The sequence below is a fragment of the Astatotilapia calliptera genome, chromosome 7 (genome assembly GCF_900246225.1).
Source record: "Astatotilapia calliptera chromosome 7, fAstCal1.2, whole genome shotgun sequence".
In the NCBI taxonomy this organism is placed as follows: Eukaryota; Metazoa; Chordata; class Actinopteri; order Cichliformes; family Cichlidae; genus Astatotilapia; species Astatotilapia calliptera.
The window spans coordinates 63,334,354-63,406,442 of record NC_039308.1 but is presented as its reverse complement, the minus strand read 5'-3'; the positions used below and the strand labels follow the sequence as shown (position 1 = coordinate 63,406,442).

The 72,089-nt window shown below is 39.7% G+C and overlaps 4 protein-coding genes across 8 annotated transcripts in view; 1 reads left to right on the top strand and 3 right to left on the bottom strand.

Moving 5' to 3' along the window:
• LOC113027488 (poly(U)-specific endoribonuclease-C-like) overlaps positions 1-409 on the top strand; it is a 5,738-nt gene extending 5,329 nt beyond the window's left edge. The window contains exon 8 of the mRNA XM_026177108.1: positions 1-409. This exon is cut by the window's left edge and continues 41 nt beyond it. Coding sequence (XP_026032893.1) covers positions 1-235 — 235 coding nt within the window. The 3' untranslated portion in view covers positions 236-409.
• A 3,647-nt stretch (positions 410-4,056) lies between these two features.
• Positions 4,057-5,766, bottom strand: LOC113027487 (golgin subfamily A member 6-like protein 6). Its single transcript, XM_026177107.1, has one exon. The coding sequence runs from the start codon at positions 5,600-5,602 to the stop codon at positions 4,199-4,201; it is 1,404 nt and encodes a 467-aa protein (XP_026032892.1). The 5' UTR covers positions 5,603-5,766; the 3' UTR covers positions 4,057-4,198.
• Positions 5,767-49,339: 43,573 nt separating this feature from the next.
• On the bottom strand, positions 49,340-50,489 carry phlda2 (pleckstrin homology-like domain, family A, member 2). The gene is made up of 2 exons (XM_026176483.1): positions 49,827-50,489; positions 49,340-49,680 (listed from the first exon to the last, which is right to left on the bottom strand). The coding sequence occupies exon 1, from the start codon at positions 50,281-50,283 to the stop codon at positions 49,867-49,869; it is 417 nt and encodes a 138-aa protein (XP_026032268.1). The 5' UTR covers positions 50,284-50,489; the 3' UTR covers positions 49,340-49,680; positions 49,827-49,866.
• Positions 50,490-59,282: 8,793 nt separating this feature from the next.
• On the bottom strand, positions 59,283-70,637 carry nap1l4a (nucleosome assembly protein 1-like 4a). Of its 5 annotated transcripts, XM_026176481.1 has the most exons (15): positions 70,519-70,637; positions 69,577-69,614; positions 68,587-68,659; positions 67,769-67,913; positions 67,144-67,230; positions 66,841-66,975; positions 66,684-66,755; positions 66,441-66,580; positions 66,054-66,199; positions 63,157-63,176; positions 62,915-63,034; positions 62,755-62,790; positions 62,527-62,580; positions 61,347-61,381; positions 59,283-60,991 (listed from the first exon to the last, which is right to left on the bottom strand). In XM_026176481.1, exons 2-14 carry the CDS (start codon positions 69,590-69,592, stop codon positions 61,376-61,378), a joined length of 1,050 nt encoding a protein of 349 aa, XP_026032266.1. In that variant the 5' UTR covers positions 69,593-69,614; positions 70,519-70,637; the 3' UTR covers positions 59,283-60,991; positions 61,347-61,375. The 5 variants fall into 5 exon arrangements, with proteins under 5 accessions (XP_026032266.1, XP_026032265.1, XP_026032262.1 ...); XM_026176480.1 differs by lacking the exon at positions 61,347-61,381 and having other exon boundaries at positions 70,498-70,637; XM_026176477.1 differs by lacking the exon at positions 61,347-61,381.
• Between the last annotated feature and the right edge of the window lie 1,452 nt (positions 70,638-72,089).

The following is a 72,089-nucleotide window of genomic DNA, read 5'->3' as shown; positions in this document are numbered from 1 at the left end:
GCACGGTGTGGTGAAGCCCGTTGGCAGTGCCTTCATCGGCACCAGCCCCGAGTTTGAGATGGCCGTCTTCACCATCGTCTTCCTCATGAACACGGAGAGAAGCACCACAGTTGTGGTCAACATTGACCAGTGTCAGATGGAGCTGGTGGTGATCAGACACGGGCGCTCACTCGGGACGGCGTACCCCAAACTGCTCAGCAGCAACGGCAGACATGTCAGGCAGCACGCGCACTGATGTGATCCATCATTTTATTCACTTCTGATAAAAACTAATCTTTGTTCAGCAATACGTGGCCTCATTGATAAGGAACTGACCTGCCTAATGTACTGCAAAGGACATTTACATGTATTTCAAGATCACTGTGACCTCAGTAGCTTTCAATAAAATGTTACTTTGGAGTTCAACATTTTTATTTTGCACAGGTTTTTTTTTTTTAGAAAACAAGTCTTTCTAGGCATTTACATTTATTCAATGTAATATATATATAGAACATAGAACTGTGGCATGACCCTTGTGGGGACAGTAAAAGCGAACAAAAGCGAGATCCCGCAAGTGATGAAAAGTAAAGAAAATCATGTGTCCTTCCTCCCTGATGAGTCTTCAAAAAAGAAGGTTGTCCTGCTCCTGTCATCCATGCACATACAACCAAGCATAGGACCCACTGAAAACCTGAAATTATTGGATTTTAAAACCAAGCAAAGGTGGTGTTGATACTTTTAACCAGATGTGCACTCATATGGCTGTGGAAGAAAAAACAAGAAATGGCCCCTTTGCGTCTTCTATGGCATGATCATTGTTGGTGTGAACTCGTGGATCATTCACAATAAGAATGCAGTGAAGAGAGGTGACAACCAAATGCAGAGGAGGCATTATATGCAGGCTTTGGCACCGGCACTTATCAAACCATTGGCAGAGGCTTCCCTCTTCAAATCTGACACGTCAACTCACAGTCCTGATCTGTAGCATCCTCGACATCCCTACCCTTGTCACTCTTGCAGGTAAGGCAGGACCAGCGGTAGAAGAAAGTAGTATTCCCTTAGTGAGGTGTGCTGACTGCCCCGCAGGCTTGGACAGGAAGTGTGTCCATGCCATTATTACCCTGCGTGTACTGACAGCATGTAAGGAATGGCTAAGTAAGAGTGGTCCTAGAATTTGCATGTTATCCTTATTTAGGGCAGTGCTTATGGATAAATATCACAAAGTGGTGATTACCAGGGGAATTCATAGGGTGAAGAAAATATTTTAGTCAATTGATCATTTTCACCCACTCAAAAATGCCATTTCTTGTTTCTCTCTCCTGCAGCTGTTCGCATGTAGAACAGCTGTGCCTTCACCAGGGAAGTCTCAAATGTCCCTGGAAGGGCAGGTCAAACCCCAACTTTCCAGTGTCATTATTTTTTGTTTAGGAATTTTTTATTCTCATATTCCCAATTTTTCATTAACTTTGGAGCATTTCTTTAGGGTCCCCCCATGACATTTGTTTTGTTAGACATGTTGAAAATACCACAGTTGAAAACAAAAGAAGACCACTCTAATTTTTTGTCATAATTTGATATATTTCTGATGTTAGTGATGGTGTTACTCTTTATAGTGACAGTGTTCTAGGGTTAAACATGACAGTGAGTTCAGCACACCGTTACTGTATACCCATTAGTTTCTCCCATACTTGAAACACATTTTAATCAAGAAGCATTAAAATTTATCAGAGTGTGTAAGGGCTGGTGTGTTCTGTTACCTTCAGGAGGGCAACAACTTCCATTTTTCCAGTTAAAAAGGGAAAACAAACAAATAAACAGCAAGTTTGTTTTTATTCATAAATCATGGAAAACTATTTGCACTGGGTGCATGTTTATGCACGGTCTCCAAATTGAACACTAGAAAAAACAATATGTCAGAAATGACAAACTGGGACAGCACGTTCCCCTTCACTCTGCAACTCTCTGTAAGCGAACAGCCTGCACACCTTTACAATGTTTTCTTTCTTCCTTATTGGAGTTATTTCTGAACCAGCTGCCTAATCCAGATCTTATTTCACCTAACTTCATATTTACTCTATCTCTCTATCGCTCTCCTGTTTTCTTTAATGAACTGCTTTGATGAAATTTTCAATTCCATTTTTTTTATATAGTGACAAATTACAACCTTTGACTTTGGAGGGTTGTACTTGGCCTGCTACGCTGGATGTAAGAAGCTCTTCTCTCAACTGATCAACATTCCCAAGGCCACAAGGTGGTCTAGTACATTGGCTGTTGCCTTTTCTGTGTACTGAAATGAGGGGATGCAGATAAATGCAATTGCTGTCGGACTATCCAGTCTTTGAGTGATGACGTGATGAATCCTGTTTCTGGGCCCAAAGTGGTCTGCATTTAATAAAGCTGATGTGTTTTTATCATGTTTTAATGCTTTCTATCTTGTTCTATTTAATCTCAACAAGCCTCTAAAACAGTCAGTGATCACTGTTGGCTTCTCTCAGTTTTTATTAGGCTACTACTAATCATTTTAAAGCTCAGTTTTTAAACCCTTAAGATGTAACTACAGCCCAGCCCATGCAGCAGTATATTAATGACTAACCTCGTATTGTGGATGGATTATCTCAGTGGTTTTCCTGTTTGGTCCATTTACAGCATCCTGCCATGGGATTGCATTTGCCCCTAATCATTGGGAACCCTCACATTAACTTTTATCGAGTGGGAAAAAAGGTTTCCGTTCGTTAGCGTTCCTCCTCCAGCTTTACTGTTTATGTTATGTTAATATAGCTTTGTTGCGCTAGCGATAACGTAGCACATCATTATATACCAGCTAGCCCAACCTCAGTAGCCCTACAAATGTCGCTGCTGTTTAGTTTTCTGTCTTCATTTATGTTGGAAGTGATAGCAGAGCTGTACGTTTTAATTTGTTTCATAAATTGCTCAGTCAGAACATGGTATATTATATTTAGATGGCCGCTAGCGAGCTAACTCCCTGCTAACTTCTAACTCCGTTAAATATCATAAATTGTGTTTTCATGGATGTCTGGATGTTAAACTTAATTGTTACACCTGGTAGAACAGCCACACTGATCATTTTATTACAGATGAGAGAATTTAGACAGTTTCTAACTCTCAGTAATGCTGCAGTGATCATTTGACTAAGGGACTTGCAGCGGAGTTTGGGCCCAGACATGGGCAATGACGTCAGACTTAAAGACCGGATAGGAAAACCCGGACATTTTTATCAATCTCAAAAATCACCCCAGACGCTCCGGATGGAACGTGAAAAGTGGACATGTCCGGGGAAAAGAGGACGGTTGGTCACCCTAATCAACTTACCTATGTCACTATACTTAAATATGTAGTATTCTAATACCTGGGAATACCTTAAACCTAGCTGTGGGCTGCACAGGGTTCTCAGGGAGAGCAATATTGAGAGACCAACAAAAGCACCACAAGAGAATAAGAAAACAATCCATAATGCAAAAACACACCAAAACATAACAACTCAAAATACTGGCTCAAACTGACCCAGAACCGTGACAGGTAAGGAGATGTCATTTCAGGACTTAAACCAGACTCTAAGAAATTGCTGTGTCTAATTTTGCGATGCTGCGAGTAACAAACTGGGTTCCATCTGGAGGTTGAAGAGGAACTCTCCCTCGCCAGGCCGACAGCCGTCTGTGCCACAGTTTATCTCATCTCAGTTTATCTCATCTCAGTTTATCTCATGGAGTGCAGGGCTAAATTTAAAATTATTAGATATTTAAGACAATGTATATATTCTTCTATGACAAAAAATACAAGTGTTCATTTAAGCAAATAAACAGAGCCGTAAGAGATGTTTTTCAGAAATTGTTGTCTTTATTTTGATTTGCAACTAACAAATTTTTTAAAAATTTGTAGTTTTTGTCGTGCTCTCTATTATGTGAACCCCTCACCTAATTTGTTGTGTTTTTTAACAAATTAAACCCTAACAATCAAATGATCCCCTGTGAGCAAGCACTAGGCACAGTGGAAAGGAAAAACTCCCTTTAAACAGGAAGAAACCTTTGACAGAACCAGGCTCAGGAAGGGGCAGCCATCTGTCGCGACTGGTTGGGGGGTGAGAGGCAAAAGAAAAGAAAAATGAGAGCACAAGTTAGCTAAATGTTGCGCACGTTGTCTAACATGAACAACGTATGGTTTTCTGGACTGTGGATGAAAAGCAGTCCATCATTACTAGTCTTTAAAAGGGACCTAATCCATCACCAAGGTGGCAATATGGCTCAAGGAGGCCATAGACAGAGTTAAATAGGCAATCACTGTTAAGCATTGAAAAGCCCCAGTAAGCTGCAGGTATAATAAGGCCTACTGCGGCAACACCTAAACCTATTTTAAGTAGGCGTTTGGCACCATGACGCCATGAACCACTAGTCGGAGCCACGTCAGGAGATGGTTCTGAGACAGGACAATCAAGCTCTTCAGGTTGAAGACCAAGATTCTCCTGTGTCGGGACCACATCAGGAGGTGGTTCCAAGGCAGGAAAAAAAAGCTCCTCGGGTTCAGGAGCAAGATTCTCCAGCTGCAGAGGTTCACCAGTGATGTTGTGAACAGCAGCTAATATTTCTTCTTCCTCCTCCCTTCTCAGCTCATCCTGAAGATTATTAATTATTTCTCTTTTCATTTTAAGATGTTCATAAAGTTCATCTATGAGATCTTCGTTATGAACAATCTTGAAATTTTGCTCTTTGACTTTTTCTTTCAGCCAAAATATTTGCAGTGTCAGACTTTCTGTTGTCTTTTCTTGATACTCAAGATTTTGTAAACGTTTCTTGAGATTTGTGTTTGCTGTTTTTAATTTGTTTATCTCAGCAGCAATGCTGCTGTTCTCCTTAAGGAGATATTCTTCCTTTTCCTGAAAGTCACAGTGCATCATTTGAACGGCTTTAACCTGTTCCTGCAATTTAGCCTCCAGAGATTCCACCTGTGACTGTTTGTCATCCAGAGCCTGTCTCACCCGACGCTGAAGAGTACAGATTTCTTTTTTCAGCTCAACTATCTGTTCAGTCTTGTGATCTATTTCTCTATTCTGTTTTTCTATTATCTCTTCTTTTTTTGATATTTTATGGTGAGCTTCTCCCACTTGGTGCTCAAGTCTCACTAACGCTTCCTTGAGATGTGCGTTCTCTTTCTTCTGTTCATTTCTCTCCCTTTCAATCTGAGACAACTCAGCAACAATGTTGCTGTTCTGCTCAAGCAGAGATGCTTCCTTTTCCTGAAATTCATGGAGCATCATCCGAAAGGTTCTAACCTCTGCTTGCAAATTTTTATTCTCTGCAACAATTAGAGCTTGGATGTTATCTGACTGTTGAGTCACTTCTTCAAGCTCAACCATGCTTTCCCTAAAGTGGACATTCCTGTCATGCACATCTGTACTCATTTGTTCACGCTCATTTTTAAAGCGATAGTAATTCTTTTTGTAATATTTCTTTTCGCGCTTTAGGGTGCTTAACTCCAACTGGAGTTCTTGTATTTTCATTTGAAGGTCCCTAGGCTCCGATATTTCTCTCTCCACTAACCCACATAGTTCGATTGATTCCGCTGGAATCGCTCTGTCAGACTGTGAATTATTGACTATTTCTCGTGACATTTCTTTAAAAGCTTAATGCAACGTGTCGAAAGAAAAATACGTGTGCTTAATTATTTAACTTTAAAATAGTCCCTTTCTGAAAGGTTTCTGGTTTGCTAAACACAACTCGCTGTTTCTGAAAATGTTCCAAGTAAAACTGTGTTTGCAACGGTGAAGAGGGGGTATTTATAGACTTTCGTGGCTGCGAATTTGACGTCAGCGCTCTTTGAGCCTTTGATCCTTTGATTCTTTGGAACGTGATGTCACAGCAGGGGGCGTGGCCAGGATTTTTGGTCGAGGCGTCACATTAGCAGGCCAAGCAAATGTTTGCTGTATGGTCGGTCATATAGGGCTTCGGAGCGTGATGTCACGGGGGTCTAGCCTGGATAGCAGCTGTGAGATGAGCTGACGTGCAGCTCTCTTCCATCTCCAAATATCTGTTGGTGCTCCAGACATTTTCATTCCGGTAAGTTCTAAATATGTTCATATCTCTCTTTATAGCCTATTAGTTTCATTTTCGATGCGCTCTGAGCTCATAGCAAATTAGAACAAACATCCTACTGAGTGATTTTGCAGAACTACCGTCTATTTATAGAGTTGCTAATTATTTGGCATTATTGCAGCAAACCAGCCGATGAAATGGATGAAACATGACTGGTTTCCAGCGCTACACGAGGGACCTGCTTCAAACAAACCACCATGCCAATCAGATTACTTCTTCCATGTGAGGGTGAAGAGGTGACCCTTCTGGATAAGATGGTGAAGGTTTGCTGCGTTTGGTGAACAGTGTGATAATAAAACCAGAGAAGAATGAAACCTGCTCCTGTTAAATGTTCTTAAGTCTTGTGCTGTTATTTTTTCAAAAGATACAGTAAATAAAGTAATGTTAGTAGTGGGTGATATCATGTAAACACTCATGATTTGGTGTAAACATTTTGTCATTTGTAAACTGTAAATGACATGGATTCTACACTGTTACTGATGTGATGTTCTATAAAGTGGTTTTAATTAAAAAAAAAAAAAAGGCAAAATAATTTAGTTTCTTTATTCAACTTTTGAACAGTGGGACTCAGTCAGTACATATTCAGTAAATGCAAATTATTTACACAGCAGTGCACTACAGGCATACATCTAGACCCCTAGATAAAACATGATGGCATTATAGCAGTGACAACTCCTCCACAGTAGCAGGTGGGGTTTTCTTTTTTGAGGACGGCTCCTTTTACCTGTCACTACAGATGGTCTGTTTATGTTTTGATCAAGAGCCTTTTTTGGGCAGCTGAAGAGAAGTCGTCTATCTTATGGCCAACCTCTGGGTGTATCTTGGTATTATTACCAGGCAAAACCCAGTATGCAGGTTCATCTGTAACAGTCCTTGTGCCACGGATCAACACTGTTCCGTCTACTTTAGACAGAAGAGCAGCGACGTGGGTGCAGGTCTCTGCGACTCCGGCCATACAGGTGCAGCGGGCGGCTTCAACCTTCCCTGTGATGCTCACAGTGACCCATGGCTGCAATGCTGGTTCATTCAGTCTTAGAGCGCAGCACCTGAAACACACACAGACAAAGTTCATTTAAAGACAAGAACTATGAGCCAAGGCCGACACAAATGTGTTTAATCTACTTTATCATAAATGTAACAGTGTCAAGAAAGTTAGCACATACATGTAATTTTTCATTTCTTTATGTGTCCATCTATAGAGCGCTGCATGTTATAGTCTAAATCTGTCTGTTCTGTCAGAAACCTGCCTGCAGAAAATGAACCTAAAGTATGTAATGCAAGGATGTCATCACTTTAGAGATGGAGAAAGCATAAAGTGACAATTATGAATCACTTAATATGTTAAGGAGATTCTGCAGGTCATTAATCAAAGTATAAAACTAAAATAAAATGTATTTTTAGTGACACAAGATACAAATATGGAAGCAAGATGTATAATTAGAATTATTTATAATAAACATTAATAAATCATTGCAATTTCTTTAACCATAGAGAATAACTAAATCCTTCAGGACAGTGTCTCATCAATGCACTGAACTCACTATGTTATCCACCTAACAGTCTCCACATGTTCTCACTGTAATTTCCCCTCATGAATGAATTTATGCTGCAGTAATCGGAATGTTTGCAGGGAAATCAAACGCATTTCACTCGCTGTACTCGAGCTGACTTACCTTTGATTGAATGACGACTTGTACGCGCTGACTCCACAGATAAGGTATGAAATATATCAGGCTACGTCAATAGCGGTTGGTCTTCAGGGTTTCTACTCCACGGCCGTATTTCATACGGGTCCACATTTCCAATGCACGCTATTTTCTGCAAGTACCGCCGCTTCGCCTCTGGACGCAATCGGTCTCTATACAGTCCATTCTCTTTTAAGCATCTTGTAATCGTCGTTCCAACACAGTGTGTTTGATTTGATTCGTAGACCCCGAAAATGCCGCCGCGCTCCCACAATGCATTGCGGCGTGACGTCAACTCCGAAGCCCTATTATTCGTATGGTACAGTACGGAGCCCCGCAAGGGACATGGGAGAAAAAAATGAGAAGAACTTTTGCGAGCGCTCGCAAAAGTTACTCGGGATCTTGCAAAAGTTTTGCGAGCGTCCGCAAAAGATCCTGCTACTTTTTGATGGCGGTTCTGTTGAAGGGTGCGGTACGGTACGGAGCAGAAATGGAGGAGGATTTAGAACATTTCCTGCGGTCAAGAGAGGTCCCACAAGAGGACATCATACAGATGCATCAAGACAAAGTACGTATAAAATTCCGTAAGTCAAAGAACAAGACAGCATAAAACACCGGGGTTGAGAAGGCGAGTAACTTGTTGAAAAACACTTGTTGTATATGCAAGCCTTTAATGTTAACTCTTGTAAATATGTTCAGGTTAATTAACATAACTGGTTAAGTGCACATATGTTTTGAAATTTCATAAAGTTATCTGGCTGTGCCGTTACCATGGTAACGTGGACGCCACTGTAATACATCCTTTTACTCTTGTAAGTGAGACATGTAGGCTGAAAATAAAGAGGTGTATCTTTTTTCAATGTCTTAAAATCTATTGACATATTTTGTAGACTTTTTAAGAACATTCATGATTTTTAATAGGCTAAGGTAAAAGATTGAAGAAGAGTCTCATGAACTTGAAGGGTTAATGTGTCTGCTGTCAATTACTGCAGTACTTGCACAAATAAATTTCAAACATATTCAGAACATTGATATTTTAGAATCTGTATAATTCATTTACATTTCTTATGGAAAGTGCATGTTTTTTCTTGTACCCAGGACCATGGACTGAATATCATCGCACAAGGTTTGCCTTTAGATTCAAGCAACCAACTTTCCCCATCAAATTCAGGAGATCCACAGAGCCCCCTACGTGTATCAATTGGCAGGATAAAGGTTGTTGATGATCTTTTGACTGTATTTATGGACAGTAGCATAATGAATGTGACTTTAAAGTTGAACTTTGTAAATGAAAATGCTGTTGATGACGCTGGGGTGTCAAGGGAGGTTTACACTGCATTTTGGGAGCAATTTTTGGAACAGTGTGAAGGTGAAACTGAACGAGTTCCAAGGCTGAGGCCAGACTTTTGTGAGGCTAAAAGGCAAGCAGTTGGGCAGATATGGGTAAAAAGGCTTACTAGATCATGGTGTCTTTCCTGTGAGGCTGTCAAAAGGCATCAGTTGATGTAGACATTCTGATTACCGTACATCGTTTCTCAACTATCTCCCTCCTGTTGAGAGATCAGCTGTTGAGAAAGTTCTAAAAGGCACATTGGATGAAAATGATGAAGAGGACCTGCTTCACCTTTTCTACAAGGATGGGTTCCCACTTCCCATCACCTAAGAACAACATGCATCCTGCCATTGAAACAATGGCTCATAAGGCCATTCTCCAAGAGCCAAAGTATATAATGGATTGCTTCTCCACACCCATGGCACGTCTGCAGCTGAAACTGTCAGACAAGGAAAGTGTGTTGTCTCTGTATGAGACAAAGAAGGCCACAGGCAAAAGAGTAGTGCAGCTATTTGAAACAACAAAATTGATACTGTCTCAGGGAGAACAGACAACCTTTAACCATCTTCAGCGTTATGTCAAAAACACTGATGAACCAAAGCTGAAAAAATCCTGCACTTCTGCACAGGATCTTCTGTGATCTGTGTTGACAAAATTTGTGTGTGCTTTAATGCTGAAACTGGGCTCAACAGAAGGCCTGTTGCTCATACCTGTGGAGCTACCCTTGAAGTGCCATTTACTTACAGTTCTTATCCTGAATTTTGTACCGGGTTCGACAATGTCCTTTCCAGCAATTACTTTGAAATGGACATCATTTGAACTTGATGTGTGTACTAATGGTTACAGCTGTAATTGTTATATGTATGATTATCCTTGAGTTCATAAATTCTGTCTTTTTTTTTAAATTTATCATTGAAGCATTTCATACATTCAGCCGTATAGTGAGCAGTCATCAATTTAATTTTCCGATGGTTTAGTTGTATGTTACCTCAGATTTCACAAGGACTTTTCATTGTTTAAAATGCTTTGAAAATGACTTTTCCTCTGCTAATGTGTTTCCTCTTTTTTGATAAATGAGTGCAAATAAAAGCAGCTCCAGTTATTCAGATATTTTAAGATAAAATAAATGTTTTAACTGTTCTCAATTTTCTTCCATGGTCCATATTTTTTAGTCCATCCATCTCTTAAACGTTAATGTTGATTCAGAACAAAACCCTTACTTTAGCTTGATGCTGAGAAACTGAACTTTTTAACATGGGGTTCTATGAGGGCTGGCTGGCTTTTGAATCCAGCACACCAGAGCCTGACCAGAAACTGGTCGCTCCTGATATGGGCGTCACTTATGGCTGCCGTAATAGCATTTGAGCTTCTGATGAGGTCACGCATGAGGCGTTTTCATAATAAGACACGAAACGAATGCTGAATAAAATTTGAAATGTTTCTGCTGAGCTATTTAACAAGTCAGCAGCGCCGCTGTGTGGCCAAATGAGCGTACTGCATCAAAAATCAAACGAGACGCTGAAAATGAGAGACGTGGAAAGTTTTCCATTGTTTCTAATGCAGGACGCTTTGCACAGCATCACGCACACAGACAAAATTCTTTTAAAATAAATTATGTTAAAACGTTGAATTATGTTAATCAATGATGCGACAAAGTAAAAATACTCCATTACTGTACTCATGTAGAGTTACAGTATACGAGAATTCTCCTGAGAGCTTTGGTTTTACACCAAACATCTGAAGTCAAACGTCTCCACTGCAGTGCCTTGCGGTCAGCAGCGGATCAATTCCCATGACAAAGTGGTCAAGATTCTACAGAGCATCCTGGTATTACCTCACCCTGTGAGGATTTTAATATGTCAGATTATATTCTTTTTTTTTTTTATACATTTGTTAACAGAACACAAGTTTCCACTGAAATCACAGAAAACATACCTGACAGAATCCTTTGGTTGTTCCATATCCACCTGCACAGGAAACACCGGCAGGAAGACCAGGCCATTGTTTCTTACAGACCTTTGGTTCAATGGCAGACACGTCCACCACCGTCGGCTCATCAACAGGTTCACCATCAGTTTCAGTTTTTCCCCATCCAGCCACCTGACACACTTGATTTTCTTTTAGGTTTATTTCAGCACGTGGAGGCTGAATTGTTTGTACTCTGTGAACTAATCGAACGTTCACACACAACTGGAGACACAACATGAAGTAAAAAATAGAAACACATTTTCATGTAAAAACTCTTTTAAAAATATAATTATTCTACAAATACATCACATGAAACTGATGCTGCTTTCAATGATGTCATTAGCATGTTCAGTGTTTTTGTATCCTTCATGGATTTCATTTTCTCTCAATCTTTACTTTGGGATGATCAGTGTGTGCGGTCACTGTGTGAGTAATCATTGAGAGGGAATTAAAAATGTCAACAATTTTAAACTGATATCTTTATTTCTCATTAGGCAATCGTCACAAGCAGGTTAATGTCAGCATTGCTGTAACCAACGGCTGTCAGAAGTCAAAGGTCATTTTTATTTGATGCTATTGCACTTAATTGTGTTTTATTTTCCCTCGAAATAACATCTGCCTTATCAATAACTTAGAGTGATCTGATCAATAAACACAAGTTTGAAAAAGTTTGTTTTTGGATGAACTTCATGAACAGGAAATCTAACTCACAACCGGTCACAGTGTGCAGCAGTGAGCACAAAGTCTTCAGTGATGAGGAATTCTCCACAGACATGTTGACCCTTGTTATTCTGAACTGATCCCATGTAGGGTATCGAGTTGTCCAGAGCTTTTGTTCCATGAAAAATTCCTGTTGAAAACTCTGGTAAATAAAAAAAAAAGAAGATGATAAAGTTAGTGTGCCGTTTACAGCCGTAAGATAAATCAGGTATATTTGATGTTCACACTGATGCCTTGTAGACATGGTAGAAAACAAAGAAGAAACTTGTGAAGACAGTGCATGGTGCCAGCAGGACACTCAAACTGTCCTTTACTCAGTAGAAAGACTTTTATACATCACGCGTCTTAGTTTGAAGGCTGGTCTATCGTTATCATCTCGACTTCCTGTCATGCCAACCTCTCTGCAGTGCAGGTTTGATTTACCATTATCTAATGTCAAAAGGGGGATGGTGCGTTACAAGGCAGCAAGAGAGACAGAAAGGCAGGAGAGTTCAGGTAAGAGTTGGATTTTAAATAGAGGGCTCTGTGTGCGGGCAGGCAGAGATGAGGATCCAAATGCAGGACTCAAACACAGAATTGTAACTCAAAACCTCAGCTTTATTGCTGGAGAAATTAAAACATGAACTGAACAAGGGTAGTGAACACGAAAATATTGACTACAGTATAAAACACACATCCGATGGTACGATGCGGCACTGAGCAAGGGCAAACACAGGGCTAATATACACAGGGAAGTAATCAGGGAATGGAAAACAGGAAACAGGAAAACAATACACACTAAACTAACACTAAACTAAGACACGGACTGGACAGAGAGAGACAGACTAGACACTGAACTAAACCAGCAAAAAACATGAGAACACAAAACCTAAGAACTAATCCCTAAACAAGAATAACTAAAACATAGATTAATAATCATCATCATCATAACCAACAAAAGCACCACAAGAGAATAAGAAAACAATCCATAATGCAAAAACACACCAAAACATAACAACTCAAAATACTGGCTCAAACTGACCCAGAACCGTGACAGGTAAGGAGATGTCATTTCAGGACTTAAACCAGACTCTAAGAAATTGCTGTGTCTAATTTTGCGATGCTGCGAGTAACAAACTGGGTTCCGTCTGGAGGTTAAAGAGGAACTCTCCCTCGCCAGGCCGACAGCCGTCTGTGCCACAGTTTATCTCATCTCAGTTTATCTCATGGAGTGCAGGGCTAAATTTAAAATTATTAAATACTTAAGACAATGTATATTCTTCTATGACAAAAAATACAAGTGTTCATTTAAGCAAATAAACAGAGCCGTAAGAGATGTTTTTCAGAAATTGTTGTCTTTATTTTGATTTGCAACTAACAAATTTTTTAAAAATTTGTAGTTTTTGTCGTGCTCTCTATTATGTGAACCCCTCACCTAATTTGTTGTGTTTTTTAACAAATTAAACCCCAACAATCAAATGATCCCCTGTGAGCAAGCACTAGGCACAGTGGAAAGGAAAAACTCCCTTTAAACAGGAAGAAACCTTTGACAGAACCAGGCTCAGGAAGGGGCAGCCATCTGTCGCGACTGGTTGGGGGGTGAGAGGCAAAAGAAAAGAAAAATGAGAGCACAAGTTAGCTAAATGTTGCGCACGTTGTCTAACATGAACAACGTATGGTTTTCTGGACTGTGGATGAAAAGCAGTCCATCATTACTAGTCTTTAAAAGGGAACTAATCCATCACCAAGGTGGCAATATGGCTCAAGGAGGCCATAGACAGAGTTAAACAGGCAATCACTGTTAAGCATTGAAAAGCCCCAGTAAGCTGCAGGTATAATAAGGCCTACTGCGGCAACACCTAAACCTATTTTAAGTAGGCGTTTGGCACCATGACGCCATGAACCACTAGTCGGAGCCACGTCAGGAGATGGTTCTGAGACAGGACAATCAAGCTCTTCAGGTTGAAGACCAAGATTCTCCTGTGTCGGGACCACATCAGGAGGTGGTTCCGAGGCAGGGAAACCTCCAGCAGAACCAGGCTCAGGAGGGGACAGTCAACTGCTGGGACTGGTTTGGGGGGGAGGGTGAAAAAAGAAAAAAGATGAAGAAGGTGGAGAATATGTGTTAGGGGGGACAGGAGAGGTGAAAAGTAAGATGGATCACAGGTGGAGGAGGACGAGGCTAAATCATCTGAATAAGCGGCAGAACCAGCCTTTTTTCTTCTTTTTCAGGTATTTTTCCATGAGCTCGTTCTCCAGGATAAGGGTTCTCAATTGATCATTTGTTTCTGCATTCTGCTGCTCGAGTTGCTGGCATCTTTGCTCCATTTCTTTTAAAGTTTCTTGTTTTTTTCTAAGCTTTTCTGTCAGGTCTTCATGTATTTTCTCTTGTTGTTGCTTTTGTGCCTGCATTTCAATTATTTGGCTCTTCAAGTCATTGGACTTCAACAACATCTCCTTAATGACCGCTGAGTGTTTCCTCTTCATTCCATCAATCCTACGCTGCATCTTTGAACATCGTTTTTCCAGTATTTCCTTTTCTCTTTGCAGTTCAGGTGTTTCATTACAAAATTCTAGCAATTCTAGATTCCTTCTCTCAAGGTCCCGGAGAATACGTTTTTCTTTGTTCTGTTGCTTTTTTTCTTCAAGAAGCTTTTTCTTTTTGCACTTTGTTTTACCAAACCTGACTATCAGATCGTTGTACAATTTCTGTGTGGCTTTGAGTTTGTCCTGCATTTGTATTTCCTTTTCTCTTTGCAGTTTAAGTGTTTCGTCATATTCTTTATTATAAAATTCTTGCAATTCTAGATGCCTTCTCTCAAAGTCCTGGATAATACGTTTTTCTTCTTCCTGTTGCTTTTTTTCTTCAAGAAGCTCTTCATTTTTGCACTTTGTTACACCAAACCTGACTATCAGATCGTTGTACAAGTTCTGCATGGCTTTGAGTTCGTCCTGCATTTGTATTTCCTGTTCAGTCTTCTGTTGGTGGATTTTTTCAATTGTTTTCTCCACTTCATTGAGCTTTCCTCGAAGCACCTGATTCTGTTTCTCAATGTTTTGGAGATCCCACTGTATCTCCTCAATATTAGCTTTCTTTCGTTGAAGCTGGGCAGATGTTTCTTTTAATTCAGCACTCTGTGTTCCTGATGAAAGAAAACGAGAAAAGATCTTCTCTCGTCCTTCATCAAACTTCACTCCCGAGCCCTCATTGATCATTTCTATATCAGGCTGGCGTTGCTGTTTTTCTTCCAGGTCTTTATTTCGTGCTTCCAGTTGTCTGCACTTTTCCTCTAGTTGAAGCTTCTCTTCTTCAATTTGTTTAATTTTGTAATGTAGGTCAGATTTTTCCTTCTGACTTTCATGTAATGCTCTTTGGACTGATAAGACACCATCCGTGGTCATTTCTCCTGGAGAGATTGGCCAGCCAGAACACAAAGGACAGGCAGCATAATCTTTTTGTGTTTGTTGGCGTTTTTGTGGAAGCATGTTGGAGCCTGTGCACAGTGACTCTGAAAAGGCTTAGAAATATTTCCAAATGTATCTCTGGTCGAATGTTTGAAGGCTGTGAACAAACTGATTTTAAAATTGCTGCTTCTGATCCCTATTTATAGACTTTCGTGGCTGCGAATTTGACGTCAGCGCTCTTTGAGCCTTTGATCCTTTGTTCGATCACAGGATCACATGACAGCTGTGCGTAATTCTGCGCATGCTCAGAGAATACACATTGAGATGCACGGTTTTGTTTTGTTTTGAATTTTTTTAAATACCCTGAAAACAGTGTTGCCAACTTAGCGATTTTGTCGCTATATTTAGAGAGTTTTCAAACCCCCCTTAGCGTCGTTTTTTTTTTTTTTCTAAAAAGCGACTAGCGACAAATCTGGCGACTTTTTCTGGTGTTATTGGAGGCTTATTTATGACGACTTTTGACGTGAAAGCGCTTGTTGCTCTTACTATCAACAAGCAGCGGGTGCTGCCGTGGGCACATCGCTCGTGCCAAAGCGCTCACAGGCGGAGGATAGTCCTCCTCCAGCCGCTATCAGGGCAGGAGATGTTCACGTGCGTCCAAACTGCAAATGAATCGCGCACGAGCAAAGCCGCCGCTCCCGCACTGACTGTAACGCAGTCAATTCTTCTTTTACTGTTATGCTGTTTTGTGGATCACAAGGTTTAAAACTACTTGTAAACACACACACAGTAACTCCACCCTAACCTGCAGCTGCAGCGCAAATAACAACGAAAATTGTTTGTAAACGTGTCCTGGAGTTTACAGGTGCAGACAGTGCAACAGCTTCCAGGTCATTTATTCTGCCAATATGGCAAGAAGGTCATAACTGCTTCAAGCACTGTCTATATCAGGGGTAGGCAACGCCAGGCCTCGAGGGCCGGTGTCTTTTAGATCTCACCCTGGGTCAACACACCTGAATCAAATGATTAGTTCATTACCAGCCCCCTGGAGAACTTCAAGACATGTTGAGGAGGTAATTTAGCCATTTGAATCAGCTGTGTTGGTTCAAATAAAAGTATTCAACAAATAAAAAGTTGTCCTGTGAAGGACGTGTTTCCTCTTGCTAACAGAGGTAATGACTAGATTCAGCCCACTTGTATCATTAAAAATAATTCTGGACAACAAAGTTATCCTGAATACTTTATCGACAATGGCAATATTATGGAAAACACTGCTGATAAGGTCAACAGCTTTAATCATTATTTTGTAAATATTGGACCAAAACTGGCAGAACAAATTCCTGAGTCACTGCCATCAGTAGACTGTAGTGAAAACCGGATTGATAGGAACCCTAACTCAATGTTCCTCACATCAGTGGAGGAAAAAGAAATAATTGACATTGTACACATGTGTAAATATAAAACATGTACTGATTGTAACGATATTGACATGAAAATCGTCAAGAAGGTCATTGAAGGAATTGTAGGACCTCTAACATATATTTGCAACTTATCATTTCAGACGGGAAAAGTGCCAAACAAAATGAAAATAGCTAAAGTTGTGCCGCTGTATAAAACGGGGATAGACGCCACTTCACAAATTATAGGCCTGTTTCTTTACTACCACAATTCTCCAAAATCCTAGAAAACCTGTTTAATAAACGATTAGAAAAATTCTTAGATACATATAAATTACTCTCTGACAGTCAATATGGATTCAGATCAAAAAGATCAACATCTCTGGCATTAATCGAATCAATTGAGGAGATTACGAATGCTATCAGAAACAGTATGCAGCTGGAGTATTTCTGGATCTCAAGAAAGCATTCGACACAATCAATCATGACATATTAATTAATAAATTGGAACGGTACGGGATCAGGGGGGTTGTACTGCAATGGGTGAAAAATTATTTAAGTGACAGGAAACAATTTGTGAAGCTGGGTGTCCATTCCTCATCATGCTTGGACATTGCTTGTGGTGTTCCACAGGGCTCTGTACTGGGTCCAAAATTATTTATTATTTATATAAATGATATTTGTAAGGCATCTGATATATTAAAATTAGTATTATTTGCAGATGACACAAATATTTTTTGTTCTGGGGGGAATCTAAAGGAGCTGCTGGATACAATTACTTCAGAAATGTGCAAAATTAAAAAATGGTTTAACAGGAACAAACTATCGCTAAATCTAAGTAAAACTAAAATTATCTTATTTGGGAATTCCCTTAGAAATGCACAAGTGCAGATTCATGTAGATGGTGTGGAAATTGAAAGAGTACTTGAACATAAGTTTCTTGGTGTGATTATAGATGATAAATTAAACTGGAAGTCTCATATAAATCATATACATAACAAAATTTCAAGAAGTGTCTCAATCTTGAGTAAAGTAAAACACATTCTGGACCACAAATCACTCCACATTCTCTATTGTTCCCTGATTGCACCGTATTTGAATTACTGTGCAGAGGTTTGGGGCAATACTTACAAATGTTCGCTATCATCAATCTTTATATTACAAAATAGGGCCTTAAGGATAATCCATAAAACTGGTTACAGAGATCATACAAATCCACTATTCTTAAAATCAAAAATTCTAAAATTCACAGATCTGGTTCATTTTCTCACTGCACAAATTATATATAAAGCAATAAATAACCTGCTTCCTGACAATATTCTAAAACTGTTTTCTAAAAGGGAACGGGGATACAATTTGAGGGGGGAATTAAATTTAAAACATCCTCGTATCCGTACAACATTAAAAAGTTTTTGCATCTCTGTGTGTGGAGTGAAGCTGTGGAACAGACTAAGTAAAGATATGAAGCAATGTCCAAGCATGGCGCAGTTTAAAAAGCGGTTTAAGGATATGGTTTTTACAGGGTACAGGGAAAAGGTAGAGATTTGATAGGGTGTTCTTGTCCAATATTTTCATGTGTGTGCGGGTGCCCGGGTATGTTGTTATGGGTGGATACATATATATATATATATATATATATATATATATATATATATATATATATATATATATATATATATATATATATATATATATATATATATATATATATATATATATATATGTGTGTAGATTGTGTATCCTTTGAGGTGTTACTGGGGTTATTGAAAATGTGTATATGTGCGTATGTGTATATACGTATGTATGGAGATATATATACACTCAACAAAAATATAAACGCAACACCTTTGTTACTGCTCCCATTCCCCATGGGATGGACGTAGAGACCTAAAATTCATTCCAGATACACAATATAACCATCCCTTCCAAACAGTGGTCACAAATCAGTCCAAATGTGTGGTAGTGGGCACATCTGCCATATTGAGATAATCCATCCCACTTCACAGGTGTGCCACATCAGGATGCTGATCTGACATTATGAGTAGTGCACAGGTGTACCTCAGACTGCCCACAACAAAAGGCCACCCTGGAATGTGCAGTTTTTTGCGCTATTGGAGGTCTGGGGACCCAGAACCGGTCAGTATCTGGTGTGACCACCATTTGCCTCATGCAGTGCAACACATCGTCGCATGGAGTCTATCAGATTGTCAATTGTGGCCTGTGGAATGTTGGTCCACTCCACTTCAATGGCTGTGCGAGGTTGTTGGATATTCGTGGGAACTGGTACACGCTGTCGTATACGCCGGTCAAGCACATCCCGAACATGCTCAATGGGTGACATGTCCGGTGAGTATGCTGGCCATGCAAGAACTGGGACATTCTCAGCTGCCGTCTGCCCTGAACAATGTGAACCATGATTCATCCGTGAAGCGCACACCTCTCCAACGTGCCAGACGCCATCGAATGTGAGCATTTGCCCACACAAGTCTGTTACGGCGACGAGCTGGAGTCAGGTCAAGACCCCGATGAGGACGACGGGCATGCAGTTGAGCGTCCCTGAGACGGTTTCTGACAGTTTGTGCAGAAATTGTTTGGTTGTGCAAACCAATTGTTGCAGCAGCTGTCTGGGTGGCTGGTCTCAGACGATCTTGGAGGTGAACCTGCTGGATGTGGAGGTCCTGGGCTGGTGTGGTTATACGAGGTCTGCGGTTGTGAGGCCGGTTGGATGTGCTGCCATATTCTCTGAAACACCTGTGGAGACGGCTTATGGTTGAGAAATGAACATTCAATGCACGGGTGACAGATCTGGTTGACATTCCTGCTGTCAGCATGCCAATTGCACGCTCCCTCATTGCTTGTGGCATCTGTGGCATTTTGCTGTGAGACAAAACTGCACATTCCAGGGTGGCCTTTTGTTGTGGGCAGTCTGAGGTACACCTGTGCACTACTCATGATGTCAGATCAGCATCCTGATGTGGCACACCTGTGAGGTGGGATGGATTATCTCAATATGGCAGATGTGCCCACTACCACACATTTGGACTGATTTGTGACCACTGTTTGGGAGGGATGGTTATATTGTGTATCTGGAATGAATTTTAGGTCTCTACGTCCATCCCATGGGGAATGGGAGCAAAAACAAAAGTGTTGCGTTTATATTTTTGTTCAGTATATATATATATATATATATATATATATATATATATATATATATATGTATATATATATTAGGGGTGCAATGATATTCGTATCGATATTGAACCGTTCGATACAGTGCTTTCGGTTCGGTACGCATATGTATCGAACAATACAACATTTGTAATTTATTTTATCAACTTTTCTTCTGACTATGCTGTCTGTGTTGAGCGCTCAGTGAATCTGCGTTCGACTCCTCCGCCTAGGCTGCACTGTCGAGCGCAGATCCACTGAGCGCTCAACACAGACAGCATAGTCAGAAGGAAGAGCGCAGGGCAAGCTAGCAAGACAGAAGTTAAGCTCTCCTTGCAACATTCAGATCTGGCGTTTGGAATTATTTTGGTTTTCATGTGACGTATGACCCTGAAGGTAAGCGAGTCATGAACTAAAGTAAAACAGTATGTTGGATGTGCCACGCAATGCTCAATTACATGGGTGGGAACTAGTGTGTTAGCGCAGTTAGCTCGTTAATGTGTTGGCTGTCTAGCCCCATGCACGGGGCGATCGGCGGTGTTGTGGCGTTAAGGTCATTTCAACGAGATCAACCTGAAAGCACTAGTGGGAACACAACGAATATGACTGCACATTTACGCCGACATCATCCTAGTGCAAAGACAAAAACAACAAGCATGCTACTAACTTTAGCCGAGTCATTTAGACAGCTGTTAGCACATGATTCTCCTTATGCTGCTGAGAATATAGCCCAGAAGAAGCGGATAGTATAGCTTGTATTTTGGAAAGAGACATTTCTCCGTAATAAACTCTCTTTTCCAAAGATGAGTGATTCCTCAATCAGATACAGGGCTTGCAATATCGTTAGCCCGACGTCCTGGGGCTAGCGATTTTTTTTCAGTCGGGCTACCAAAATCTATCTCTGCCCTGCCCGTCGGGCTATTGTAGGAAGGAAAAATATATGTCAATGCTTTTGCATTCTTTCAGAAATGTAGCTGGGTAATTATGTCATTGGCATCGGTGAGCCACTGTCAATATGTGACATATTGAAGTCGCGTTTGAATTTGCGCTTGTTTTTTTGCTTTCACTTTGCAATCGTGCGAACTGTGTATAGAGAGCGACAGTACTGATCTGTGAGTGATGATAATTTGTGCACCAATTCCTCTGACATCGTCTTATTAATCGTTAGCTTACTATGCAAACATGACAAGTGAAATCTCCCGCAGCAAGCTTAAACATGTGAGAGGTTGATCGCGCAGAGAATCGCTGAGCTTATGTGAGTGAGTGTGTAAAAGCATTTCAGTTCTGCTGAGCCAAATAAGACAGGTCAGGGTGAAGAAGTGACAGCCAAAGAAAAGCTTACCACAAAACGGAGAAGTTATGACAAATCAGACTATAAGGCAAAAAGAAAGTGCAGCTTTATGGTTTCATGGACAAAAGAATTTCTGTGGCTGCGATATGACGAGCTAAATAACCAGGGCTGCACATAAGTGGTCCGCAGGTGCGCATTCGCTGTCAAAATAAAAAACACGCACAAGGGTTAGGGTTAAATTTAAAAACTGTACTTTTGAGTTAAAATATATATTTATAATTTTAATAAATGACAAATTAAAAAGGCATGAACATTTTTTTGTATCGAAAAAATATCGAACCGTGACACCAAAGTACCGAACCGAACCGAACCGTGAATTTTGTGTATCGTTGCACCCCTAATATATATATATATATATATATATATATATATATATATATATATATATATATATATATATATATATATATATATGTGTATATATATATATATATATATATATATATATATATATATATGTGTGTATACTAGGGCTGAACGATATATCGCATTTGCGATAATATCGCGACATGATCAAGTGCAATTTTCTAACCGCAAAGGCTGCGATTATACTCTGGACATGTCCAAATTCATGGGCTGCATCCTCCTGAGGCCGCATTTGTAGACCGATTACGTCACAGCGACGCGCCGAAGGCTGTCCAAATTACTACCATATCCCAGAATTCATAGCGCGGCCCAGCCAAACTCCAGTTTCCAACAATGGCGGCCGCTACTAAGTTTTAAAATTACTCATACTAATCTTTCTGGGTCACAAAATAAACTTAACATATTTTCAGGCGAGAAAGTAGTTGTGTAAACATCAAATATCTGCTCGGTTTATCAAGATATCCCATATTTGCAAAAGTGCTTCGACGTTTTCAGAGGCGTCTGCTACCCACCAGCTCGACAGCTAGCCGGGAGCTCGAGGGTTACTGATGCGGCCGAGAACGGCACAACTCCCGGCACATCATTTTCAGATCACCGCGGAGTTTCGCTGCTCGGGTTAAACGTAATATATAAGTCACTTAGACAACCTAAAAATGTTATTGTTGGGCTTTTTTCAGTGTTTTGTTTGTTCGTGAGTAAATCGGTTTGGCTGAGATTAAAGTTATTAGATTAGATAAAATAAAACTTTATTAATCCCCCGGGTGGGTTCCTCCTTGGTTTTCACACAGCTGACTAAACGTCAAACAGAAAACTTATTAAACAGAAGTATGAGACAGTCGAGAATTTACGCCAGTGTCTGGTTATATTTTAGATAGCAAGAAGCAGACGGCCGAGTTTATTAAACTCCACCGAGACAGCGGTGACGCTAATCAGAACTAGACCGTCCAATTTCACGCCTTTAAATTTTAAAGGCGTGTTTGTGTGTGTGTTTATACAATTGCTATTATGTTTGCACTTTATGTGTAATGTTACTGACTGCAAAGATCAGTAAGATGTGTGTATTTTTTATTTATTAGTTTTATTTATTTAATATTATTTTTTAATTGAATGACTGTCTAGTAGTTCACAGATGTCGAAAAACTGAGTGTGGTAAAGCCACTGATTTTTTTTATGTATATTTCTGCAATCTGCACATTGTACTGACTTTCATTTTAATGTTTACACCAGGGTTCCTTGTCAGCACTTTATGCTCAGATGTTTGTAAGCTAAAAATAAACTATTGTGTATGTTCAAATATACTGTTGTGATTGAAGAAGTTAAATAAAAATGTCAGTCATCAATTCATGCATCACCTCATGTCATCATAACAGAGGTCTGTCTTCCAGGAAAGAACAGTTTAAAATTAATGTAATATAGTATTGGCCATACTATATGATGTATTGCTTGTCTTTGTTTAATAATACAGAAGACAAAGACCTTAAAAAATAATCGCATATCGCATCGCAATCGCAATATTGGGGCAAAAAATCGCAATTAGATTATTTTCCATAATCGTTCAGCCCTAATCTACATTGATCACACCATCTGTGACAGAGGGCTCATCTCTCCTGGATTCCTACAAGGAAACAATCATATTATTTAAAACACCAACTTATTTGCTTACTTAAAACATTGTTTCTAAATTTGCTATAGAACAGACCTCAAGTTAAACAATCTTAGGCTCCCTCCCCACCGGAGAGGTGGCATTCAATGTCTTGCTTGTTATTCTTGATAGCCCTGACCACCACCCGACACACAATAATGTCATGAAAGCATTTTTTTAAAAAGGGCTTTGTAGACATGGCAAATAACCTTTCATTGTAATTAGAGCTGGGCGATAGAACGATAACGATATGTATCGCGATATAACTTTTACTCGATAGAGAAATTAAGCTATCGCGATAGACCTCGCCGCTCTTGTTCTCTTAAAAAAAAAAAAAAAAAAGGTCAGCCGATCCAAATTCAGTAGCGCAGAGCCGAACCAATCACAGCCGCAGCGTCACGTCGCGTGACTTGTTACGTACAGCACAAGTGCCAAGCCGCACGTGTGTTTGTTTGGGAAGCAGCCAGCGGGTAATGGAGGAAATGAGTGTGCGACTAGAAAAATCAACCGAGCGTGACCGAAGAGAAAACAGATGATGGTTCCAATGCCGGAGAGATTGTCGAACGGAAGAGCCATAGAAGTTCCGTAGTGTGAAGGTATTTCGGCTATTTCAAGTCTGACAAAAAACAGAGTAGGGTGCACTGTAAATTGTGCCGAAAGCAAGTCTGGAAATACAATAAACTGGTGCATGCGTCACACTGTGCGCCACGTTATTGTTTCGGTGAAATGAATTTCTACAATACTGTTACTGTTAATTCTACTCTCTGCAGTGTTTAAATGCTTACATATACACACAGTTACTGTCGGTCCACACATACGACTCGGTTCCGCTTCTATGCCCCAGCTTTGTTTACTTTTTCCCACCGAGGCTTCTAGACTTCTGATTGGCCAACATTTCTGCACGGTTAGGAATCTAGCGCCACCTGCTGCTTTGGCATGTTCATAGCAGCGTTTTCCTTCATTTCTGCCTTTATGTGTGGACGGGATTATTTTTTAAAACGAAAACGGAAAATCTCCGTTTTCAAAAATACCCGTGTACGTGTGGACGTAGCCTCAGTCTCTGACTGGAAGCGCCAATTCGTCATTCGGCTTTTGTCAGACTAAAGTAACTGTTAAAACTGTTTGAAAAGCTAAGCTATACAACAAGGAGAGATTGAGAATTTCCTTTTAGTTCTCAGTTTATTTGATATTGACAAAAGTTAGTCAGTTTTGTCTGTTCTTCTGTAAAACAAACTAAGATTTATTTTTAGAATTAATATTTTGTTTCTAAGTGGAATTGACAATTTAGTCTGTTTCGTTTGTTCTATTTTGAAACTTAAACGCTTTAGCGGCTGCCTTTTGTGTAGTTTGCAATATTTGCCTTTATTTATCTGAAAAAGTCTCATGTTCCTTAAGTACATCTACCCTGTTGAACTTATTATGGGAAATAAATATTTAAATCAAAACAAGCTGCTGATTATTTCACATTTTACTTGTGAGCAACGGCACATTTAAATCTTACAAATAGTTATTTGGCTTATATCGTGATAGATATCGTTATCGCCTGAAATGAAAAAAACATATCGTGATATGAAAAAATCTCATATCGCCCAGCTCTAATTGTAATTGAAATAAGAATGCTGGTTTGAGATTGGAGTCAAGGAGGCCATTTACGTGAAAAGGGAAAGACCATCTCTGAATCGAGGAGGGGGCCTAAGGATACATTATTCAACATCTTACAATGCAGCCATTCCCCAACTCTCTGTGAACGGTACTCATGGCCATTGATCGGTGGTCTTTGATCAGTGGGTTTTGGTCAGTGGTTGTTGATCAATGGTCATGAGAATTTGCATAATTAAGATTAAGGAACTGACCTCCCAGCCCATTGTTCCTTCAGTGGGCTGGTTTCAGTCATTATGCAAATGTACTGTTTATAAGATTTGGGGAAACCTGCAGTCAGCTGAGACTGAAGAAGTCACTTGGATGAGTAACGAAACATTTCTCCCACAAAACGCTACGTCCAGATGAACAGAATCAACTTTTGGAGGCTTTCATTGTAATGATCTTCAGAATAATTTGGGCACAAAAAAATGTAAATTCAAAAACTTGCAGACTTCACGGTATACTGTGCAGACAGTGTGGACCTTATAAACGAAGTTTGTGGAATATGATCTTTCAATAAGTGCAGACCAAACTCTCGTTGTTTGTATTTGCTTATTACAGTCCTGATGTGTCTGTGCAGGTTTGTGGTGGAACCTGCTCTTACTGTTATTTTTATTTTACAGTGAAAGCACTGTGCTCTGCTACTCCCAATATCTTTAAACTGCAGCTAGATGCTGCTTTGTTTACGGGTGTCAGTCGTATTTACGCGTTTTACGCTTCCAATACCAGCGTTTCATGATGCAGGATCAATTTACATATGAAAATATCAATATCTAATTTGATTAAATTTGTTTTTAATCGTAAATATGACACACAGACAAAAGTAAACTCAGCAATTAGCGGGATAGTTGGCAATACCCTGTTAATTGGAACTACACTGACCTTCCACCTCTCATTCATGTGCGTGCTACAGCTCTGCAAGAGAGTAATCCAATGAGAAACCCGAAGCACAAAACATTAGACCATGTCACGGTTCTGGGTCATTTTGACCCAGCTTTTTCTGTTTCTTATAATTTGGTGTTTTTCTAAATTATGATTTATGTTCTGATTTGTTAGTTTTGCTGTTTTGATTATTAATGTGGGTTTAGTTCAGTGTCAAGTTTGCGTCTTTGTGATTTGTTTCTTGTTTCCTGCTTTATTTTGATAGTCCCAGTCCTATGTCAGTGTATTCAGTTTTACTTCCCCCTGTCTCGTTAGCCCTAATCTCTCCCAGCTGTGTCTCCCTCCTGTTTCCCATTCCCTGATTACTCCCCTGTGTATACAGGGCTCTAGACTAACTTTTTGCCATGGGCGTACCGGCATAAAAGTTAGGTGCACACAAATTTTAGAATAATTTATATAATATAATGTGTTTTTCTGGATGCACTGCTTTTTCAGCATTCAAAGATTGATGACACTGTGTCAGAGCACTGGCTATGAATTTCAGATGGATCAGGCCTTAACTTAACAGAAAAGTTATCAATAGTTATTTTCTTATTACAGCTACATCCACTTCTGTCGGCCTAGGCTGCTCACTAGGGCTGGGTATCATCACTGATTTCTATAATCCATTCGATTCCGGTTTTCAAAGTCCCGATTCGATTCAACTTAGCCTCAGACAGTCAGAAATATTATAATTCTGATCATTTATCAGCACTGACTTCTTCAGAATTGTGAACATCACAGCAGATGCCTTTGTGTGAAAGTAACTGAGAATAAAACACAGAAAAACATGAAGGAGATTTTCCTGGTCTGGCTTTTTATAGCAGATAAGCTTAAAAACATTCTACAATGTTCTGCATATAAAGTTTAAATTTCTTCAGTATTGAACAACAGAAATTAGGCTTTCTTGTCCGAGGTCATTTAAGTGAAAAAAAGAAAAGAAAAAGACAGCAGCCACAGCGCTGTAAACAACGGTAGACTGGTGGGTAATAAGCGAATGAATAATACAGAAAACAGAGATTGGAGACGGGAAACTGTTCTTGAAGTACAGAGAGAGATAGAGAGAGAGCTAGCTGTGCATGAAGTGTGATTTTAATAGTCGTGGAAGCAAAACAGCAAAATTCATGACGACATTGATCAAATGTGAAGCGCAGTTTGCTGCTTCTTTTGCTGCTGGCTCGGTGAATTTTGGTTGGAGAGAGACAAAACCTGCAGCTCAGAATCAGCGCAAAAAGACGTAAACACAGAGCGGACCCGACGCAGAATCGCCTAGCTCCGACAGCGTGTCCGTCTGCGGGCTGTCGGGTGAGAAAGCCGAGAAAGACAAAGCTGATTCTGATGCGTCGGGTCTGTGTTTGGCCTAATAGAAGGGGTTTGTGTGTGCATCTCGGTCTTCAACATGTTCAAGTGACTGTTTTAGATGGAAACACTTAGTAATGAGTTGTTCTTTTTAAAAAAAACAACTCCTCACCAGCACCAATCAGCACAGCAGGAGATGACGGACAAGCAGAAGAAAGAAGTCGACTCTTTGAATGCTGTTATTTAAACATTAATTTGTTTTAGTTTTTAAGATTATGCTCTTTTCTACACTGCTGCCATGTTGTGGGATTCTACATGCCAGATGTTTTTGTCATATGTGATGAAAACATGATGATTACCTGTGTTTTCATTCATACCTGTTGACTACTGTAGCACTACAGTAAAATGTTTTAACCCTGCCTCTGCTTCTACCTCTCGTTAATATTTAAAATCATATCCAGTGTTGCAAAATAGCTTTCTTTGCAATTCTCCCACTAGAGGGCGATGTTAATGTAGGTAAATAATTTTCAAACTGGGACTGTATCACATTGCAAAGCAACTCCCTTTTATGTAACTAGGCTGAGCTGTCAGCCTGATAAATCTTTTACATGCTGGACAGAAATTAAATGACTGGGAGGGAGGCAACGCAAGGAGACAACAATTCACAGTCTGGCTGCACAATTTGTTGCTTTCTTAAGCAAAGCAGGCTCCAAAGACCTCGATTCTGAAAGACGAATAAGAAAAATCAGACACATTTTCCTTTAAATGTATGTTGATTATCTACAAGTCTTTAGTGAAGATATCTTTAAATATATAAAGCCTTTTATTCAGTCAGAAAAAAATCCACATTGTGAGCCCCTTTATTTTGTTACTTTAGAGCATATTTAAAATGATGCATCACACCGCAAATTAAAAACCTGTAGTGTGATTTCATTGCTCCCTTGTGTTTGGGAGGGGTACCAAAAACTTTGGATCACATATGTGATAGTAACTGTGTTCAGCCCTGAGCTCAGGCCTGAGAGTACAACTTGACGAAGCAGAAGTCTTCAGCCAGACACCACATGGACTGATAGTTACCCTCTCCATTTAACTACTGGTTTAATCTACTGTTCTGATTGTATCTGTTTTGATTTTTTGATTTTATATACTGTTTTGTTTGTTTGTTTGTTTGTTTGTTTGTTTGTTTGTTTGTTTGTTTTAATCAATTTTAAATCATGCTTTTTATTTTTGTTTCTAATGTCTCTGTAAAGCACTTTGAATCACCTTGTTGTTGAATTGTGCTATACAAATAAACTTGCCTTGCCTTGCCATTGAGGTTAACTGAATTGTTTGTGGCCTAAGAGGCAGGATTATTAAGCACTGCTAGCATACAATTAATCTCTATTTTTTTTTCTATAACATCACAACTAAGTAAAATAATTTGAAAATACTAAAGCTCATAGATTACTTAGATTTCTTCCCATTGATTTAATTGTGGATAGTTTCAATTATGCAGATCCCAGCTGTTGGAAAAAACTATTATTCTTGCACTACATGACAATATATAAGTCAGATTTCTCATGTCATGTAGTTCACATCCTGTAATGCCTTCCTTAAGTGTGAGCTCATGTGAGCGACAGCAACAGAGTCTAGTTACTGTCACCTTACAAAGAAAGTCTTTGAACTGTAAAGAAGTGAATACCTGGCATATCCATGTGTCAGTTTTAGCCAAAAGAATCGGCCTAATCTGCACAGGTGGAATGTGATTATGATTTAATGTTTCCCTGAAGCTATTTGTAGGGTTTTTTGTGTGCCTCAATGTGATATGAACATAGTAATAATTATATCCATTAAAAATTCACCTTGTTTGATAAGCCAGTGTCTAATTGTGCTGTTATGGCTAAAATATTCTGTACAGTACTATTAAAAATAGTGTCTTCAAGTCACCATTTGAAGTTTGAATCTGCCCTGATAATGAATTTTTTCACTGTAGATTATTTACTCTTTTTGTACACACACATGGAGCTATTGGGGAATCAGTGTCTTGTTTAAAAAACTGTAATGGGGCAGGCACTTTCTATAACGTTTTATCTCTTCTGATCCAATTGATCTATATGAGCTGATGTTTCCACCATCTCTTAGTTAGATCTTGAAAAGCCCTTTTTCCCCACTTTGCATCCTGATGGAGGAAACGTTTGATGAGAATATGGCAGGAGCTGAGCTACAGAGAGAGCCGATTGGTAGCTGAATGAAGGTCAAAGGGTCGTCTCCTTCCCTTGCATTGTTTCCCATTCAGCAGAGTTAGCTGGATATCTGAGTGGGAGTAAGATGGACCATTGTGTTGTCTAACTGTATGTGTGGGGTTGGCGGAAGGAGTGATAGTCCATAATAGGTCTTGGGAGAGTGTCTGTGTTCTTTTTCCAAGCAGTGAGCACTCAAATTCAAATTTTATTTGTCACGTACACAGTCATACACAGTACGATATGTAGTGAAATGCTTGGACAACTGCTCGTGACCTAAAGAAAACAAAAAGGAAAGGCTATGAATAAGATAGGAAATAAATATGAAAAATTAAAAAGGGTAAATTTAACTAGGAAGGAATAAAATATAAATTAAGGTTAAAAATGAAATAACTGTACAACACAAATTAGAATGAAGGGTAAATTTAACTGGGAAGAATAAGATAAAATATATAAATTAAAGTTGAAAATAAAATAACTGTACAACAAAATACACAATACACAATACACTCCAGAGGAGGTACCTTGGAATATGTTTGAGTGAGTTTCTAACAGTGCATATGTTTACATCTCCTGGCAAGGTACAAATGAGGAGTGTCAACTGAGATCTGGCCAAATGTGTTCCACACAGACTTTTTTGCTCACTTTTAGTAGCCATTGGGACCTGTGATCCTGTTGTGCATAAAAATATATATATAAATTTTTATATACTGCACACACACACACACGCGCATGCGCGTGCACACACACAGCATTGTAATATTGTCAGATATTTGTTTTTTTATTTACACATCTTCGAGTTTCAATTTTTTTTAATAGCATCAGCCACTAAGCTGCAGAGAGGACGATGGTCAGACCAAAGAAAAGAGTGAAAAGTGAATTGATTTTTGAAAACGCTCTTCTGGAGGTCGACAAACAACCCATAGCTGCCAATGGACTTGTTTTTCTTTTTTCTTAAGCTACTGGAGAACATCAATAACAGACCATCAAGATGTGTCTAATGAGGTCATAGAAACATCAGGAGCTGCTTAGGCTCATCTTTTATATACAGTCTTTGCTTTAATTAGCAGACATTTAGCCTAGTGGACAAATATTGACTTTAAACCGGACAACTGCAACAATTTAAACCTCCATTATACATTTTAACATGCTAGTCTTTGGTAAATTGCTCTCTTTTGGAGACAGCTACAAGCAAAGGAAAAAATAGAACTCTACTCCTCATATATGTACACATACTTGAACAACAAAGCTGATGCCAATTCTCTTACAGGAACTGTACTGGAACTAAATTATTCACATAAGCTACTGGAAAGAACAAACTTTTTTAGCACAACACCTCACCTAAAGTAAAAGATATGTTTGATTTAAGTAAAATTTCCCACGCCATGTAGCTCACACCCTGTAAAAAATGTCATTGTGTCTCCGTGAGTGATTGCAACTTACAGAGAAAGTATTTGAACTGTAATGAGGCAAATGCTTAGAATATCAATGTGAGCTTCCTGTCACCACCACTTTATTAGGTACACCTGTTCAGCTGCTTATTAGTGGGGGTGTGATGGGATGATTCATCATCAGTTTGCAAATTCTGGACTGTCTTCTATAAAGCACCATGATTTTTGCTTTGCACAATAATTAGTTAATACAACAAGTCACATCCTTCAGCTTTTCATGTATTTTCAAACTGGGTTTCGTTGGCGATCTGGAATGTATAGGTGCCTGTCTCTAAAGCACTTTGGGTCCATTTCTGTTGTGCTATAGGCTTTAAATCAAATGGATGTGACAGTCAACACAAAAAGGTTCAGATATGTTTTGTCATTAAAAATATAACACAGTTCAGTGGGCTAAAAGTGGAATTTATCGATCCTATTGCACTTTAATACCAATGCCAGTACTGACATCGATACTAGTGTGACAGGATTTGTTCACCTCTAGCAAATATCTAATCAGCTAGTGACACGGCTGCAACTCAGGAAAATTTTATGTTGAGCTACATGTGGAGCTTAGAACATAAAAAAAAGTATCATGTACCTGTCATGCTAGTATCAACCAATATTGCTAGCTAATACTTATCTCTAAGTGTGGAACTTTGACTCTTAGCTTCAGCTATTTTGAGTGGATGTCTTGTTTATTTTTTAGGCTTTTCCCTTCCACCTTACAGTATCCTAACCCATACTTAAACACAAAGAATCCTTTCATTTTCTCTGTGATCCATATCCACCCCACCCTTCCCGCCTCTGTATTTTCTCCCCAGGTGAGTGGCCAGCTGCACTGAGGCGTGTTCTGCTTGTTTTGGCGTAATGGCAGCAGGACTCAAGTTGGATGTTTTTTCAGGCCTTTTCAGAATAGGCTGAGCCATGCTGAAATGCAGCAGGGAGGCACAGACAGCGAACTTGCCCAGACTTGTCTTGGCCTCCGGGATACAGGGGGAGGGAGTCTGGCAGTCAGCAGCACCCTGAGGCATTGTGTGTCATGTATCTACTTATTATTGTTATATAAGATTAAATAATGTCAGGTTAAGTTCTCTGAGTAAATCAGTGCTAAAATCTTGAAGCTTAACACCACTACTGTCACGTAGAGGAAATCGGTGCAGTGTGAAACAGTTACTGAAGCATTTAACTTAGCTGAGTTTGAATGCATTGGTGAGTTACTTGATGAAATTGTTTGCATTTTCGAAGAAGATTTCCACTGTCCTGGTGAATTTCTGTTGTTCTGAGCACTTTAAGGGTTTTTAATAATTTTTGAATTGGAGATGTATTTTGACTTATTCAAAGAGAGAGAGAGAGAGAGAGAGAGAGAGAGAGAGAGAGAGAGAAAGAGTGTGAGAGAGAGAGAGAGAGGGAGAGAGAGAGAGAGAGAGAGCACAAAGTCCACTTATTGGCTTTCTCTTGTACTTTCTAAGGGGACTCTATACTATTTGAATTCTCAACCTCTAGTATGCTTCAGCAAAAAGGCTGGTCTGTGTGCTTCATTTACATTTACTTGGCTACATAGTAACCAGTGAAGAAAGCAGTATTTGTTTCTTAATTCTTTTTGGTCTCCAAATATTTTCTGAGATCTATTGATGTCTCAACTAAATGTTTCAGAGTTCAAGCTGTGTTTCAGTACACCATCCACATTTTTTCTACATCTTTAAGTAAGACATAGAAACCCTGTGGCTTCCCGTGGTTAGGCCTTTGCTTATTCATAAGTTGTGTTGTGAACCGGTGAGAGACAGGGATTTTCTAATGTTCCCAGGTCACTGCTCATGTAAAATGCAGTTGATTTACTAGTAAATCTAATCTTTTTAATCTTACAAGTTGTATTGTGAAAGTTGCCCTTTTACATAGAAGTTATTTTGATGACGTGTGGTATGGTGGTGCAATGGTTACCACTGTTGCCTCACAACAATAAGGCCCTCGGTTTGAATCCACAGGGTGGTTTTGGCCTTTCTGTGAGGATTTGCACGTCCTCCTGTTTGTTCTGTACCCTGCCTCTCATCCCTCCACAGCTGAGATAGGTTCAAGTTCAATTGCAGCTCTCAACACGAAAATCCCTTCACAAAGATTTTGTGTAAACACATGGGTTTAAGTGTCAGAGTCATGATGTTGTCCTCATCATTTAACTTTTTCAGTAGATTTATTTTATAATAATAATTCATTTAGTGTGACTGACTGCAGTAGCACTATCCTGTATTTGCAAATCTTAATGTAAGTATGTCTGTGTTAAACCTCTCATTGTTATTTACTCTTTGTGATAGAATAGATAATAAAAACCAATCTTTCCATCTAACCTGACTCATTACATTTTGCCTTTGATGATTCAAAGGATGAATGACTAAGTCACTAAAAAGGGAAAAGTCTTTAAGGCAAGTGCTGATTTCTTTTTCTTTTCTTTTTTTTTTGGTGTGGTTATACCAATGCCCTGCCTGTCTGTTGCTGTGCCCGCCACCTACACCATATGATGTAATTCTTTGGAAAAGATGTTGGGTGGTCTTCATGTGCAGACAGGTAGTCATGGCCTATTAATGCACGGGCAAAGGAGGATCTGCTTAGCTGTTACCTTGTGCCATTGCAGTACCGACAGGCATTAGGGTCACGCTTTGACTTGTTGCTGTGGTTACGGCACTGCCTGCCTGTGAGTTTTCCACCTCGAGCCGCTGCTGCTCTTGTCGAGTCTTGTCCTGAAGTGCCCGTCCCAGGGATTAACGAGACAAATGCACACTTGCTCAGCATTGAAGTCAACACTACACACCTATCACCACCTTAACTTAAACTCAACAAGAGAGAAAAATATTTTTTGTTACTTTTTAAATTTTTATGAATCAGGGTGTCCCCAGAGGAGTGACCTTTGACCTGTGCAGCATGCATGCTATTCTGCAGCCACAAGTGGCATTTTAAATATAGTCGAGGCAGCTATGTATAAAGTATAGCACCAAGATTATGTGTGTGTGTTTGATCCTGTTTACACAGTGTGTTAAACGCTATATTGACTGATCTCTGCTTCCTGCTTGTGCCTCATTGTTTTCAGCAGTGGCCACTCAAGCAAGTCAGTTGCTCCTGATTGAATAAACAGCGGAATGAAAGCTGTGACACAAAGTCACAGCTGCTGTGTGTGTTTGTATGTATGTGAAGTCCTATATAGACATTATACTTGCTACCAGGCTCTTCAGCATTAACAGAAAGATCACACAAGGGAGTTTGTTGCCAGCAGGTTGTTGATTTTCCAAACAAATACTTGTCTCCTTGTTGAATTTGTAAAGGACCACACATGGATGAAGAAAAAGGGTTAAATTAATCATGTGCACCCAGTTATGTTTACGTGTGGGCATATGGCATGAAAAACTGTTTTACCAGTTTGCTATGGAAAGATAATAAAATGCATTGGGCTTACACAAAGTACAGAAAACCACATGCTGTACATTCATCCAACAAAATTTTTACAGTAGAAGCCTTTGTCACTGTGGCCACGTCCTCTGTGGCAAAATCCTGATCCTAGTCAGAGGGAGTGAAGTGTGTGTGTCTGTGTTCTGTGTGTGTATGTGTGTGTGAGTGCATGCGTGCGTGCGTGTACTCCTACCATGCATGTAGGCATGTAGGCAGGCCACGCTGTATGTGGCCTGCCTACTCAGCTCTTCCAGCCATGGGTCGGGATTCCAGTGAGCCTCCCTGCTCGGGTTTTGGAGGGGGGGTGATAGCGCTGGAGAGCAGGCTTTGAAGAAGGCTCCAATGACTCATTACCCAACAATCCACCCATCCTCTATGTCCTCTACACCCTCCAAACATCTCCATTCTCACCCCTGCCCCTGCTCCTTGTCCTCTGGCTCAGACAGTGGACACACAACTCCTTGCAAGCTACACACACACACACACACACACACACACACACACACACACACACTTTCTCGTTGATGATTGATAGAAGAAAAGAGAGACTGTGTGGCCTGAGTTCTTGTGAAAGACTCTATTGTGTGTTTGTGTGTGCGTGTATTCATGCATACTTTGATGCCACATGGACAACCTCCGCACTACATTTTCCAATATTTCGACATCATTTGGATCAAAATCAGTTTCATCTTGCATACTTAATACTTCAGCCTTTCGTGTGTAAACCTGAAAAACTAACATCTGGCTCCATCTCTCCTGCTGGAGTAATTTCTTCATCTTTCCTCGGGAGTTGTGTCAACCTACGCCACCTACTCCTTGTTCCCACAGCTCATACAAGTCAAACTCCAAATTACAGTTGTGTGAACACACACAGCTCAGTTCACCTCTTGGGAACAAAACCAGACATCTGCAGCCATGTTTTAGCCATTGGTTCAGAAGATGTGTATGTTTTTAACATACTGCTGCGTATATGTATTAAAGATGACATCCATAGGAGATGACATCATGGTCCTTCCAGTCTGACGCAAAGGACACAGATTACATTTTCAAATTTGTCATTTTCAAACTTATTTACAAAAAGTTGGTGCAATTTGTCTTTATATACGTGTGTCAGTAAGTAAGTCAGATGCAAAGCTTAGAGTCTGTCCTTTAAACTAAGTCAATATGAGAGGTAAAGCAGGGTTAAGGAGAACAAAAGGAGTCAGTGAGGATGCTGGCACGGAGGGGTACCACCATCCATGGTGTAAAAGAGAGAGATTCTTTTACACAATGTTTTCCAAAAGAATGGATAAATATACAGGGATGTTTATTTTAAAACTAAACTTACTTGAATTGAAATCCCAGTAAGTTCAAGAAGCAGAGATTATGTTATTTTCATGCACAAAAAAAGCCTTTTTATAGCTGAGGCTCCCACAGAGCTTAAATCTGGGACTCTCCACCATTTGACCCTAGAACTGAAGAAGCTTCTTGGATGAGAGGTGAAACGTCTTCAAGCAACTTAAAGAAATCCAGACACTTTTCTTTCCAAGCTCCTTAGACCATAGCTCAGGCCCATTTTTTTCGCTAGCTGAGTCAGATTGACTCTGTAAATACTGTTGTTTACATTGTGCATTGTGCATTTTAAGTGTATAGTTGGTCTAGCATATATGGCAAAAGGTTGCCTCTGTGCTCAGTCTTGGTGCAGCATGTGAACAGAGGAGACCATTGTGTATCTTGGGAAAGACCCTTGAGCCTTGAAAAACAGGACTTCCTCTTATTTCAAGCTTTGGTCTTTCCATTTCCTCTCTCTGTAGGGGAGTTATAAAACAGCCACTTATAGCTGTGTAATTTATGTTGTTACAAAAATTCAGCAGTCAGCGTTCAGTTTTTATGAGGCCACACTGTTATTCTGACTTCTACTCAACAACGCTTGAGCACCGAGTGAACAAGATAAGCCCTAGTCAGCTGGCCGTGCTGTAAATTCTAGTTTTCGCTGGCCACTTGCTAAAAGCTCAAAAGTACTGACCAGGATTAGCTATTCATTTAGACTTTCAAGTGTTTGCAATCCAGTTTTATCCCGTGGAAAGACCTTATGATTCATTTAACAATACTATCTGTAACCACACCCTTCTACTCACAGGTCATTGAATACACCTGTTCAACTGCTTGTTAATGCAAGCATCTATTCAGCCAATCACATGGCCATGACTCAGTGCATTTAGTCATGTAGACATGGTGAAGACAGTCTGCTGAAGTTCAAACTGAGAATCAGAATTGGGATAAAAGGTGATTTAAATGAATCAGTAAGACCTTTTTCTCAGTCACAGACGTGCTTGCTTGAGTATTTCGCAAACTGCTAATCTACTGGGATTTTGCCATCTCTCTAGGGTTTACAAAGAGTAGTCAGAAATAGAGAAAATACACAGCCACACAGATCCCAGTGGCCAAAGAACAATTACTAATTTGAGTTTATTAGATGGTAATAACAACTCAAATAACCACTAATAAAAACCAAGCTATGCAAAAGAGTATCTCTGAATGCACAACATCTCAAAACTTGAAGCAGATGTTCTACAGAAACAGGAGACCATACTGGGTGCCACCTCTGACAGCTAAGAGTGGGAAATGGAGGCTACAATTTGCATGGACTCAATAAAAGTGGATAACTTCAGTAATTACTTCCTCCAAACAATCAATGTGTCTTTTTGACCCCATTCCTACAAGACTGGTAAAAGGAGTCCTACCATTAATTAATGCTTCAATCTGAAATAAAAAATATTTTAATATCTAAAATACTGTCTCTAATAATCGGCACGGGCCTTCAAGCTAGCAGTAGTTAAACCTTTACTTAAAAAGCCATCTCTTGACCCAGCAGTCTTAGCCAATTATAGACCAATCTCCAACCTTCCTTTCATCTCAAAAACTCTTGAAAGACTAGTTGTTTAAAAAGCAGACAGATCATCTGCAGAGGAATGGCTTATTTGAAGAGTTTCAGTCAGGTTTCAGAGCTCATCACAGCACAGAAACAGTTTCAGTGAAGGTTACAAATGATCTTTTTATGGCCTCTGACAGTGGACTCATCTCTGTGCTTATCCTGCTAGACCTCAGTGCAGCATTCGATACTGTTAATCATAATATCCTATTATAGCATTTAGAGCATGCTGTAGGTATTACAGGTACTGTGCTGCAGTTGTTTTATATCATATCTATCTAATAGACTCCATTTTGTTCATGTAAATGGAGAGTCCTCTTCACACACTAACTGATGTGTGTTATCTGGCTCCATGGATAGATAAAGTTGAGTGTCATCTGCATAGCAGTGAAAATGTATGCTATGCCTCCTGCTGATACTGCCTAAGGGAAGCATATATAATGTAAACAGAACTGGTCCTAGCACTGAACCCTGTGGAACTCTATAATTAACTTTAAATTGCAGGAATGTCTTAAAGACATAAAGACCTGGATGACCTCTAATTTTCTGCTTCTAAATACAGATAAAACTAAGGTTATTCTACTCAACCCTGAAAATTGTAGAAATATGGTATCTAACCAGCATTACCTTGGCCTCCAGTAGCTCTGTGAGGAACCTTGTGTTACGGCCGAGAGGGCCAGGCTGTGGGTGTGGACTCAAATACAGACACAGAGGGAGGCAAAATGGGCGTGAACACAGTGCTTTATTTACAGTGCCTAGTTAACTTACAAAGCAGGAAACTATGAATGCTATGAACGGAGAATGCTATGAACTGTGGAAGCTATGAACTGAGAACTATGAACATGAAACTCTGACTGAGTGCTATGACTAGGTGCTAGATTTCATGGACGGATCCTGGGAATGGAAAAAGGGGCAGCGGCTTGGATGGAGGTACGCAGTCACTATAATGAGAGGAGACAAGCAGTCAGTGGCAGTCTAGTGAATCATAGCCAAAAGATTAGACTGTGGTGGTTAGGGCTTACGCGTTGCAGGTTAAAGTGTCATACGAGGAGGGGGTGTCCAAGGGGTTCCGGGTGAGGAGTGTCCAGAGAGGGTCCAGAATATACTTGGAGCAAGGGACTTGGCAGGGAGGCAGGCAGGTGGAGTCTTATGATGAAAAGGAAGCAACCAGATGACAGAACCAGCGTTCAGGCAGAGATGCGAGTAGTTTAGCTTGGGAAACGACCCACCTAGCAGGTGGGTCGTGAGTTAGCAGAAGGTCTGGCAGAGGTCTGTTATGAGTGCTGGTCTTATATGCTGGTGACTTGATTGGAACCAGGTGTGGAAGCTGATTGGCGTCTCTGCCTGAAGGTGGAGCCCAGCGGAGTGGAAAAACCCCGCACTCACCCGGGCCATGACACCTTGGAGTAATTTCTGACCAGGACATGTCCTTCAATGCACATATTAAACAAATATGTAGGACTGCTTTCTTCCACTTGCCCAATATCTCTAAAATTAGAAATATCCTGTCTCAGAGTGACGCTGAAAAACTAGTTTATGCATTTATTACTTCCAGGCTCGACTACTGTCATTCATTATTATCAGGATGTCTTAAAACCTCCCTGAAAAGCCTTCAGTTAGTCCAAAATGCTACAGCAAGAGTACTGACAGGGACTAGAAAGAGAGAGCAGATTTCTCCTATATTGGCTTCTCTTTATTGGCTCCCTGTTAAATCCAGAATTGCATTCAAAATCCTGCTCCTCAAGGTCTTTAATAATTAGCCCCCATCTTATCTTAATGACCTTGTAGTACCATATCACCCTATTAGAGCACTTCGCTCTCACTCTGCAGGCTTACTTGTTGTTCCTAGAGTATTTAAAAGTAAAATGGGAGGCAGAGCCTTCAGTTTTCAGGCCCCTCTTCTGTGGAACCAGCTTCCAGTTTGGATTTGGGAGACAGACACTATCTCTACTTTCAAGATTAGGCTTAAAACTTTCCTTTTTGCTAAAGCATATAGTTAGGGCTGGACCAGGTGACCCTGAATCCTCCCTTAGTTATGCTGCAACAGGTGTAGGCTGCTGGGGGATTCCCATGATGCATTGAGTATTTCTTCTTCAGTCACCTTTCTCACTCACTATGTGTTAATAGACCTCTCTGCACTGAATCATATTTGGCATTAATCTCTGTCTCTCCTCCACACCATGAGTGGACTCCTATATAGACTCCTGTCTACCTTTTCTCACCCCCACCAGTCACAGCAGATGGCCCCGCCCCTCCCTGAGCCTGGTTCTGCCGGAAGTTTCTTCCTGTTAAAAGGGAGTTTTTCCTTCCCACTGTCACCAAAGTGCTTGCTCATAGGGGGTCATATGATTGTTGGGTTTTTCTCTGTATTATTGTAGGGTCTACCTTAAAATATAAATTGAGGCGACTGTTGTTGTGGTATGGCGCTATGTAAATAAAGTTTTATTGAATTGAATAGATAGTAGGTCTAAAGGGATACAAAACTACATAAAAGCATGAATCCATCCTGCAATGTGTTAATGTGGACCAAAATTACTGAGGAATGTTTCCCGCACCTTTTTTAATCTGTGCTATGAAAGACTGTGCAGTTCTGAAGGCAAAAGGGATCCAAACTGGTTCTAGTAAGGTATACATAATGAAGTGGCACTTGACTGTATACTAACATTGTCATACGTACAGAAATTAACTGATAACACTAAGACTAGACAAGAAAATCAAACTTCCAATAAAAGCTTCAACAGAATCAAATGACTTTGAGTAATACGTAAGAGCTCACAACAGAATTAATGCGCTGCTAATTGTTTTGGTTTTATGGCTTCTCTTTCTTTCTTTTTTTTTTTGGTTCATTCTTACTGCTCAGCAATATGTTTAATGACCTCAACAGGCATTACATATTGCTGGTACATTTATTAAACACTAACTTTCCAGTATTAAATAAACAGATAAAGTTGGCAAAGAGAAAAAGCAGTATGTTTCCCTCTGTGCTTGATAAACACCAAAAACAGAACTGCAAGAAGATTAAGAACAAGACTTGTTTGCAAAACTACGCGATTGCTGTTGTCTGCTAGATTTGTTTGCAAGTATTTTTAAACATGTCAGATAATAGGTTGATGTATCATTCACTGACAAAAACAGGATGTGCCACATATCATTTGTCAGATAATTCAATTGAAAATGATCTCAAAGACACAGACATGGTTGAGAGGTCTAGTTCAGTGACTCGAATTAGTCAATCCAGGAAGTTCAAGCTTTAACATACCCAATGGCTTCATTTGTCAGCCCTTGAGGTTGCTGCTTGGGTTTCCTCTAATAGGAAGAAACGAAATAAAAGGAACACGAGTAAGCTTGTAAAATATTGTGTCTTTCCATTAACTTGGTTTGAATTTCTTCTTCTCATCTAATTCAGCCATTCATAGGGTAAAGGTATATCTGCATGGAAATGAACCCGCATATCAGTGTCTTTCAGCAATGCACATCTGTTGTATTCAGCTATGATTAATGGAATAATTTGCTGCTGTGTCTATACCATACTGTTGAAGTGATCAGGGAGCGGGAGCCATGCAGCGAAACAATACGGAGGATCTGGGACCCCAGGAATGCATTGTGTGAAAACCTGTGCTCTTACTGTGGGACTTTCCAGCTTCCCACGCCTGCATCTTGTCATCCCATCACACTGAGAAAGGCATTTTCGGAGCAAAATAGCCTTTTTTCTGTTTCACAGCTGCATATACTAAAAATATCAAAATGGAACCTTTTTTCTCAACATTTCAAATGATGGTCAAATCACAAATTACAAAAATTATACTAATATAGTAGGCTAGAGATAAAAGAAGATGTTGCATATATGTTAGATCCTCTAATATGATACTAAATTACCTGGAAAGCTTATCTGTCTACACTATAGGTGTTGTTTGATTTCTTCAGAAAGACAGGGTGAAAGATTGATTGAAAATCATTTAGATGATTATGAGAAGGGTGCATTATCCTGATGCGTTACCAGCCCAATATATTGTTCCTGGCATGTTGTTAGCTTTGGTGTGGCACGGGGGAATTTTTCGCCCCTCTAAGCAAACTCTTCTGCTGCTACGTGAGATATTATCAGTGCTGGAATTTTTCCCTCCCTCCCTTTATGTGTTCATTTATCTTTCTTTCATTCTCACTTGCTTTCCTCTTGTGTAATTTCTGCCGTAAACTAATTTCCTCGTCTCTGGGCCTGGGGTCATCATTACAGGTTATTGAAGCCATTCGTTTCAGCTTCAGTTTCACGTTGCTGGCTTATTTGTTGCACTGACAGTCAGATGCAACTTGCAGAAACATGTGAGTGATGGCATTTAGTGACACTTGAAAAGAATCACACGACCCTGTGTCACCTGCACCTTGCCCTTGTAGTTTCACTGCCATTCTTTCGCCTTCTGACTTTGCATCTCCTTTCTTTATCTGCGCTGCTGTTATAAAGTTTGTTTTATAGATGATCGGTGTAAAGCGTGGGAAGAGTTGAGAAAAAAAGCTTTTATCAGACAAACAGAAAATCTCCACGCTTTTCTCCAGACATTGTAATAATGTCTTACACTAAACCCAATGAGAACATGTTTTCTGTGTTCCTTCCTTGGCCATCTCTTCACACACCCACACAGACAGGTGCTGGTAACTAAACCTCCCCTCAGGACCCGCGATAGTCTGTGATCAGACTCTGATTGTAGAGAGCAGCTCCAGACCTGCAGCCCAGCTGCTCAGCTCCACGGCTCTGAAACACATATCATTTAAATTAAATAGACAGAAGTTTCCAGCCAGCCAGATAATGCTGTTCGTTTTGTGAAAAGGTGGATAAAACGTCTATGAGATTTCAGCCGCCACATACTAAAAGAAATGGAGGGAAACTGATATTTCAGAAGCTTTTTTTTTTTTTTTTGCTTAAAATTTTGGATGAATATGATGGGAAATATCTGAGTAGTAAAAAAAAGGGTTGTTTCTGTTGCTGTGTACTGAGTTACTCCAGTTTTGTGGATCAGGAGGTGGCAGGATTGACATGAGTGCAGCACTTTACTCCAAGTCAGAGACTGTGGATGAAAGATGAATGTACTTTCTGGATCTGAAAAATGAAGCCAGTGTGGAAATGACCCATGGAGACTTTCTAAAGGGCTGCCCATTAAAAAGTCTTATTGTATAGAAGTCTCTGAGAAAATGAATCGCCTGTCACTTGATGCAGTGACTCAGTAAGCAGTTTCATAATGAGTTTATGGTCTCTGACAGGGTATAATCCAAGGTGTGGCTACCTTGAAGTTCACTTGAACTAATAATGACTGTGTGAATTCCTTCACAGTAATAAAAGTTTTAGGCCTCAGATTGGATTGAAGACCTGGTGGGCCTATCAGACTTTGATCAGGTGACATGAACCATCCCTTTGTTATGCTGCCCCATGATGTACTAAGCATTTCTTTTTCACTCACGTCACTTTCCTTGTTTCCATGTACCACTACTGTATTTTATCTTTAGAAACTACTAAACTCTGGGTGCCCCTCCCTAAGTCTGGCTCTGCTGGAGGTTTCTTTCTGTTAAAAGAGAGTTTTACCTTCCCACTGTAGCCTGTAAGATAAGATAAGATAAGATAAGATAAGATAAGATAAGATAAGATAAGATAGAACTTTATTAATCCCTCGGGTGGGTTCCTCTGGGAAATTCGATTTCCAAAAAAGCACAGCACCGACAGAAGTTACAGAGTTACAGAATATTATATATATATATATATATATATATATATATATATACACACACACACACACACACACACACACACACACACACACACACACACACACACACATATATAAATACAGAGACAAATATAAATAAAATATACAGAGTGGATAAATAGAATAAATAGGAATAAAAATAAAAATACAAGTGAATTGCACTTGTATTTGTATTGTAGTGCTTGCTCGTAGGGGGTCTTCTAATTGTTGTGGCTGCTGTTTGTTTTTAATGTAATTATTTTAAATGAAATTTTCAATATTGTAAGTCTACAGTATAAAGTGTCTTTTGTGAAATGGTGCTATTTAAATAAAGTTGAATTAAATTGTAATTGAATCTATTTTTCATGATTTGTGGTGTGGATTAAGCAGTTATTAGAGAGATTTCCCTAAATTTTGGTTCCCAGAGATTATATCCTACTGTATGTCAGAATCAGAAACAGAATCAGCGAGACTTTATTTATCCCCAAGGGGCAATTAAGATTTGGTTAACCTGTGACTTTTTCTTTTGTGCCCCCTCAGCTGTTCAAGGTTTTCACTTATCCTGTAAAATATTTAAATATTCATGAGATAAACCACAAAGCACGGTGATACGGCGGTTAGCACTGTCGCCTCACGAAGAAGATCCTAAGTTCAATTTCACCATCTTTCTGTGTGGAGTTTACATGTTCTCCCAGTGTTTGCGTGGGTTCTCTCCGGGTACTCCGGCTTCCTCCCACAGTCCAAAGACATGCACTTAGTGGGGATAGGTTAATTGGAAACTCTAAATTATTCATAGGTGTGAATGTGAGTCCGAATGGTTGTCTGTGTCTATGTGTTAGCCCTGCTCCAGCACCCCCTGCGACCCTGAAAAGAATAAGCGGAAGCGAATGGATGGATGGACGAGATAAACCAAAAAATGTCTTTATGCACAGTGCTTCTAACCTGCTTGGGTGAACCTCACCTAAGTACCATTTGGTTTGAATGGCTCCACATTCATTAGATGAACTTGTTTGGTAAATGATAGTCTAGTCCTCATGTATTGCTTTCCTGATCTAATCTCTTAAGATCTGAGGATAAAAGGATTTTTTTCAGTTTAACTTTTTTCGTGATTTTTGTGTCGACTACAGAGGACACAAATGCTTAGGCTGGGTCTCAGGAGGCTAACTGAGCACTCACAGTGTTACATCCAACAAGCTTCATTCACATATATATAAACTCAAAAATATATTCTATGCTTTTAAGCAATTTCTTGCTACCACATACAGTCACACTTTGATGGATTCATCAAGAGCAATTTGGGGTTCATTATCTTGCCCAAAGACACTTAGGAATGCAAAGTGAAGGCACTGGGAATTAAACCACCAAACCTATGATTAGAAGATAACCCTCTCTACTTCTTGAACCTCACCTTCCCACAAATACACGTGTGCTAATCTTTAGTATGTTAGGAATTTATTATTAAAGAAAATTAGCCTTTGTAGTGCTTGGTTTATTGAAAAAGACAATACCAGGACATGTGACGTTAACATTGTTGTCACAGCAGCCTGATCAATATTTTTTAGTCCCGAAAGTTTAAAAAAGTCAAAATTAGAGACCGTTTCTGTTTTCAGGTTTAAGTCAAAACTGAAACTGCTCTTTGTCTAATTTTAAAGTTTAACGTCTACACTGTTACTAATCTTTCTGTTTCCTTCTTCCTCAAGAAACAAAAAGCAGTCGGAGCTCTGTCATCCTCAGCTTTCCACCCACTCACTGCCTTGTAGACATTCCTAACAATGTCTCCTCTCTCTGCTTGAAGCTTCTCCTCCGGACAGCTGGGTCTTAAGCAACATGATCCCACCCTTCACCCGCGCAGGCCCTGCCAACACTTTGTCTGTATATATACAGCATGTGTGTGTAGTCTTGTATATCCAACACACGTGCATGTCATGGATATAAGAGGTGCCGAATTCATAAGATTCTCTCTGAAAAACAGGCCTACGGCGGGAGACATTTGCTGATTGTAGGATAATATCACCCTTAATCCCACATATGTTGACAATGTTGAGGAAGCTTGTGGTTTCAGACTCTTTAAAAAATAAATATGTTTGATAGCGGATTTGGTCTGGATGTAGAACACTACTAGGTTGCGTCAATGAGATGTCTCACAGATAAGTACCTTGCTCCCTCCTACTGTTTTGGTGTTACTGACTCCAATGAATCCCGATTGCGGGTTTCAAAAGTTGTTCCAGTGAAAACTCAATTTCTATTTATCTTGGGTTTGGTGTTCTTACTCAGTGTTATTGTAATTACCCTTATCTTTTATCACAATCACAGTCACAGGGTGGGCAGATAGAGCTGAAAATGCAACTCTGGGGAGTTCTTTTCCTGTGACTCAGCAGACAGTAATGGATACCCACTTAAAAACAAACATGGTCACCATAGTTGCACACAATTAGGCTTTATGGATAAGACCCGGGAGGATAGTTGTCCATTTTACCCACCAGACCAAATCTGGGAATCAGATGACCTTTAGTGTGATGAAGGAATGAGAAACAAAAAATGGCTTCACAATGCCTGAGATGTGCCCTGAGGGCGTGTGGGTCTGTCTCCATTTACTGAAGTATGTGCTCAGGTATTTTCTCACCTGAGTTATGCATCACAAAGACAAATTCCTAAAGAGGTTCCTTCCAGTAAAACGAGCCTGTCAATAGCATTTCTCTGAGTTAATCCCATTCCTGTGAATTAACTAAGCGGAAGATCTCATACACTGCTGCCAGCTTTTTCTGATAGTTATAATAATTCAGGCTCATCAGAACTTTAGTTAATTCACTATGGTTCAAAATTACTAGGCACTATTAGCGTGACACAAATCTTGGAGGTTGTTAGTAATCAAACCTTCTCCCATGGCCTTGCCTAACATCCTCTTCTGTTTGGGTTTGGGAAGTTTTTATTTATGTGAAGCACTAGTGTTGTGTCCTACTGGCTTCAGATTAGCCTGTGACGTGAAGAGCGAGTGGGCAAATAGCACAACAACTTAAGGTGGAACAAAGACAGAGGTTTCTACAATACTATATCAGTTTACGGGAAGTGGAGTGAGCCCAATTCTTTGTCATGCTATAGTGAGTCATGACGCACACCTGAGCAAACCTGTACTGTTGATGATGTAAAGTGGAGTGATCAACATGTCACATCAAGCTTTTGGTGAGCTCTAAGCCCATATGAGGTAATATTTGATGTAAAATTAGAATCATTGTTACAGCCTGAATCACAGCTTGTCTATATTTAGCCTCTAAACTGTCAATCCAACACATATAAACCCTTTAATATTCCAGTAAAGACAAAGAAAATTTGATTTCTTGCTAGTCGATCCTTTTACTATGTAATCACTTACATTGTATAGTGTTTAAAACTCAGGATGAACTTGCTCTTTTCTTTCCCCAACCAATCACAGCAGATGGTTACCCTTCCCTGAGCCTGGTTCTGTCTGAAGTTTCGTCCTCTTAAAAGAGAGATTTTCCTTCTCACTGTCACACTCAGTGTTTGTTCAAATGGGGTCATCTGATTGTTCTTTACCCTACAATATAAAGCACCTTGAAGTGACTGTTGAATGTGAATTGGAGCTGTGTAAATAAAAATGAATTGAACTGATGCTGAAATGTGCTGTTAGGAAGACCCAGCATGTGAACAACACCATAGGATCTAGAAATATAATTATAAAAAAAAAAACACCAAACCAAACCCATCTGAAGAAAAAATAAATTTTCAAAGTTATTTATTCAAATCAAATCAGTTTTATTGTCACATCACATGTGCAGGTACGCTGGTACAGTACATGCGAGTGAAATTCTTGTGTGCGAGCTTCACAAGCAACAAAGGTGTGCAAAATACAATAACATAAGAACAAAGCAAAATATAAGAATAGGAATGTGAGAATGATAAGAATAAATATACGTACAAATATAAGAATGTATGCGCATTACTGAATATGTATACTAAATATGTATATATACGTGTGTGTGTTTATATATATAAATATATATAAAATGGAATAAAAATAAAATACACAGAGGTCGGCAGTTGGACATTGTGCAAAACAAGTGGCATTTATGTACAGTATGGAGTGAATAATATTGAAGTTCCAGTAGTGAAGCTGAGGTGTCTATGAAGTGTTCAGCAGTCTGATGGCCTGATGGAAAAAGTTGTCTCTCAGTCTGCTGGTTCGGGACCGGATACTGCAGAACCTCCTGCCTGATGGAAGTAGTCTGAACAGTTTATGGCTGGGGTGACTGGAGTCTTTGATGATCCTCCCCACTTTCCTCAGGCACCGCTTCCTGGAGGGAGGGAAGCTCACCTCCAATTATCCTTTCAGCACACCGCACCATTCTCTGGAGAGCTTATTTATACTAGTGTAAAATTTCTCCAATTCAAGTTTTAGAATCAACCTTTAAAATGTACAATTTAAAAAAACAAAAACAACTTCTTCTTTTCTTTTTCTTTTTCTTTTTACAAAGTAGCACATAAATCCCATCGATTTGTTTGATATTTAGCATAACTTTACTGCTCCATGAAAAGTCTTCTCTCACATTCATTTATATGTTTGCTAATCCTTTGGCTTTCCCACAGACTGTGGTACTGTGGCCTCATATTGAGACACACTACTTCTCCCAGAGACTTAATGGGTTATTACTGGCAAGGATGTGAGAGGCGTTTGTGTAGGAGTGCTGTTAAGTTTATCTTTATGACAAAATAGAGTGTTTCTTCTGTGATTCTTCCTTCACCTTACAACGCATGGTCATCATCTTGCTTCTGGTGTTTATAATAAATGCCTCTGAATCACCGATTTTGTCAAGCTCAGTTTAGAAAAAATGAAGACTAATTGAAGATGTAGGGCTTAGTGCACACGTGTCTCATATCCTCTGTGTGCATGGAGAGCATAACAATGCACAGAGCGTTGTGCAGCCGTGCTTCTCTCACATAATGATGAAGTCTGAGGGGATGACGCCAAGGCTACAAGTATGGCCTGAGTGTGTTCCAGTGCTGCGTCAGAGGATGTTTACACAGCCCGAGGTCGGGTAGAAGACACAATGTGTGAGTCGCTCCGGTTGGTGGTGTGGGTCCAGAAGAAAACAAGATAATTTTACACCCTGTGGCCAGATGCAGAGCAGATGATGACGTTTGCCATCAGCTAATGGAATTAGGTGAACTTTTAGGAGTCACTTAAACACAGAAAGTTTAGAAAAGGCCACAGTTGGATGTTGGTGCTGTCTAAAATAAGTGACTGGTGAAAAGAAGCAAACTGTGTGGCCTTTGGCTCGGGGGCCAAAGGTGTGTACATGTGTGTGCTGTAAATTTGTGAAGAAGTATTTTTAGAGAAGATTGCCCGTCCACTTGTGTAATACTCCACAGATCAACCCTTTGATGCGTTTATTGTAGCATGATCCTACTTCAAAGCTGCACACATGGACTGGATGGTAAAGGGCGGGGTGTGCCTCCACGATACACTTCATTATTCCTGGCCAGCGATTCAGCTTTCTGTCACCTCCGACCCCTGACCATTTGTGCTCATAACACGCTTCCACTCTGTAAGATTCTCGACTGGAGATCTTTATGTGCAGTGAGGACAGTGAACACTTTCCGTTTTATCCAGAGTACTGAAACAACTGCCCCTTCCTGTACATACTGACATTTCATTTCTGTTTTACTATTATTTCTTTCATGTTACTTCTCTATGGTTTCCCATTTATTTTTTTAGTAGACCATACTGCATTCTATGTGACCCTTATTCAAAAATGTTCTGTAGATATAAAAGATTTCTTCCATTATTCACTTTATGTTTCTAAGCTGGATATCTTAAAAAAAAAAAAAAGCCTGGACCAGTTTTTACTGTACAGCTGGATGCAGTTCAAACTGTTCTACCTTCTTCATAGACTGTCTATGAACATAGAAATACACTAGGAAAATCTGCACACATATGACAGCTACATACTGATTTATTAGCTTTATTCAGCTCCAGGTCTCACAGAAGTTTTTGAAAAATGCTCACCGACGTACCTCATGTCTTTATAGCAGTAATCAAATAGGTGTGTATCTAGCGTCACATTATTTCAAGATAGCCTGGTATAAAGATCAAAGGGATCTGATAAAAATGGTGCAGAGGCGTATTTTATCAGAATATGGTTCCAAATCAGCCTTAGTATCATTTTAAAAAGTTCAGCTGTTTAAAGCACACAATCACAAGAGCCACCACTTAAAATGAATAAATTGTTGAGCTTTACATCTTCTATGTTTCTATCTCAAGGGTTCCCACTGGGAGCTGTGAACGTGCCGCACCTTAGAAGCAGGTATGTTCAAACGTAGTTTAGTCTTTTAAGTGTCCCGTGCAGCCCTGCTTATCGGTTATGACTCAATCCTGTAACCCTGCCCAGCAATAAAGCGTCACATTCCACCTGCCAGCAAAGAGGAAAGGGACTTTCCTGTCCTCCACTCCCTTTTTACGGCTGCATGTCTGGTATTTACTCAGAAGTGTTTCCGGTGAAAAGTGCGCCTGAGTTCCAAATATACTGTAACTGACTCCACAATTTTGTAATGAAATACCAATGGACTGATGGATTTTAAAGACAAGTGACAAAAATAAATGTCATTGATAAAATGACAGAAAAAACAAACAGATGAGATCGTAGAAGTATGTCAAAAAGAAACTGATATTTATTCAAATAAATACACACATGACACACAATGAAATAATTTAAATGACATGAACAGTTTGCCAGTAACACCATATTCTGGAAACAAATAAATTAACATCGTGGTTTTAGGAGTCGTTTCTTTCCGGAGAGCAAACATGAAATAGTTTTGACAGTTCGTGAGTTCAGTCCTGTGTGGTGGGGTCTGTAAAAGTGACGCTTTAGATCAGTTTCCCCGTTTCTCCGAGAACTTAATCCCGAACAATCCTTCATCTCTGGACCGGATGACCTCGTCTTCCTTTTGGTCCTCATATTATTTCTGTATGGTCCACAATGGCACTGTGGGGGATTAAAAACATGCCGTTAGTTTAAACTTAAAAAATATTTTTGCTGATTAGTACCGCGGCCGATTTTATTTTTAGCATATATGACTCATATTTTTATTCATATATTGTGGCAGCCATGTTTCATAATGTGTCTCTCACCATATTAGGAGTAGTTCACTGCCGGCGTTCCCATGGCGGCTCAGGGCGCTCTCGCCATGCGTCTTTCCTGCTGTCCCGGTGACGCACTCTCGTTGTCCTGTCTCGTTTTAAAGTCCTGGATGGCTTTTCTGTTCTGGTAATCAATCAGAGCCATGGTGATCACTGCGTTCCAGCAGTTCTCCTCTCCGGAGCACCGGAAATCGATCTCTTTATTGTCTGTGGTCACGATGGTGAAATAGACGAACTTGCCGGTGCGCTCCACGCAGTCTACTTTCTTGATGGACTGCAGTTTGAGCTCCTTGCCCTTGGAGCGCTTCTGCGTGTCGGGGTAAATGTTGAGACTGTCCGTGGTCAGGACGCACGTCTTCCTCTTCCAAAACTGGAGTAGGTTGTCGCTCCTCTTCTCCAGCTCTCCCTCCTTGAGAACCTGGCAGATCTCTGCCGCTGACATTTTCATCGTTTATGTTTGGCACGTTTGTGAACCCTCTGCTTTCCTGCTGGGTCGTCCAAGCCGCTTGTGGAAGGAACTTCTCTACAGATACTTTGGTAATCCAGAGTGTGGTTGTGAATGAACCAAGCTACCAGAGGGCATTTATAGCACGCTCTGGCCTCAGCCCTTCCCTCTTGACGTCAGATGGTTGGAGAATGCATCAACAGTTGCCGCTGGAGTAATTCAAGGCTGTGTGTGGGTGGATGCAGGGGCGCGCGGGGGGTGGGGGTAAAGAGGAAGTCCTAACTTGAACCTAATTACACTGGCAACACGTTAATTAGTAATCCACATCCTACTGCGGAGATTAGTCTAAGTATTTGCCCAGTCTGCACCGCGTGATTCAGTCTTATATTACCAGATGTGCACACAGAGTGACTCTGGGCCATAAGTCTGACCTCTAATATCAGCTGTAATTTCAGAGGAAGTTAAGTTCTCTGTTAAGATTTAAAAATCAGCCCTTTTCCTCTTTATGACCCTAAACTGTACCAAGTAGGTTCGTGTGTTCTGGGCCGCCCTGCTCTCTGGTGATCCTTTTCAAAAAGTAATACTTAGACTAAATGTGCTTCAGTTCAGTAGTGTTTCATGTAAACTTTGCTATTCCTGTCTGTGGATGTCAAAACAAAAATAAAGCATTTTTACCTCAGGAGCAACACCAGTGAAAACATTCTGTGGTCTTTAAATGTAGAAACAGCAATTCAGTGTGAGGTGGTTAAGTTAAACTGTCTCACAAGTTAGAATCAAATGTTGGTGAGTTAGCCCACAGACTGTTGGCTTACTGTTGATTGATATATAGGTGTGTGTGTGTGTGTAATTTTTTTTATTAGCTCATAAAACTAACTGCAAACTATATTTGAATTTAAAAATAGACATTCTCTAGTTCGGGCCTGCTTTGGGAGGTGATTCATGGTTTTGATAGTTTCATCTTGGGGTGCTGGTTACTAAAAATGAAAGCTATACCGCATGACTGATGGAATTTGATAACGTTGCTAAGGTGTGTCGGCTCTGCTATCACCGTATCTCCTGCCACTCCCAAGTTGTGCTTCTTCACCAACCGACCAGTCACATGATTGACTCCGTCCTGTTTCTTCATGTCAAAGATATTAGCAGACACTGGATACGTATCCCTGAACCCTTGGAGCCTGTGTGACTCAGCAGGAGGAGATGGTAAGGAGGCAGATGTCATCGACTGTTCCACGCAGCCTGTCCTGTCCCCTTGGGGCTTCAGCCACACCAACACAACACTGACCTCAGTTCATTCATCTCTGTGTGTGCGTGTGTGCATAACTGAAGAGACGCTTATAGCACCCACTTCAGGCTCTTCTGTGTTGACTTCTCTATCTGTCTCCCCTCAAAGACATTGTGGAAACATCTCCCCTAAAGATAAAAAATGTCATGTGTCATCACCCCTCATCACTGGGTCTCTAGCGTTGTGCAGTAAATAGTCGGGGGACCATATGGACATAAAAATGCTTTGTGTGGCCACAATTTACAAGCCTACCAAAATAAAAAGGCCTCACACATCAACGTCACCACGATCATTCAGATCTGACAACACCAAAGATGTAACTACGGCAAGAAATTTCAAACAGATCAACATCCAGTGTCTTTTACAATTGCTGCGTGAGTATATGAGGATGTTGTGGTCAGTTTAATCCTCTGACCTCAAAGAAAACAAAACTACACGTGTACCGAGTTAGCCAGCTTCTGTTTAGTGAAAAGGTTCACCAACGCCTCTTCACTTCCTTTCCTCTTCCTTTGTTTCCAGGCCTTTGCTTTATGTCTCTGAAACATACATATATGTGGGCTTTTTGTTTGATGAAGTAAAGTGGTGGAGACTCACAGGCATGCCCAGGCAGTGACTCAGGGAGCTGCAGAGCAGCTTACTTTGGAAGAGTTTGCTTGCCTAAGGTGGGCCAGGGGTTTGGGTGATGGTTTGTGGATGAGTGTGTTGTGTCAGCCTGTGTGTGTAAGGATGACTGTTTATTTTACAGCAGGGTTGGGGTATAATAAATTATGCTCAGCAGCATTATTGTAGAGCTTTTAAAGCTCTAAACTAAACTCTAAACTAAAGCCCTGAACTAGGATGGAAGCAGACATGACCATACTTAAGCACTACACAGTGTTTTCGTCACAAAAAGTGGGTTTGGTATCCCTGCAATAAACTCTCCACACAATTACACACTGCGGAGAAGAGTGAATACATTCAAAATTAACAAGCCACATACTGCGACTGCAATGCTCGAGCCCCAGCAAAACTCAAACGTGACACTGTGTTCCTTGTTTTTCAAGATTGTGGGAAAGTACAAGTATTTCTCGAGGGAACTGAGGTTTGTGACGGATCTTTGCAGGTGTGTTGTGACAACCTCAGGTTCAAATCAGTGCACCCGGTTCTTGCTGTCTCCGCAAAGACAAAACAAATCCCCCAGAGACATATGGGGAGGAAGTCAGATAATGAGAAAGCTACAACAAGGGAGGAGGGTTTTTGTCACATAATGTGGGCAAGAAGATTAAAAGAGCTTTAGGTTTATTGATCTTTTAACCTTGTTTGCTTCAGTGTCATGCAGCCTTGTAGCCACAGGCGCATGGGTGTGACAAGACAGCAGGTGGAAGGACCAGAAAGACCCAGAGTTTGGTAGTCATGTCAAGACATGAAGCTGCTGAGTTTAATGTGAGTCACAACACAATGGGGGAAAAAAAGAAATACAGACAGACTAACTGAATCCTGCTGCAACTGATTTGGACTGAAAATAAATCAGCACATGTTAGAAATCTCCATTAACAGCAGGCTGTGTTCCCTATTGTTGAACTTTAATTAGAGATGGAATAACTGAGTTATGACCACTGGAAACAAGAAGATTATTGATGCAATGATTTAAGTTAATATATCATTAATTATAATAATCTTTTTAAGCATGCATTTTTTATGTCTGCATTTCATTAAATCACGTGAGTCTGTCAGTTTGTTGTTATAAATCAGCCATGGAAACCAAAAAACTTGGCTATGTTTTGATCTTTTAACCTTTGATCTTTTAACTGCATTTCGTTGCCCTGTATCTGTGACATGTGCAATGACAATAAAGTTGAATTCTATTCTATCTGAATTTCCAAGAGCAATGAGGCATCAATTATTGGTGCTATTAGCAGTTATTAACACTAAGAACACATATTTAGAGAAGATGTACAAAGTGTTTTATCTGTTGGGTCCAGTTGGGTGTTTATCTGATGGACATGTTCTTTCTTTGCAATTGCCTGTTAACAGAAAATGGTAGCTTACAAAGTCCTTTTTAAATTTTTTTGTATATATCTGTGCATTGGTAAAGGTAAACAAGTGTTCATGCATTGCATTTGTGTGCTAGCTTGTGAAAACCTCCAACGGACGGGGAACTATACATAGTCAGCCTAACAGTGGGAACCAGTATGGATGGCTGCTTACAAGTACAGCAGAGCCCACAGGTAACAGCTGCATACTGTGACATGCTAATGCTTTGGCCTGCCGCTCGCACATACACACACACACACATATACATACACATACACATAGATGTACACATAATCATCCTCTTCTGCTCCTTGGTGACATGCCCTTATGATGAGACTCCAGAGCTATTTGAGGCATTGTTCTGATAAGCCCTCTGTGTGTGTGCACGGCTATGCTGGCATTCAGCAGCGTGGGAAAAAGAACAAATGGTTGATGAGGACAGCGTGCAGTCAAACACAATGTTGCACGAGGAGAACAATAAAAACAGACGTGGCTGCTGTTCGTACACATTACGCTCTCTTTATGAACTGGACAGGGTCATGGCAAAGAGTTATTATTACAGCAAGAGACTCCTTTCTGTTATAGCGGCGTTAAATAAGATGACATTTGTTATGAGTTGAGACTATATAAATGGAATTTATTTGGTCTTTTTACTCCAGCAAATGTAGGATTCATCAGATTCATCCCATTCATAAATTCAAACAGGAAGCAAAACACGTTGCACTAAATTTCCTGCTCACATATTACAAGATAAACTGGCGTGAACAATGCAGCGTAGGATAACCACATTTCCTTTGTGCACATCTCATGAATGGATAAGTTTTATGAGATGCAATCTTAGGAGTCACTTTATTCTTGCCAATTTTACTCCATGAAGAATGACAGGTATGCAGGTATGCAATCCTTCTCTGTGGCAGGAGTCTAGCATTCACTCAAAGCCTGCACAGCTTCACTGCAGTTTATATGATAAACTTAGAATCTAATCTGTGGTAGGAGCCGGATATGTGAACCAGACTTAAACATTTATAACTTTTGGGTTTCTGGCCTAGTGCTAAATCTGACACATGACTTTGGTTTGTTTTAAGACTTCTTTTCTTTCGAAACAATTTGATCTTGTTTTTCAAGGAAGTGCCACAGTGTAACATAATCTGTGTAAAAGCATGAGAAGATAATGAACGAGTGAGGAAATTCCATTTTACCTGGAACTAACTCATACCATATTATCATTCAGTGCAGAAGTTTTTATTGTAGCAAAAAGCCAGTCACAGACGTTAACGTTCAAACCAAAACAAAAGCAAGCATGGGGCAGGATACAAATTTTACATACATTTAAATCAACCATGGCTGCATTCCTTATGTAACCTGATACCTGTTCATGTTTCCCACGTCTGATTGACGGTTTTATCCGTGCACGGAAGTTAAGGAGCGTGATTCAGGTTACAAGCGCCACACCTAGCTTGCCATTCATTTGACGACCCATTCACAAATCCCCACGGAGGAGCGCAGCCCTGTTGCTGTGCTGTAACTGGGCGTGAGGCTTTCTTTCCCAGACATACCAAGTAAAAATGTGATAATGCAATAAAAGCAGAGCAGATTAGCTTGGTTATAATGGCCATTGATTGCAATCTAACTTAAGCACACACAGATAAATGTAATTATGCCTTTAATGTGAGAGATTGTGCAGAGCTTTCTGATAATCAGCTGCATTAAATTTGGTCCTTGACATTATTTTTTTCCTCTCCATTCTATCTGATGCTTCTTTGTTTTATTCTGTGTGGTCTTGCTTTGTGGACAGCTTGGGTTTGTGTCCTTGCCGAGTCTTTTTTCTATTAGAGCTTCTCCCCACGCTGCCATTCTGCTCTTCCTCCCACAATGACAGAGATATGCCAGTCAGGTACCAGACATGCTGGGATAAACTCCAAAATAAAACAAACAAAAAGAGAGAAAAATGGTTGTATTTTGGCCAACAGCTGTCAACCCCCCCCAGTTCCGTCACCTGACGCCCACATATGACACTCAAACACAAAGCAGCATTGTGAAGCCTAGGGTGATGTGTTACTCACAGCCATGTTTAGTCTTGCTCTGGGAGGAGAGTGTGCCCCTCTCTCGTCCCTTTAAGTGATGGCCTGCCTGAACAGTTTCCCATGAGTCCTCTGTGCAGTGTGTGTGTGACAGGCCTTGATTCTGGATTGCAGGTGTTGTCGGTTGGCACTTTGCATGTTTTGTGTTGACTCATTTCCAGATCCTTGATTTGGTTTGCACACATTATTGCCCCATAAGTTTCTGCCTTAAATTTAGTCTTTTCTTTCTTTCTTTCTCCTCTACTTGTGATAACCCACATAGATTCATTCCTTGATGTCTCGTGTTTGATTGCAACCTCTACTTGATGTTATTGCTTTGTCTCAACCTCTGTAAACTTTTGGACTTTTGTGTTTTTGGCAGCTCCTCTTCTGTTCTAGCTGTGATTGTATGACCTGTAGTTGCGTTTTAAACTTTACATTTTTACACTGAATGCATTTTCTGATCGTGGGCCTTAATGACAAGATTGAATATCCACTATCTTTATAACTCAGCTCTCTCGCTGATGATTGAGCTTTTTTCTGCCAAATTCACAAGTTATCCATTGAAAAGCTGGTTTTGTGACACTGGGTGTATTTGAAGTTGCAGGGTTACTGTGTAAACTTGTAAGGTGATTTCCATGATTGAAGATTGAATGTCAAAAAAGGTATAATGTCGCAATGTTAGCTTAGCAACCTAATAGTCACTATTTACCACTAAAAAAGTGGTGACCATCCACGGTCATCCAGTAACAAGGACAAAAAGTTAATGAGAGTTTCAAAGATGTCTCTGATTATATCTTTGTCTGTACTGAGAGTGTGCAACACCACCAATAACATCAGATCTAAGAGGAAATGGGCTCTTTTATCAAGGCTCCAGTTCAGCTCATTCATTTTTTAACACCAACCCAGCACCACCAGCATAAAGCGCCTTTCTAATCCCTTGTTTCACTCTCTCTCTCTGAAACTCAGGCTGGCTCACATCACTTCCGAATAAGAGAGGACGACACAGAACACTCCACACAGACAACCTTGTTCAGGCACACTTGTATGTGTGCTCACGTACACGTAGGAACGCTGCCAGTACCACCTTGAGGCCAAGAGTGGGACGTTAGGTGCAGCTGCAGCTCAGAGTCAGACTGGAAGAAGACTGCACCCTTTTCCCTTCAGCTAGATGATGAGGACACGACGGCAGGAGGTGTCAGAATAATCTGAATGCTCCTCTTTGTTCTACGGCTGCTAACATGCGCAACTATCTCCCTCCCTCAGAGCTCTCTAAAAGGATTTCTCTGTATTTGTTTACTGTTAAGAAGTTAACCATCCTCTCAGTCCTCCTATCAATGTACTGTATGAATATGTGATTAAACAATAAACAGCAAAGCGGCAGTAAGCTGATGAACCTTCACTGTAGCTTGAAAAGCTACATTTACCTTGGCTACCATTTTTAGATTCAAAAGTTACTTTTTATTGTTAAGTAACAATAAAATCTGCAGCCATCATGACTCCAGTGTGGAGTTCCACCTCCCTGGTCTAGTTCATGAAAATGCAGAAACAAATGGACTCCTTGTTACAGTGAGGCGATCCTCAAACCCCCACGCAGCAGTCTCAGTATGAATAATGTCTTGTTCACAGGTCTTGAGAGCAAAATCCCCAAAGTTACAGTAGAGACTTCAGTCTGTGGTTTGTCTGCTTTGAAGGATGGAGAGATCTGAATTCACATCTTATTCCCTTCATGCATTTATTTTAGCACCTTTTTGTCATCTTGGTGTAATCCAAAATGTTTTCCTGCCGTCTCACGTTGTCGCTTTTATGCCCCGACGAAGAGAGGCATAAACACACATAGCTGTAAGTGTTGTTGGATGAGTTGACAGGATAAGAAAGCACCCATGTCAGCACTGTGTTGATATTCTCCTCCAGAAACTTCAGAGTCCTCAGCCATTATCACCCACAATGCATCACAAGGATTTCTCAAAGGAGTGTGCATGCTTTCTCTATCTGCAAGACAGAATTCCACACTAAGTGGTTGCCTTTCTTGAGGTTGGACAGACTGAAACCAAAATTCCTGCAGCCTGGATACCAAACTGCTCTAACATTGTCACTATGGTGTTTGTGATGGACAAAAGGCTCAGCTGATTTGCTCATGTAGAGACTGCAACTGCATGCGCTGCTCAGAGCTTTAGTCAATCATTTGCAAATCATCACCTGATGTGTTTTTAACAGCATGTGCATTCACCTGAGAAAAAATACCAGAGCACATAAAGCACTCCACAGCAACACCGGGTAGGACATACAACAGAGCAGCTTCAGTAGCAGGAGACAAAGTGCTTTGCTCTCCAGGGACATTTTTAATATGTCACGAGGAACCTGTGTGCCGCATGTCAAATTTAGGATGTGTCGGTCACATTAGTATCAAGGAATTTTGCACCACTCTTCTTTATATTGTTTCAGTTAATTTCGATTTGTGGGGATTTATTCATGCACAGCATTTCAGTTGACTTCTGGACCTTGGGCCACCGCAACACGTTGATTCTTTGCTTTTCAAGCTACTCCGTTGTAGATTTGCCGATATGGGATTAAGCCCAGCTTTAACCGTCAAACAGATGGCTTCACCTTGAGTTCATGGTCGTCACGACTGAGAGGTGTTCAGATCCTGTGGCTCTAAAACAAACCCAAACCATCACCCCACCAACAGCATGTTGATATGACATTTAGCGTTCCCTGAAGGTAGCACTGTGTATTGTCTCATCTGTACAATAACTTGAGAAGGGTGTCATGCTGTAGAGATTTCTCATGGTAATTCTTCCTAGCAAGCCATACTTGCTCAGTATTTTTCTGACTATTATAATATGTCTGTAAAGGCCTGTAGAGTCTGAGATGTAGCTGTTGAGGTTTTTGAACTTTCTCTGAGCACTGCATGATTTGACCTTGCAGTTAATCTACTGGGATGTTCACTCATGCAAAAAAAAAAGAAAAAGAAAAAAAAAGGGCTAGTTTTGAATGCTTTCCACATGTGAATAATCTTTTGCACCGTGAACTTTCCAAATTGTTTGCAAATTTCCTTTCCTCCTCCTGATCGTAACGCATCACAATCTTCCACATGAGCAAACCCCCAAACACTTGCTTATAACTCAAAGTGCATTTGATTATCAGCACCTGATCCACTTAATTCCTAGACAAAATAAAAAAAGAGGGTTACCTGTGGCAGCTCGGTGGCACGGTGGTTAGCACTGTTGCCGCACAGCAAGAAGGTCCTGAGTTCAATTCCAACATCAGGCCGGGGTCTTTCTGTGTGGAGTTTGCATGTTCTCCCCGTGTTTGCGTGGGTTCCCTCTGGGTACTCCGGCTTCCTCCCACCGTCCAAAGACATGCAGCTTGTGGGGATAGGTTAATTGGATAATCCAAATTGTCACTAGGTGTGAATGTGTGAATGAATGTGAGTGCGAATGGTTGTCTGTCCCTGTGTGTTGGCCCTGCGACAGACTGGCGACCTGTCCAGGGTGTACCCCGCCTCTCGCCCTATGACAGCTGGGATAGGCTCCAGCGCCCCCCGCGACCCTGAAAAGGATAAGCGAATGCGATGGATGGATGGATGGGTTACCTGTGTTCCTGGCTAAACCAACACAAAACACAAACACACAAAGGACAACGAATTTGCATTTCCATGTCGCACAACTTTAATAGAATATTTTAACTAACTGTACAAATTGAAAAGAAATATTACGCAAGTAACAAATTGTGAATAAGAACCAGTTAAGGCCATTGCACACGGTCCAATGCAGTAGATCTGAAGATGTCAACCGTGGCTCTGAGATCTGTCTAACAAGATCAACAATCTTTTTTAAAAAGAGGGAGAGAGGGGTGGATAATATTTTGCTGTCAAGTCCTTTGATGATCAGTCATCAGGCACAAGCGCCCAAAACAAATGGCCAAAATCCCAGTGAAGTATATAAAATACATTGGCACCTTCTCCCATTTGTTTTCCCACTTTCTACTGATTCAATAAGTAGACAATAACAAATACTTATATATTCTGAAACAACTTTAAATGCTGAATTAGATTACACTGTGTTAACGACAATTGGCAAACAATTTAATGAACCAGAACAGCGTCTTTCATTTTGGCTTCTTGGCAACAGGATTTACATTTTATCCACACTTTGTGTCCCAACGCTGACTCTAAATGACACTTGTTTAGCGTAAGATACATACCAGAGGTGCCATCTTATAAAACAGCCACAAAAAGCCTAGGGATTGGCCACTGCTTAACTCTGTCATTTGTGAGGAGAATATTCAGACTGGATGTGAGGCCTGGGCTGGGGGGGAAATTCAAGATTCTTTCAAGTTTTGTCTTTCATGTCAAACATTGTAATTTAAAAAAGTACTCTCACCAAGCTGTTAAAACAAGAGCAAGGAGCATTTCAGGGGTGACTGAAGAAAATGGAAATATATAACCACATGCTTGTCTCGTGATTGTAGTTAGTGTGCTCAGTGTAAATGCTTGTTTACTCCACTACATCCGAACAGAAGAGAGCACTATCAATGCAGAACATGAATCTTCAGTCTGAACATGTTTTTAAAAAAAACAAAAACAAAAACAAAAAAATAAACGACAACAAAACAAACAAAAAAAAAAAAATTGGCAGTATTCACGTTTTGTTAACCTGCTATGCTCAAATAAGCTTTGAGCCTATAGCTGCAGATGGGCCTAAAGCGTTCCCCAAAATGCACCGTATCACATAGCTGCATGACACCAGAATAAATAGTCCAATGACATGACAATGAACATTTAAAAAAAGTAAATTAAATTGTATGTCTCTTAAAAAATACTAAACAAATGATAACAACCCCAGTGAAAGATTAAGTCAAACTTGTTCAGCAGTTTCCTGGTAAACTCACATCGTGTTGGTGTTTAAAAAACCCTGAGTAACTGACCGATTTCCATGAAAACTAAAGTTTGGGATCCAATCCTTTTTTGCTTATTTTTAAACACTTTCATCTAATAATGCTCTGAGTTTTGCAGTAGTAACCTACTCCATATTATTAAAGACAACTGTTCCTATATGATACCATGGCAATTTACATAGAGTCAAGTCACTTTATGCTTTGGGCTGAAATGAAGCCAAATAAACGGGACGAGATGGGCGCAAGACAAAAGAAAAAGAAGTCATGCACATAGTAAAAAACGCAGTTTGGTTTGCGTTCTATTGCGTTCAGGTAAGAGTTTGTAAAAAGGCGGAGCCTGTACAAGTAGTAGGACTTGCTGATTGGTTAACAACTGATTTGATGGACAGCAGGTCTCCACCTCCCCTGATCACCAAGGTTACTGCTGTTTGCACTCAGCCGGCTGGGGCTGTTCTTTCTGCAAGGAACAAAGACGAAAAAGAAAAAAAATGAAACGAGACAGGCAATGAAACTGCTCAACATCAGCTAGCTAGAAAGCAACTGCTCAAGAAAGAAAGCACCTTGTTTGGTACAGCAAAGGGAGGATTGTTAGAAACCTGGAATGGGTCTAAAGCAAGAAATGTAAATAGATGGAAACCAGCATGACTAAGAACAGAAGCGATCTACTCAATATGTAAACTGGGGGTCCTAAAGAGGTGGGAATGTTAACAAAAATTAAAGAGGTAAAGAAGAAAAGGAAAGCAAGAATAAACCAAAGCCACTGGACGAGCGAGTGTGATGTATGTGGGACGCCATCCTAATTTCTCCCTTACCTAGAAATGCATGGGGTGAGAATGTTTGATTATGCCTGTAAGGGAGAGGGGGTAATCCAGGGGAGGGAGAGACAACAGTATGAAGTTAAAACATTACATTAAAAAAATAAATGACAAAAAAAGCAGTGAAACATTGCTATTAATGAGCACCATGAAGCAAAAAACAATGGGTGATGAGGTGGTATCCGGGAATGGGAAAAAAGATAAAATAAAATTTAAAGACAAATTTATAAAAATAACACTACTAACTTATTACATGTTTTCAGGACACATTGTTTATGTGTTTATGTGATAGTCCAGTGTGATGGAGGAAGTATGGAGTATAGTGATCTTAACTACACCATCTGTTATCACGTGATTTTTAAATTTTTTTTAAATCCGATAGCCTGAAAGAAATGAGACGTAACCTGTATGAACAGGTCACTCAATCAGCAGTTTTCCAGCACAGGACATTATACAACTGCACTGCAGTGAACAGATGACTCAAGAGAAAGTAATGGTCTCCTAAAACAGCTACTTGAAATATTGAGATCTTGAGGCTCTGGTGATAAAATATATAACCAGTGTCTCCTATATAACCAGAGCTTCCCCAAAGCAGTCTAACAACATTGAGATTGTTAGGGCTTGAAATTGAAGCCAAATCCTGACAGTCAGGTTTGTGCAGCCTGTGCATTTACAAGAGAAAATTAGAAACCAAAGTCAAGGAACTGTCATATTGTTTTTTTTAAGGCGACTGTTTACATAACAGGACATTGACACTCTGCTAAAGTAACTCTCAGCAGGACTGCAACACAGCTACAGATGGAAAAAGGATCCAAAGAACTCTGCTTTCTTCACTTAGTAAAAATGCTAAAAACATAATAAGAATAGCTTTGCTATTGTGTGCATTACAAATTGGAGGCACAAAATTAGAGGTTCCTTTAATCCTGCAGGAGTTTGTGGACCCTCATTAAGAACAGAGTAAACGACACTACTTTACATGAACATAACAGTGATCAAGCTGGTGCAAATCCCACACATAAGCTTGTTTCTACCACTGACAAAACATTTTACCATCCATATGCCAAACTTATGGGATATATCAAAACTTTGACTTACTAAATTAAACTTTTGAGGACCTAACGGTTCAAATTGTGATAATTTACAATGATAGGGAAGGAAGTGTAGGGTGCAAACCGACCTTGGGATCAAAGTCTCCCTCATCATCATCGTCATCACCTTCCTCATCTTGTTCCTTAGACACAAACAGAAAAATGACACTTAAACATGCAAGAAATACTTAAGAAAATGTCACCTTTATAGTAACTAGTATCATTTAAATGTTTTGAGGTGGTACACTTTAATCCCTGTGTGAAAGTCAGGGGCATTTCTTAAGATTTCAAGTGTTTGTCAGTGAACAAATAATTACCTCCTCTTCTCCCTCCTCCAGCTCCTCCTCTTCAAACTACAAAAACAAAGAAGGGGAAAAAAACCAAAGCATCAAAGTCAGTCTGCAAATATCCAACTTGTGGCTTCAGTTTTTTATATGGTCGTGTATGAAAGTGCATGCGTCTGAGGCAAAAACTCACGCTCTCGTCATCTTCCAGGGCCTCTCCAGTGAAATACAGCACTGCTCTGGGAACTATTCTTTCACGGAAGAAATGACCAATCTCAAAGTCTGTGGCTAGGGTGAACTCAGAGTCTTCATCCTATAAAACAAGAATAGAATAGAGCGTTATCACACAAATCTGACAGATTGAACAGAATGTAATACCTAAGAAATGGTGCAATAATGCCTTTATGAAGAACATTTCAGCAACATTATACTCACCATTTCTCCATCTGGTGGAGCTGCAAAGAAAAAAAATGTATATTAACACACTGAATCAAAGCGATGACAGAAAGGATTTAAACGGGACGAGAGGGTAAAAATAAGATTCATTAAAACAAAGGCCAATATCAATGGAAAGATTTATGGGATTAGCTGAATTTCACATAAGGTATGAAGACCCAGTAGGTTATCAATGACATCACAAAGCGAGGTTATCATACACAGGAAGTGACAGCCCATGAGCAAACACTTGTGCTCCACCACGCTGACTAAAAGCGACATCATCTGATCCTTCCTGTTCTTTGAACAATTCTGTATTAGAGGAAACTGAGACGTTACACTTATGAGGCTGTGCCCACACTGGTCAGTGTTATGTACATCTGAGTGGTCAAGTTTTATAGTACATTATTATTTGCAAATTTTGTACCTGTCAGGTCAATATTATCATGTTTACATGACAGATGATTTTTTACAAGTTTAACAGCAGAACCCCAACAGTCTTACACTTTAAGATTTACAACTAGCAGTGCTAGTCTTGGAAGGAAAATAGAAATTTATCCAGAGATTTTTAGTGAAGCATGCGATTTAAGCGCAACAGTATTTTTGGTATATAAGACTATGCATGTAGGGCTGCAATGAATCATCAAGTAATTTGATTATAACAAATTTGACACAAATTCTTTCCTTCGATGTTTCATTTAATGCATAGCTCTGTAGCGCGTCAATGTGTTAAACGCAAATGGGAGCTTTTTACCCATATGTACAACTAAAAACAAACCTGCAATACAAACTTATTGAGAAGCAGCGTGTGAATAAAAAAAAAAAAACTTTTACAACATTAGGTCAAACAACCTCCAGTTTTTAACAAAAATACCAATAACACAACATCAGCAGTGATGATGACATTGACCCAATTTAACGGAATCTCTTTACACAATGCAAAGAGCAAAGAGGCAGAGCCGTTACAGAGACGGTGAGCTCAGGGTGAGCAAAAGAAAATGTGTTTCTAGCGTCCAAAACAGCAGCGGCGTTTCTGTGATCACCATTAAAAGCAGTACTAGGAAAAAAAAGCTAGCAGGAGTCCTTCATCAAAGCACCTGATCAACAAACTCTGATGTGAAGAAAGGCAAACTTTGTAGCTGTTCCATCCACCACCATCTGTTTAACACAGCGAGAAATCCACAGAAAATATTACATTTTTATGATTTATATCATTGTCAGGACGATAAATGTCTTATATCGGGATATGAGATTTTGGTCATATCGCACAGCCCTACTTGGACTGTTTGAGATTATTTATATATATTTTTTATTTATTTTTCTTTAAAAAATAAAATTTCTGTATAGCATGTATACAATCAAAGGGTTTAGTTGTTCTTATTGACCTGTGCTTTATCTCTTTATTATAATATTTATTATTGCACATTACTGAGACAAAAGTACTTCTTATCCAATTACTCAATAAATTACTTGATTACTAAAATAATTAATAGCTGCAGCACTATATTCATGACACTTGGCATAGTTCAGGTCTGCTTATAAAGAAGTCCCACACGCACGCGCACGCACGCACACACAAAACGACAGTGTAACTACTGAGAATAAGCTTCCTCCTAGGGCAGATGGAGATATCAAGCTTTATATTAAAAGTTGTATTTATGACATGCAAAACTACATGTATAGTCAAAAGCCAACATTTTCTCTGGCAACTATTTACCAATAAAAATTTTCAAGAAATCAAAATCTTGATATGTCAATGAGGTGCACAGCAGGTAAGTCACATGCAGCATTTGTGCATGTTCACATGAGCTTTGAATGATAGCCTATCTACTAATGGCCATTCTGGCCAAAGAGCTGCACACCCAAGCACACTTGACAAGGAGGTATTTATATCCACTAGTCATACACCAAGACTATGACTGAACCAGTAGGGCAAACATTGGTGCAGCCAACGAGTAATCAGGTCACCTCCTCAAAGTCAGAATAAGTCCAGGCATGTCAGACAGGTAAGCTGTCTATACAGGAAAGACGACACAGTCATTGAAGGTGTATCCTGCCCTGACTTAATGATCTTTTGAATAAGAATATCAAGATTTTTTTCAAGATTTGCCTAACTGACACTTTATTATTCACCTGATGTTTATTCAACTGAAACTGACCTGCCTCGTTTTTAAATGAGGCAACTGTTTCAATAAGGTTGCCTAATATCAGAATGGTTTGATTTGTTCATTTAAATTAAATTAACACCAAATTAATTTAAACTCAGTAAGCTAAATGCCTTAAAAAAAGAACCTATGGTACTCGGAATACAGTTAATATTGTTTAAAGAACCTAGAGTGCCAGCTCTGTTAAAATTAGTTATAAATAATAACATCAATAAACTACATGATGTCATTAAAAGGTGGTGGTTACCTTAAACCTAAAATTTTTAATTATCTCTTTATCAGTCATTAAAGTCACTGTTTAGCATCACAGTAACAAGCCTTTCAAGCTGGAAAATAATGGTAAAACCAAAGTTTATAAAAGTCCCAAAGCTGACTAATGAACAGCAGCAACAGCTACACTGACTGATACACCTACTCATGGCACTGTCTGAACAATTTCAAAAAGTGATTCTGCTGCCACCTGCTGTTCACTTTAGTTGAATACATGATTAACAGCTCATATTATGTGCTTACATATTTTTTAAACTACCTGCATGTAAACAGATGCTACCAGCCCATTAAGTGTACCCATTTCTTGCAACATAAGCAAATTTCTGAGTGGAGGTTTGGCAGATCTGTACACAGTTCTCAACTTGTGGGGTTTTTTTGGGGTTTTTTTTTAATTTAAAGAGAGAAGTATCTTTGAGAGTTCCTGAGAAATCCCAAACATTATGCGTGTCTGTGTGCTCTCACCTTTAACAGGATTAAAGAAGTTGAAGAAGGAGTCATTGGGGAGCTGTTTGGTAACAGTGCGGACAGTGCCACGCCCTTTATGCTTCTGCTTCTTCTTAATGGTTTTCACTGTCACGTCCTTCCCCTTGTGCCAATCTATCTGACAGCTAGAGAGAGGAAGTATAAAAAAGTGAGAGGCGGCAAAAAGCAAATATGCAAGAAAAAGGCAGAAGTTGGAAGGCCTGCTAAGAAGAGGATGATATGTGGGATGCAGAAACAGATTTATATAGAAAATACAAAAAAAATAAATAAATACTGCACAAACCACACATCTATTTCTGAGTTAAAACTTAACATCACATGTTTACCACAGTTTGACAACCATATGTATTAAGCTCTGGTTCTCACCCCTCACAGTCAATGATCTCTGGTCCTTCAAATGAGAAAGGATCTGAGGGATCAGGCTCTGACTTCATCTTGTAGACCTTAGTGAGAACTGCATTGTTGAAGTAACCATTGGGCTCAAAGTGGAACCCTAATGTAAAACTCTAAGAAAGAAGGAACAAAAGGATAATTTAACACAACGACTTAAATCTTGCCCAAGTAACTAATGATAATCGACCATAATTACAGTCACTGGCAGACACTGACCATTGGCTCTCCAGGCTCAGAAAACTTGACTTGAATATCTTTCAGGTGTTTTAGGATGGGCTCATCATGCTCCTGTCACGAGATTAACAGACAAGTCAAGTACTATTCATAAAGTAAGTGAAAAGGGAGAAGAGGATCATCAGTCACTGAAATGTACCTGTAGCATGTCACTAAGCATGTCCACACTCTTGAATATAGTGAGCCAAAACTCAGGGATGCCTTTTGGGTCTTCTTCTGGTGTGGCTTCCTCTTTCTTTGCATCCTCAATAGCAGCTTTTTCCTTTACTTCCTCCTGTAAGGAGTTGACAGAGCGATAATCAACACTCACTGTTCACAAAAATCTATATTCAGTCGAACTAAGATCATGATTTATTACCAAATTATCAGACAGTTCACACTGCAGCAAGATTACATTAAAATGTGGTATCAGGTTCTAAAGGAAAATCAAATTTGTACTTACAGCTAGCTCCTCCTCTTCATCTCTGTCACTCTGCCACTCACACTCCTCATCTGTGGGTTCCACTGTTCCTGTGACGATATCTCGTCTCTGTGATAGACATTATGGTGAAGTTAAACATTTTTAACAGAATTTTCAATATATTGATGAAATATAACTATGCAGGCAAACGTTAATTTGGCAAGCGTGGATTATTTTCAGCTTGCAGACTGACACCAACACCATTTGAGAGAGAGACTGACACACACTCACACGACATGCACACAGGACAGGTGCAGCAGGATTACAGCTGCCAGTCTCCAGCGTGATTAAGAATGGCAGACTTCTTGTCCCTATCTCTGGAAATAGCCTTGACTGACAAAGGACAGTCGACTACTTGGTGCAGCAGTTTTCAATTTAGCACAATGGATGCAGCCTTGCTGACCTCTGATTAGGCCAGAGACATACTTAAACACCCATTCGTATAGGAAACACCACAAGTGATCCTTACAGATTTGTTCAGTTTTATATTTAAAGCTAGCATTTACTCTGTTTGCATTAACACATAAAGAGTAAACGAAAATATCTGCCTAGTGTTACGTAAAATAACTTTAAGGAAATGTGTTAATAAAAACAAAATCTGTTGTACCTTGTCAAACAGTGGCTGATAGAGAGCAGCATATTTCCTCTCAAGCTCATGAACCTCCTCATAGAATTTAGCCTCTATGTTAGCACATTGCACCTGTAGTCTTTTCAAGGCATGCACTCGCCTCTTCACTGCTTTGGGAAGCATGCTATAAGGGAAGAGAAACATAACAAAGGGTCATTAGAAAATGATGAAGGAAAATGTCTTACAAGAAAAAATGTAATCCTAAACATTTGTTGAGAGTCTACAACAAACTAAATCATGTTTTTGTTTTTAGGAGATTAAACAGGGATTTTATTTATATGTACTGCATAAAAAAAACAAAAAAAACAACAACTATCAGCTGTAGGAAATTACTCAATAGTGTCAGTTATCAAATTCATCTGCTGACTGGAGCAAGCCAACAATCCAAAAACTCGCTTTGTTGTACATGTGAAAGGTTTTGTTTTATGCCATGCATAACAGCAGAATAGTTCACTGTACTGAATAATTTCATATGATTTTACATTAGTGATTCTGCATTTTTGAGCATGCTGTCCAAATGGAAATTTAAGTAATTTGCAAACTTTTGGCTCCTTAGTGTCAAATGCCAAGAAAAATGTCAATGAGATATGTTCTGTGCCACACAAAGGTCAATGCAAGGGGGAAATAAATCTTCAAGAATTATTTAGTTACAATTAGCCTTAATGTTTTAAAAGTTGCAATTCTCTTGAATTGACATCTACAACGCTCAATGATGTGAACAATAAATTTTAATCATGAGTGTTTTCATTTTCAGCATATCTAAAAACGTAATCGAATCACAGTTCAGTTGCACTGACCTTTCCAAGAAGTGGAAGCTGACAGGTCTGTCCACCTGCCCACTTGGATTTTGCATCCCTTGATCCCCTTTACCTGCCAAACCAGCATACAACATTAGTAGAGATGTTCATCTCAAAACTATGATAACAAAAATGTGTATTAAATGTAATTACATGTAATATTACTTTAATATTTAGCCAATTGCAACCTTGTTGTATACAATATAAGGTAAACCAATCAATAAAACAACAGTCAACAAATACTGTGAAATAATGGACTAGTTAACATCCCTAGCCCTTGTCTTGGAATAAAGCAGTTACTAGCAATATAAAACCATGTTTGATATGGTTTTATAGTAACAGCTTAAAAAAGTCCACAGACAGCCAGAGAGAGAGAGCCAACCTCTCCACTCTCCTATTTTATTTGTTTATGTCTTATGCTTTTATGAAACTTCTTGCTTTTATGTAAAAGCAAGAAGCAAACTTCTTGCTTTTATGTTGCTTTTATTCTACTGTGTACAGCGACCTTGAGTGTTTTGAAAGGCACTTTCAAATAAAATGTATTATTATTATTAGCCAAAACCTTAAGCCCGTTAAGAGAAATGTTATAGTCAATGGTAATAAAGGCAGTACAGAGGTCAAACAATGACAACAATGCCCTACATTAGATCCCATTAGAAGATCATTTTAGATCTTCAAAGGGGAAATCTCAGTGGAGTGCTGATTTGGAAAAAGCTCATGAAAAGGACATTTGTAATATGCATAATGAGGATCTGATTTCATTTTTCACAACTTTTTCTAACAATTTGCCAACAAATTGCATATTTGAAGTAATAATTGCTGGAAGAGCTGGCATTAAGACTTTTTTTTTTTCCACTGAGTAATGGAAAAACTTACTAAACATACATACCTTTAACAACCAACAGGTACAGAGTCAAATCAAGTAAACAAATCTCATCAGATGCATTACTTTAACGTGGCCAGTGGGAAAAATATAAAAATTATTTTTACCTTTATTGGCTTCCATGACCAAGTGTCAGCTCCTCCCTCTGTTTAGAAGTATATGAGATTATATAAGCCATGTAATCATCGTCAGCAATTAAAGTGAGTAAGTAACTTATGGAAGTAACACCAAAGTGAATGATGAATACTGTCAATTGTATCTCATCAGTGAGTCCTTGTAAATTAGAGAAGCTACTGAACTGCCAAAAATAACCTGCGCTGAAGGCTTATAATTAAAACCGATGCAGAAGAGTGACAGGCAGACCAGCTGAGCTAACTTTCACCGATCTACAGCAACAGCAGTGTTGAGCAAGCGCAGGCCGATGACGCATTGACATGCTAACAGCAGCTGGGCTAAGCTATGTCAACCAAAGTTAGCATCTCTCCATTTTTAACAAGTGTAAAATGACCAGCGCTGGTTATGGCCATCAGGGAACCTCTGGGCAACATCTAATGAAAGTGGACGCTAACATCACCTCACGTACAAACACATAGGTGTAATCACTTAGTATGGGCGTGCCAAAGATCTGACAGCAGCTAACCGGGTTAGCCAGCTAGGTAGCAAGAAACTACCAGCCAACGTGCTAAGAACAATGCTTGGGCGAGGACAAAGTGTAAGGGTTACTATTTTAGACTGTCGCCAGTTGGCTGAAGACAATCAGAATGGGGAGGCAGAGCAGCAGTGCTGTACAATTCCATTATGTATCTCGACGGATAACGGTACAACAGCTAGCCACTACCGACCGCATTGACAAGCTAATACCACCTAGCTTCGGCTAGCTCGCGCGTGAATTAAAAACACCAGTCAGACAAAAGTACCGTGAAGACAGTTTACCGGCGGTCCGCCGGGCTCATTAGATAACTCCGGCTGCAAAAGTAATACTCCAACATGGAAACATATGCTAAAATTAATGACAAATCTTTGCTTACTGACTGTTTCAGCAGTCTTACCTCTATATGAGCGGAATCTCGCCAGGCGCGTCGCTCAAGCGTATTCGCTTCAATCCGCACGCCCGAGCGACACACATGCTCCAGCTTCTTGGATTCTGATTGGACAGCCGGCGAGAGCGAGCTTGGTGCTACATTTAAGCACTGCGTTGCAAAAATGTCATTTTTGGTAACACCGATCACTTATCTACCTTCACTTGTGCTTCAGTCATCCTGGGTTTCTTAAACAAAGAAGTGTTTTCATGATTACTATGTAATCTAATTCTAGAAACCCCTATCAGGGTTCGATAAAAACATAAACAAACAAACAAACAAGCATTTCTTGAGAGTACATCTTGTGTACGTGCAACACAAACGCACATTTCTTTCTTTCCTTTCCACATTTCATACCAAAAGACTTGTTTTCTTGTCAGAACAGTGTCATCATCTTCTGTGCACATTTGTATGTATGTATGGGGAAGTTAAGCATGCTCACAGGATCATTACTTTTAAAAATGCAAATGTTCTTGCATGCACAAGTTCTTATCTTGCACCCAGAAGATAACAGCTTGTGGAACAATGAATATAAGATTTGCATGAAAACTCCTATACATAGTGTCCAGCCTGCAGATGTTTCATTAGACAAGATAAATACTCTCTTGATAAATGCTTTCTGAAATGATCATAATGTCTCACAAGAGCCAATTAAAAATCCCACATTGGTGTCTGTCCTGGCCTGAGTTTTATTTGATGGATATTTGGAACCATTTCAGCCTTCATCTACACATCACATGGTATAATGCAACCACCATATTGAAAATTTAAGGTGGCTTGTAGTTTTAGAAATCTATGTTTTAAATAGTCCAGCATGTTTATGATTGTATATTTCAAAGCTGCATTTAAAAATCATGTGATTTCAGAGGACAGGTATAACTCAGGTTATCAGTTTTGGTGAGTACTTTTGGATGTAATTAATAATGACTACATTTTAGGGCACTTTAAGTCTTACAGAATTAAATGTACTGCAATAGGAGAAATGCGAATGTTTTGGCACAAGAGACAAGCAAATTCAATTAAATTCTAGTGAGTGTTCTGAGTGATTGGCCAGATCACGTGTAGACCACAAGAGGGCTTCATATACTCATTTTGTCAGAGACAGTGACTCTTTTGGTATTTACCCTCAGAAAGAGACTCTAATGTTGTATAAATATATGAATAAGCCACTAAAAGATTATTAATGATGAGTGTTTTCCATTCCAAATAACATTTGTGAAACACTCATTGTTTCTATTATACTCAGGAAAACATCTGGAAGAATTAAAATGTTAAATTTTGTAAAAAAAAACAAAAAAAACAAAAACAAAAAACAAAAACAAAAACAAATAAAAGAACAAATAAAACTAATAATAATGAAATAAACACATGTAATAGCTCTGAGTGTTTTTTTTTTTTTGGGGGGGGGGGATGTTATATAGAGATTGAAATGTGTCAGCAACAAGCACATTTCAACTCCAATTACTAAAACGTAACATAAATTCTTCTCATGCAGAAGTAAAAGCCCATTGTCACCAAAGCATCTCTAGTATCAGCTGTGG

Bases quoted from the DNA above. Each gene is read 5' to 3' on its own strand.
- LOC113027487 (XM_026177107.1), bottom strand. From the start codon at position 5,602: ATGTCACGAGAAATAGTCAATAATTCACAGTCTGACAGAGCGATTCCA.
- phlda2 (XM_026176483.1), bottom strand. From the start codon at position 50,283: ATGAAAATGTCAGCGGCAGAGATCTGCCAGGTTCTCAAGGAGGGAGAG.
- nap1l4a (XM_026176480.1), bottom strand. The intron at 63,177-66,053 runs GTGAGAGCACAC...TTTTCTTTGCAG, and splicing joins CTTCTTTAATCCTGTTAAAG to CTCCACCAGATGGAGAAATG. The intron at 62,581-62,754 runs GTAATTATTTGT...TTTGTGTCTAAG, and splicing joins TGGAGGAGGGAGAAGAGGAG to GAACAAGATGAGGAAGGTGA.